This window comes from Schistocerca nitens, chromosome 1 (assembly GCF_023898315.1).
Source record: "Schistocerca nitens isolate TAMUIC-IGC-003100 chromosome 1, iqSchNite1.1, whole genome shotgun sequence".
NCBI lineage: Eukaryota > Metazoa > Arthropoda > Insecta > Orthoptera > Acrididae > Schistocerca > Schistocerca nitens.
In genome coordinates this window covers 1,292,320,790-1,292,392,878 of record NC_064614.1, presented here as the reverse complement: position 1 = coordinate 1,292,392,878, position 72,089 = coordinate 1,292,320,790, and positions in this window count along the sequence as shown.

Genomic DNA, 72,089 nt, shown 5'->3' with positions numbered 1-72,089 from the left:
TAAAATAGCATGCATCAGTTAACGCCTACATAGTGAGAAAAATCCCGATGGTATATAATTACAGGTTGAGTCAGCTTCCGAAGTATTTGTTAAGTCGGTCAAGATCTCTGTCTGCAGAAGACTCTTTTGCAGAATTTCTTTCTGCTGAAACGTCCAAATGAGTGTGCATAAAACTTGTTCCACAGATCTACAACAGACGGACGTTGTCAGTAGCGCCAAATTATCATGTGAATCTGCCCGGCGACTTCTTCTGAAAACTGGATTTACCTACGCTTCTTTTCCCATCGCTTGGTACCGTCAGTTGCTCCAGCTACCTAGTTACTGCAGCGACCTATAATAAACTGGTAATCGAAGGGGTGCAACTTCTTTGAGTGACTCTGTAGAATGTCCCAGCTTCTCATAGCAAAACGAGCATCCAAATTAAATAAAAAGTTTTCTCTGAATGTACGAACCAACTTGCCTTATTACCGTAAGTGAATGGGTTCATTCCACAAGAAGGTGGAAGGGAATGCAAATACGTTGTCAGATGCATGTGAGAAGAATGCTAAGAATAAGTAAATAAAAAAAAAACACCGTTGTTGTATCATCATCACTATTCTCTGACAGTATCAGTAGTTTGTTTTCCACTACTTACTACCATACGTAGGGGGAGACAGAAGTGAAATAGTCCGTAGTAAGAACGTTCATACTGGCTGTGATTCTCGGCTTAGCATTATCATTAACGTGAAGTATTTCGGAACGTGTTATAGTGGTTTACAGGTTCAGGAAAATATTTCACATATGTTTTTTTAGGCGTTGGAAGTCAAGATCTTGCAACATGTGTAGCCGAACTACATTGTCGTCGACTCTATGTGATGATCCTCCCCCCTTTCATATCATTTTAGCACTAACACCCAAACCTCCAGATATGAAACAGTTAGATCAATACCAAACGTTGTGAGTCGATAGGGTATCAACCTGCTATTCTCGGTGGTATTAATGAGAGAAAAGGAAAATAAATAAACTATGTTCGTTGCACCCCCTACGCTTTCCTTTGTTCCTGGATAACGGTATATGGTGGCCAGCAAAAATAACATTGCTACAAACACCGAAACGTCCTTTTACATGTCAGGAATATGTTATCCCTTATAACAATTTCACGCGTAAACTGGTTTTTTAATAAAATCGCCCTCAGTGGGCTTCGAACTCGGTAAGTTTAAGATGAGAAGCTGACGCCTTACCCACTCACCTACCACAGCTCTCTGTACCGTTTTATCACATATACGCTTCTCCTATACTCGATTGTGCCGGTGTTCCTTTTGATTATCGTTTATGAATGTTATATTGGACGACAGCACCCAGCACGAACTAAATCGGTGTTTTGGTTGGTACTCTATTGACACATAACGTTTGCTGCCGATCTGAGTCTCTGATATCTGGAGGTTTGGGAGTAAGTATGAGCAATAACGACACAATTTAGATTTTCTAACTTCTATTTGCGTGTTGACGAGTTTACAACCTTCAGTGTCCTAATTTGGATGCAGTGATATATCAATAACAAGAAAGGCGTAAATGACATATGATTATGTAAACGTGCTTAAGTGTGATGTGCATATAAATTACAAGATCTATGCCGACACAAAAAGAGCTGAAAGACCACAGAATTTCCTCATTCTGCGACGGGAGCAAATTGAGAACTGGTGTAACACGGATAAGGACATACAGTAAACGCAACTAGAACTTATTTTTTGAGTCTCAAATATTTGATGACGATGGATTCGTAATTGAATTATTCAGTGAAAGAAACTGATTAGGGTTACTGCTGCTAGGGTACGTCTAGTACCTCAGGGAGACAACATGAACTCAGGAAATTTGGATGGATATCGATGATAACCAGTTTTACCCTATGAGGCATTACCTTTATTCTTTGCTTTTCAACTCTAAATAAAACAGTGAATGTTTTTAGTAGGCTGAACGGAGGAATTAAGATGATGCAAACTTGATTCTATATCCAAGCTATCGATTAAGGATTCAAAAAGTTGCCAACTGGTTAAAGGAATTTCTAAAACCGCTCTCAAATTTTATCCTACTTTGTGATGTACTAGATACGTAGAAACGAAAATTTGCTTTTGACGTCTCGTCGACGTTCGGATCGGACAAAGTTGTACCAATAAACGGATCATAACCTTTTCAGGTGAACCATTCCGGCGCCTGCTCGAAGTGGACTGAGAAAATGAATAAAATTGAGGCGAAAACGTTGAATGAGGATCTCAGCACCTCGAGATGTATGAAATCCAGCGCGTTAACCACTTCGCCAACACGGCCTTCTCTTCTTTCTAGGCCATAACCCAAAGAATACTTTGTATCTGATTAAGACATCAGATGTGGGCTGCTAGACGCTGCTAGGCATTAGATACATTTGATGTAACGGTTTCCATTCCCTCTTGGGGTCGTTAATCTAACGACATTCTTGTTAGTCCTCTCATATTAGCTCTCAAGTCGACTTTAATCAACTGGGGAGCAGAGGAAGTAAAGTATGGAGTTATACGAAGAAGGCTTATGTAGGACAGCGAACACACACTCACACACACACACACACACACACACACACACACACACACACATACACACACACACACACACAGCCTTTACTTTGTTGCATTTTTATTAATATTATTATTACTACATTATTTCGCTTAGGTTTACTGAGCCATACTGCAAACTGCGTGGTCCAAATGTCAACTCATATATGCAGAGAAAACATAGTACAAATAATGTATACAATGGTTTTAAATTAATTTGCTGTTTCACATATGTTCAGTACGTAGAGCTAAGGAATCTTCACATATCAAACGTATTCAGAAAACATGAAGTAGTATTCAAGAGAGAATGAAATGCATACACACAGAGATTAACAAGAGTATTCACTTATAAGTAACAAGCCATATTTTGTACAACCACACTATTATTTCGTGTAAAGCAAATAAGGGCATTCATGAATTGCACCGAAGGTTGGCTGCCGCATTATAAAATCAATTTCATTCAGTGTTGTGTCTAGTTCATACAGCATAGACACAATGAGGTAGCTAGGTGCACGCTAAACTAACGCAGACGGGCTTGAAGTTCTGGAACATGAGACTTATTAATGAATAAGAAGAAAAGTACGTAGCGTTTTAATACTTATCTTTAATTCTCTTGTTGGAATACATCTCTCTTGAATATTAGTAAGCTATAAGCACTGATACAAATGGCGCCTTGCTAGGTCGTGGCTATGGACTAAGCTGAAGGCTATTCTATCTGTCTCTCGGCAAATGAGAGGAAGACTTGGTAGGTCTAGTCGCAAGCAATGTCGTCCGTACAACTGGGGCGAGGTCTAGTCCGTGTCTTGTGACCTGCCATGTGGTGGCGCTAGGATTGCGATTACACAGTGGCGACACGCGGGTCCGACATGTACTACAGGACCGCGGCCGATTTAAGTTACCACCTAGCAAGTGTGGTGTCTGGCGGTGACACCACATTCAGTATTTCGGCGATCCAGATGTTCCCCATCCTTATCAGAACCCCTGCTGCTGAGTCCTGTTGAAAACTGATGCCAAGGTTGCAGGTCTTCGTAATATACAGGCCTCTGAGAGACTTTCGATTCTGATTACTCCGGGAAAGCCTAAAATTTCAAACATGAGCTTTATTTATTCTCCTCGGTTCTGAGCTTGGGTTTTGCGAACAAAAATTTTGTATTGGTTGTCAATTAAATGTTCTGGGACCGAATAGAACTGAAATAACAAATTTTACAAAAATTCTTATGAATCATTAAAGTATTAGGGCAAGTAGACTCATATATGCTACATCATTCATCAAACTCGTTTTACATCCTAATAATGACATATTTTCACGGTCTTTAGATATTTTATTTGTAATCTGACAACTGAAATATATAAAAACTTTTTACGTAAGTACCGCAAAATGTTAGTTAATTATTATGACATAAAATACTATCATAAAATTGTTCACTCCAGCGCCTTCAAAAAGAACGTTGCACGTTGTTATGCACGCCAAGTATATTATATTGATTGCTGCATTAAACTTCAAACAGACACAAATACATGACAATCTTTTGCAACACAGTCATCAAAGCTCTGTAAGCAAGACACGAAATGTTTTAACAGTCGCTCACTTTCCCGACTATAGAAACCCGCTCCTGTCCACGCAGCCATTGTAGAACAGCTGTGTAAATGTCTTCATCGTCGGAAAATTTGTGACTGGTGTGAATCAGTTCCTCGATACCTCCACATTGCCGTCGATGGTAGACGTACAAGTCGATGGCCTCCATTGGCAATCAGCATGACCCTCATCTGTCCGGCTTTGGTCAAACTTTTGGCAGAATTTCACTGTTGCTGAACGCGATATTGAATGTAGTCCATACAGCGTCAGAAGTCACGGCTAACCTGTGTGTCAGAAATTATGCCCACAATGATCGCACTGTCCTGCGTAATTCAAACTTGGAGTACGTGTCCAGCTGTCGCGTGATTTCACTCTCACTTATTATCTGTATTACAGGAGAACTGTGTCTGCAAGATACCCAGAGCATGTACTGTCTTCTGACAATGCGTCACACTTGTTGCACAAGCATGGGCCGACATGTGTCACTTATTTTTGCAAGACCCTGTGTCTCTCCCTCTCTCTCTGTCTCTCTCTCTCTCTCTCTCTCTCTCTCTCTCTCTCTCTCTTCATCCGAACAGGCTATGAAGGCCCAACGGTACCGACCGGCCGTCGTGTCATCCTAAGCCCACAGGCGTTACTGGATGCGAGTATGGAGGGGCATGGGGTGAGCACACCGCTCTCCCGGCCGTGTGTCAGTTTACAAGACCGAAGCCGCTACTTCTCAAACAAGTAGCTCTTTAGTTTGCCTCACAACGGCTGAATGCACCCCGCTTGCCAACAGCGCACGGCAGACCGCATGGTCGCCCATCGAAGTGCTAGCCCAGCCAGACAGCGCTTGAGTTCGGTGACCTGACTGGAACCGGTGTCTTCACTGCAGCAAGGTCGTTGACTCTATTTATTATGGAAGTGAAAAAATAGTTCCTTCTTTCTCTTTCTCTGAAACGAAAACGTATTTTACATTTAGTGCACAACACAAATGTGATATGAAGAGCATCATTACACCAGAGGTTAACACTCTCCAGTATGCAGATGATTTATGCATTTTTCTACACTTAAAGGCCAAATCTCTATGCCTGACTTCAGACAGGTATCCTTAAAACCAGGCAGCGCAATCAGAATCAACTTTTACAAGTTTTATTCGACATCTCAGGTAGATGTACTATATGAAACATCCTTAATGTTCCGTTGGCATAGGCTTTGGTGTTCTGGTGCGTTGCCCCACTGGAAATGCGTAATCTTTGTGATCATATTCCGCCTTCTCTTCTTCGCTCTCTTCTACGTCTAGTATTCTCTGCTGCGAATGTGCCGAATGGAGACATAGCGCTACACCTATAAACAGCATCGCTGTGTTGCTTTGAGGAAATAAATGATCTCTTTCTCTATAGCGCAGGGTTTATTAACATTTTGAAGCATTTTCTATATTCAATGCAGTCCAAAAGTACATAAATTACCTCTATTTATTAAAAACATGCTAACGCTGCGCTAAACATGTTTCTTTAGTCAACCTACTGGGAGCTTACAGAAACGAAAGTACGCTATGAACAGAAAGCACGTGGTGTGAAGTACAAGCCACAATCGAGGACAGCTAATTTACTTACTTTTCTGAGCTAGAAGAAAATAAAATTAGTATGTAGCGTAAAGGCATCAGAAGGAGTGGGGAGGATATTGGAGGATTACTATGATATAACAAAACATGAGCACTTGTTGGAATGGGAATCTTCAATTTCACAAGGTTTTGCACTAAAGAGATTTGATGTATTTCCAAGTACTTGTAGGTAAACAGATGGTCACTTGCGTCTCCTTCTTTCTTGTGTGTTCTGACACTCGTAGAAACGGATATCCCTGACACCTACCAAATGTAAGTGGTTAGGATGAACTTATGGTTCATAGGAATAAGTGCCATGATAGTTTTCAGCTTCCTGCTAGGCTGAAAGTCTCGAAGACAGAAGAACCTTCTAATTACTGGCTGGATCGCAGTGTCGCCCACAGCTGGAAATCTGAGGATAGTAGAACGACGTTCATCGCACATCCAGAATCATTGGAATTCGTCGCCAGCTATGAGACTAAGTCTCCTAAGCCAGTAATACACGATCTGAGGCCCGTTGGAATGAAATTCTCATGCCTTTTCGTTTATTTCTCAATGCTTATAGTAACATTTCAAATACCTGAATATTCATCTTACTGTTACGCTCTAGTCTGAATAGAATGGAACACGCTTTTTGATTGCTAGACTACAGCAGTTTCTGAAGCCTCACATAAATACCTAATGTCAGAGCCTTTCGAATCGCAGCCGCTTCTGCAGTAAAATATGAACAAGGTGGCGGCAGACGAAGTTCTTAGGAATACCTCAGCTGCGGGAGAAGTAATACGCAACTTTCTGCTGAAGTCTCATGAAATTAAAAGCAATCAATATAAAAGTGAACAAAGTGCGTCAGTAAAGTTTAAAGTAGGCAATGAAACTGGAACTCATTGTGCCAAAGTAATTTTTCATCGTACTGTAAATAGTGATTACCGTGATATTACGTCTGATACCGGAATTGATTTCTAAGTTGGTCTATGGATTTATCTGCTTGAACCTAACTGTAGATACTGAGCACTGAGCCTAGTGCTTTCACTGGCAGAGGGCAAACACTCCTCATTTCCAACGCAGACCTTGTGTGCAGAAGACACCCTCATTTGTCACAGGAGCATGATTAATCTGTATTGGGCTGCTGCCCTACTTGGCTTTTAAAATATCTCTCCAAGTACTGACGTCGTCTTGCAGCAGGGCTTCAACAACTTCTCCTAGTAAGACATTCTTGTAAGTTGATCGCAGTTCTCCAAGGCCCACAAGCCTGCACCCGAATTCTACAAATAAACTGATGAAGTGCACCTTTCGCAACGGTACGGTACAACGATCATTCTAATCGATGATGCAGCGGACGAAGACAGACTTACAGTGGTCACACCGTCAAGTTCCAGCTGCAGGTCTCATTGCGTTAATGTTGCTTCTTTTCGTGGTTACATAGTGGGCTGATGACAACTGTAGAAAATTTCTTAGTCAAGCTGTTAGGTCGTTGGCAGTCATACAGTCATTGAAGGTGTAAATGGTTCTGCTTGACATTAGGCATAGAGATTTGGTCTTTAAGTGTAGAGGAAAAGCGATAAATCATTTGCATACTGGAGAGATTTAACCACTGGTGTAATGATGTTCTTCATATCTCGTGTGTGTATTAAAAACAGAGTAGTGCGCTGATCTGAGTGTTTAGGGAGACCTCTTGAGTTTGTATGAGTAATTTTTTTTATTCTTACACACTTGGTACTGCGCTTTGGAAAGATATGAACACAAAACAAAATAAGTCTTTCAAGAGCTCTTTTAGTAAACGCCGACAAGCCGACAACGGGATAGGTATGTAGGAAGTAGGACTTCCAGGCACCGATTTAGATTAGGGAACTGCAACCATTATTTGAACTGTTCAGGGAGGTAGCAGACTCTCATTCAGATGTCGATAAGGTTCGTAGAAAAGTCGTGAAGGGACGATTTGTCACGAGAGAGAGCAGAGGACAGTGAACATAACACATTCCAAGGACTGAATTCGTAGAAGACTTCCGTATATAATTTATCTCTTTCATCTGAAACGGGGGTCTTAGGAAATGATCATATGCGATGTCTGATGGGGAGAATTTATCCAGTTGAGAGGTTTTCACAATTTTTAAAACATGTTAGTTCGAGCATTTACATCCCAGTTTCACGGGTAATCTTCCACAGATGAGATGATTTTAACCTTCTTATATTCTAGACGACGTTCGGCAGTCACTGGTGAGTATTCCGTATTCCACCGTACCACGGTGTTCTTAATATGTAATTAAGTTAAATGTCGCTTTTGATACTAGAATTCTTTCGCCTTTAATACTCTAAAGAATGTGTAGTAAGATACTTACATTGAGCCGGTCTCTGGTAAACTTACTTCAGCAACTGTATTATTACTTTTTGAAACAGTACCAGTTTTTGTTATTTATGCTCCAATGACTTTTAGGAAAGAATTCCACGTCTCTTGTTGTCGCTTCCATCGTCCAAATAACAGGAAAAGTTACCTTATCAAATATTCACTTTTGGTGGCAAGAAATACGTGAGCCACTATTGTGGCGAGAGACTCCAGGACAGGAGAGCCGTCGTTGAGGACTATGTGGTGGCTGCCTTCCATTACATTAGGTGAGCTCTGTCCTTGGTCTCTTGTACACAAATTTCCCTAAATAGAGGTGTGAGCGCTGAAATTCCCGTAGAGCACCAGTGGTTGCTCGAGTTGGAGTAACAGTGCTTTCCACTCTTACTTCACCTATCTCAGTTCTCGGGTATTAAAAACCGGCTAACGGGGTGGATAATACAGAACGTAATTTAATTCGTGCTACCGATATCTGCAGTCCTGCGGTAGGGGAACTAATGTGTATATCCGAGAAAGTAATTCCTGCCGCAGCAGGACAGCCGCACCCCCTTTAGAGTCGAGTCTGCCTGACCTAATAACAAAGTACCTTCTACAGGTGATATGCCTATCTAGTTTGGATCACGTTTCGGAAATCGAAGCAGCACACACATTTTTTAGATGGATTTCTTGTAGCAGGTTATCTCTGTTGTCTACGGCTGACCGAATATGCCACTGAAGGACCATGAAAATTATGATTGGAAGTTATGCTTAAAATTCTTTCGTCTCTCGTGTCTAACTCTGCTCGGATTAGAAAATACACCTAACTTGTTAATATGATACTCCAGATATTATCTGGGAGTTAACTGCAGCTGCCATTCGTCGTGGACGTCCTGAACACTGACACTGTGTTACGGTTTGGTAATATGGAATTCCAGTTCGCCTGTGATAAATGAAGCAGGAGGATACTGAGTGAGCCTCCATTGTATCTCACAACTGCTCACTTGACGAATGTAAAACTAATTCGAAAACACATGCACACCCGCACTGTTCGATATTGCACTTCACCACAGTCCCACTGAACGTGAAGCATTGATCGAAGTATACAGTTCATTTTTTCTCAACGCTTGGAATAAATACGTCTATTAACGCAGATTTTACAGTTTCAAGACATTATTCCAAGAGGCAAGGATCAAATCCTTGTCAGAGCAAGTGCACAAAAAAAACCTCAACTTTCTGATTGCTGTGTAGTCCACGTTTGAGGCGGCGTCATGGTTGTCTTAATGTATAGGCACTGGTTTACGCGTATAGTGATTTTGTTTTGGCTTCTTAGGTGCTACGCAGCATGTTGTACTGTTCGTGTCTTCCCTGCAGGAAGAAAACGTAGAAAACGAAGGAAGCTACACCTTATGTGGAGCGCTACACAAGTAGAAAAGAGTGGAAGAAAGACCTTGATGCTGGAATAATGGATCTGAACATGGTGAGCAACTCCAAGACGTATCAAAAACGGCACAGTGATGTTAAAGCATTACTGAAATTAGTAACAATGCTTACTCTAGTAGCATGCTCTGTTCTTTTAACTTCCCAGTTTTTTTCAATATTCCAACTATTTGTTTTAGTTTTCTGGTTTATATTAAATCTTAAATCAGACCTTACAAACATACACTCATTTTCGGTGTCTACGTCTAATTCTGGAGAACTGTTGTTAGACTTTATTTGATATCTTGACGCTTTCAAAGTTAATATAAAATCTATGAGAAGGCTGACATTATCACATTGACTTTCCAAGTGCAGTGTTTTATTTTATGCACTTCACACTCAAGGAGACGCTCTCGTTTATCGATGGTGGTTCACTGTCCAAATCTCATTGCCCTCATCCATCCACGATCACTTCCCATGAAGAGTTTCAGATCTCACCTTAAGATAATTTTACGTCTTTATGAAGCAACTATATTTTCAAAGCTAATGAACATATATTTAAATGTGGAGCGTAGTATTATATAGTCGAAATATTTGTCTTATAACAGGACAAATACTAACAATTAAATAAATCCGTATAAATCAAATATTGGGTGTATTATTAATAACTGAAAATCATACAATGTCTGTTCTCTTTCATTATTATTTTATACAGCAGTATCATCATAAACATATGTTTTAAAAGGATTTTGTTTTGAATATATTTGGCTTCAGTTGCCCATGAACTTTGCTTCATACGGGCTTTACACATACACTGATCAGACAGAATATATGACGACCCACCTAATAGCCGATATGTCTACCTTTGTCACGGATAACAGCGCTGTCACGTCGTGGCAAGGAAGCTGTGACACCCTGATAGGTCGCTGGAGTAACTTGGCACCACATCTGCACACACGAGTCACCCAATTCCCGTAAATTCCGGGAAGGGGAGCGATAAGCTCTGAAGCCACGTTCGGTCACATCCCACGTGTGTTCGGTAGGGTACAGATCTGGCGGGTTGGGGTATCGTCAAACCACTCCACGACACTCCTGGTCTCGTGACTTGGTGCATTATCTTGCTGAAAATCCCACAGCTGTCAGGAAACGTAATCGTCATAATGGGATGTACTTGGTCTCCAAACAGTGTACCCCCTGCCGTTAAGGTGCCTTGCAGAAGCTAGACTGGACCCACGGATGCTCACGTGAATGTTCTCCAGAGCATAATGGAGCCGCCGCCATCTTGTCTCCATCCCGCAGTACAGGTGTCAAGGCGCTGTTAACCTGGAAGACAATGGACTGGCGCCCTCCCATCGGCATTATGAAGAAGGTATTGGAATTCATCAGACCGTGAAATGCTCTGCCACTGTGCCGACTCCTGTGTCGATGGTCACGTGCCCATTTCAGTCGTAGTTGCCGACGTCAGGTGCTAACATTGGCACACGGATGAGTCGACGGTTGTGGAGGCCATTCGTTAGGAGTGTTCGGTGCTCTGTGTACTCAAATACACTTGTACTGTGCGCAGCCTTAAAGTCTGATCTTAGTTTCGTCACAGTTCGCCACCTGTCCCGGTTTTGCAGTCTGACTTCTGTAATGAGGTGTTGCCGCCCAACCTCACGACGTGAGGACATGGTTTTACCTTGGTTTCGCTGCATCTTGAAGTCATTCATCACAGCACTTCACGAAAACTCGGTAAGTCGTGCAGTTCCCGGCACGGTCATGCCGAGCCTCTGGGCCATCGCAATCTGACCTCAGCCCAATGTAGATAGACCGCTCGCCTTCCCCATTCTACAAAAGAAAAACCTTGTCACTGGTAGTACACGCCCAAGCGTGTGTCAGACTAGCAGTCATTTCTTGCCGTGTGACGCCGCTATTGCCTGGACGTGTTTATATGTACAGTAGGTTTCTGTGGTCATAATGTTCTGTCTGATCAGTGTATGTGACTTCTGCTGTGGTAAGAACTAAATATAAAACCGTCACATCCGCAATACCATAACTCCATGATATTTTTAGGTCATCAGACTCTCTACTTTTTCATATTGCTTCCTTCGGTAATATTCTAATGACTGTGAACCTGTTATACCCATCACAGGTTATTGTCCGCTTATTTTATTGTATTCTTTACATACACCCACACTTGTCCACTTCATATGCCTTTTAAAGATTGAAGTACACAATTTTCTTTTGGCAAGAATGGAGTTATATTAACTCATCAAAATTTCTGGTCACACTGCGCCACGTAAATCTATTACAATCTTTTCGTTCTATATCCACCCGTTTATCTACTTTCATTGATCTCTTAAAATTAACTTTTAAAGATCAACATATTTGACCTGTGCGAATTATTATTTGCTTACTTTAGTGCGATATTAGTTTAGAGAGCCAACTGCCGTTTCTTATATATTTATTGGCTGAGTACACGGAGGCGCCCGAGAATTTATTTCTCCCAGTTTACTATTAGAAAGGAAGAAATACACACGTTTTCTGTTTCCTGTCTTCCATCTGCTAACTCACACACTCTCCCTCTCCAATTGACCACTGCGTCACCATCTCCCTCATGCACACTTCCCGAACGCCCCTTCTCTCTGTCTGTCTACGTCTACCACTTCTCTCTGCCCATATCCTCTTTCCACCTCTCTCTGGCCATCTACTAGCCCGGTCTTGCTCCGTTCACTTCCTCCTCCCACACTATGTTCATGTACTCCTCCCCCTTTCTCTCTCTTCATCTTTTTCTCACAATACCTCCTGTCCAGTGCGCCTGTCTCTCTTATCTCACTTCCATCTCTTCTTCCCTTCACTCTGTCCGTCCCCTCTGCCATGTCTCGATGTCCACCTCCGCCTTTCCCTCTCCGACTGTCTCTCTCCTCGTCACTCCTCTCTCATATACCGCCTGGGACACATTCTGGCACACACAGAAAAACAGCAGTGTAACCCATAACACGTGGATTAACCGTACTCCATGCTTTCAGTATTTGACCTGAGAATGAGAGCACTCAGTGTCTTTCAAATTTCTCTCGTTGGCAACTCCAGGAAATGAAGAAAGGAAATTAGTCTGCCGTTTCTACATTTTCGCTGTTCGAACAGCATCAAGTTTTAATTTTTACTTCTGTACTACTGTATATGAGACACCTCTTTGCAGGCTGTATTCACAATACCACAGAGTCTACCATCGTTATACCACATATAACTGAGGAGACATGATATGAAAGACAAAGAAGCGTGAAATACGGACACATCATGCATGACTTATTAATCTATTGGTTCTTTACTATGAACTGCATTCGCAACACTTGTCACAGACATATCCACAAATCCCGTAGAGCGTACTTAGAAAACTATTTATTTGTACGTCATATATAATTCAGGAGATCTGATGTCATAAATAGTGAGCTCTGTGGAAATGGAGCTGCAGGACGAACTTCGTTAGAGATACAGGTAAAGTATATCTACAAATACACGTTAAATACGGAGTCCGCAAGAAAAATTTATACACGCTTTAAGGAACAAAAAGTATTACTTACGTGTTATTTTATATTTAATAGTTATCACACATGTTTTACAACCTACAGTTTCGCACATTTTTACTTAAATTGTCCAAAATGTTACCGTTGGCGGCTATACACATAACAGAACGACGAGCGGTCGCCGCAACTACATCGCTGCACATGTCGCTGTAATGTCCTGGCGAAGTTCCTCCAGCGAGCGTGGCTTACGTCGATAGACGTTATCTTTCACAGTTCCCCACAAGTAAAAGCCGATAGGTGTTAGACCTGGCGACCGTGTAGGGAACTCAATGGGCCCTCTTCGTCTAATCCAATGCCCCGGGAAATTATCATCCAGGAAAGCTCGTGTGCCTAGGTGGTAGTGTTGTGGCGGCCCGTCCTGTTGGTAGAAGACTTCTTCATCAGCACCATATAGAGCACATATACCTGCCAAAATTCATGCGTGTAAAATTTCCAGGTGCATTTCTCCAGTGACAGTAGCATCAAAGAAAGAGAGTTCTGCTAAGCCCCTGGTTGATAGTCCACACCACAAATGGACCCCTGGTAGATTGAGCGGTTTATCCACATAAAACATGCGCATTTTCCGCTTTCCAGCACACACTGTCATGCAGATTCTCAGTTCCATTAAGTTTAAATTGCGTCCCCTCACTCCACACTACCTTCGTCACAAATTGTTCGTCATCCGTTACCATTTGCTGATACAATTCGCAAAATTGCATTCGGCGATCAGGATCGTCATCGTAAATCGCGTTCAGTAATCGTGGAACGTAAACTTTCAACTTTGCAGCTTTCAGGATCCTTCGTACACTTGTACTGCTATCCCTTACTTCACGTGCACATTGCGTAGCAGACTTCTGAGTAGAATTCACAAAATAATTTCCAACACGAGTGTCGACGATGCAGGACTTGTAGCTGTACGCTGTCTTCCTGATCTTCCTTTATGAATATCACAAATCGTTCGATGCAATTCAAAATTGTCAGTGATGCATTTAATTGTTAGGCGGGTGGGCGGTTCCCTCTTCGAACTCACGCCTGCACTGATGTTGCACTTCAACGGCATCATCAAACCTGAAAAATCACTTCACTATACATTTTCGTTGCTAGAATGTCAAGCGTGCTCCGGCCATCTTGTTTTCTCAATTCCAAGACCAAAGTACTAACAGCTGTTGAGCCAAAGATCCTACTACAACACACTCGTAACTCAAATCGAACGATATTATCGATATCTCGATAGGGCCTGACAAAGAGTGTATACATTTTTCTGGCGGACTCTGTATTTTAAGTATATGTGAAACATAGTTGCCATGTCCATACACTGTCAAAGACACTGCAAAAATCTCATCCCATATGTTTAACATATTTGGTACACATATTCGTTACGATCTGGGAAAAACATATTGTGAGATGAGAATCACAAGCCTCCTATACTTGTGGGAGTGATAACACGGACAGAAAAGGGGACAGGAGGATGTGGATATACAGTGAGGGAAATGGAGGAGATCGAAACAGATAGTGAGAGGAGTTGACAGACAAGTGGTGGAGGAGGAAATGGACAGAGAGAGAGGAGAGGAGAGGAGGTGATGGACAGCGAAAGGAAAGAGGAAGAGAATGACTATGACAGGGAGAGAAGAGAAGGGCGGAGAAAGGGGAGAAGAGGATGGACAGAGGGGGAGCCAGAAATGGATTGACAGGGGAAGAGGAGGAGACGGTCAAACAAAAGGGGGGAGGGAAGGATGGGATGAAGTAATAAGAGGGAGGGGGTACGAGGAAGTGGCAGTAGAGGGGGGAGCAGGAGAGCGCCATAAGGGAAAGGAGTGCATAGATAGAGGGGGAGCATAGAGAAAGGATGAGCAGATGGAAGGAGAGAATGGTTCAAATGGCTCTGAGCACTATGGGACTTCACATCTGAGGTCATCAGTCCCCTAGTACCTAGAACAACTTAAACCTAACTAGCCTAAGGACATCACACATATCCATGCCCGAGGCACGATTCGAACCCTGCGACCGCAACAATCGCGCGGTTCCAGACTGAAGCGCCTAGAACCTCTCTGCCACAGCGGCCGGCGGAAGGAGAGACTAGTGAGAAGTAGAAACATGGAGAGAGTGGTGGGAGGAGACAGACAGAGTGAAGGGCACGAGGAGATGGACAGATACTTGCGAGTACACAACGCCCAACGAATAATGCGTCCAAGAAAGTGACAGCTAGACGAACGATGATCGTAAAAGGAAGGAGAATGCTTCTGCGATTCCATATGCTTGGTTACAAATCCCCTATATTCTTTCTCTCGAAACCGTTATGGAGGATAATTCCGATTACCTTAATAATAATAGCCCAAGTGACCCGTTGAGACAAGTGTGATCCTGTAAGCAGATTGTTTATTTGCACAGATTGTATGAAAACGTAGCGAACTGTATAGGAAAAATCGTGAAAAATATTGCTGCGCTTCATTAGAGAGGACCAGAGGTGGCGAATGTTTCACAGTACATTTTATTGTCAAGATATTGTGGGGACCAAACGGCATCCTACACCTATTACGCGTAATCAGAAACTGAATCTAAGTAAAGGCACCATAATATGATCGCGTTAGTGTCGGATGGCAAACTGCAACCAGAATTGTGGAGTTTTGTTTTTCGGCTCACGACAGCAGTAAGCTCCTTCGAGGGTGAATTCTTTAATGAACGAATGGGACATTGGGTGAATTACTTTCTGTCTCAGGTTAAGCCAGACCTGACCCTGAAATCTGCTGAAGGCGTTGCTTGCAGTAGTAGTTATTTTATCACTGTTTGAGCTCAGCTTAACGACCGAAGTGTGATTCAAGAATGGAGACAGACAGGAAATGTTTTAGACGATATGCTCTTTCCTAGCTACACGTATCACATAGTGTGTTGGAAATCTCGACCCACGACGTCTGAAGATAGCGAACCAGTACAATAAAAAGTTTGTCGGCTTATTCCCCTGATGAAAGCTTTACCTATGTCTCTGACAAGCATTCTGAGTTACCAGTTTCAACATCAAAAGCGTAAACCGTGCAAAAGAGTCACGTTTCGGAATTGTCATGCTCTACTCAAAGGCAATAGACATGATATTTTGTCACAAAAAGAACACTGACTTTGCCAGTCAATACGTATCCCCAAATAGTCTTGTGCTATAACCATAGTATCATCGTCAATGCGTCAGCATAAGTGCTGGTAAGGAGCCGTAGCACAAGTGACAGTTAAGATTGCTCCCTTAAAGAATACCATTGGTGCATGGTAGAACACTGATTATTGAAAACGCTGTGGAAATCGAAAGTATTACCGAATGATGGCCCCTGGGTCCGATCTGATGGCTAAATGTTGGTCTGGTTTGCATTAGAACGCTCCTTGCATTTATTAGTAGGGAAAATTTAATTGAAAGCATTGCCGCTTACGAACACTTGCTTGGTTTTCCATTTGATAACACTGCTACATTATTCATTGGAGAAATACGGCCTTTGCTGCATCAAGGCGGAGTTTCTGGATCTATAAACATACAAGAACAATTGCCAATGAAACTTAGATGTTACCAAAAAACTGGAAACCATTTAGGCCCTAGAGAGATATTCTGCAACGGTAGGTCAAGTATGTTTACTTAGGCATGTACCTAAACGAAACAATTGTACTATAATAAAACAATAATTAAAAAGAATAACGATGTACATAGGGAGTGATATAATGGGTGTGAATCATTAAAGAAAAAAAGATATAATAACTTTAGAGCAACTATACAATTTCAGAAACTATTACACCGTGCGATGATTCTGAGTTATTATATGTGGCTAAATTTATTCCATCTAATAATTTATCAGGACACCTAATTTATGTGATATTAACAAGGTATTACATTAATTAATTTAATTCAGCAGATGATTTAGGGTAGTATTATTATCATAACTTTGTATTTTCGTTTCCAAGTTTCATGTTTATATTTGCATGCAAAATTTACTATGTACTTAGAGTTCGAAACCATGCATACACATGTACTGCTGTAATTGGTAAACAAAACATCATTGTAGAAGTTATACCCACCCTGGGCCTAAGTTAATCAATTACGTTTAAGGAACATGAGTCTCTTGACTGGTTTCATTCTTCTTAATGGGCTAACCTTTTTATACCAGTATGTTTACCACACTGCATTGGCAAAATCTACTTAATGTCTTGTACAGTTAGCACCTACACAAAAATTTTGGTTTCAATTGGCCGTTAACTAGTTCAGGATTTCTTAGCAGCAGTCCCATTAACCTGCGTCCAATCCTGTTGAGCATGTTCCATTAAAGGCTTGCCTCACCCTTTAACTCTTGTACCTCTCATTTCCTAGTTTATTTGGTTTCTTAATATATAACCACTCCCTATAACACAAGCGGCAAGACGCAGTCAATACCTTCGCTGCGCAGTCCCGATGGTACTGTTACCGACGACTGTGCCGCTAAAGTAGAGTTATTGAACGCAGTTTTCCGAAATTCCTTGACCAGGGAAGATGAATGGAATATTCCAGAATTTGAAACACGAACAGCTGCTAGCATGTGTTTCTTAGAAGTAGATACCTTAGGGGTTGCGAAGCAACTCAAATCGCTTGATACGGGCAAGTCTTCAGGTCCAGATTGTATACCGATTAGGTTCTTTTCAGATTACGCTGATGCAATAGCTCCCTACTTAGCACTCATATAAAAGCGCTCGCTCACCGATAGATCTGTACCTACAGACTGGAAAATTGCGCAGGTCGCACCAGTGTTTAAGAAGGGTAGTAGGAGTAATCCATCTAACTACAGACCTATATCATTGACGTCGGTTTGCAATAGGGTTTTGGAGAATATACTGTATTCAAACATTATGAATCACCTCGAAGGGAACGATATATTGATACGTAATCAGCGTGGTTTCAGAAAACATCGTTCTTGTGCAACGCAGCTAGCTCTTTATTCGCACGAAGTAATGGCCGCTCTCGAAAGGGGATCGCAAGTTGATTCCATATTTCTAGATTTCCGGAAAGCTTTTGACACCGTTCCTCACAAGCGACTTCTAATCAAGCTGCGGGCCTATGGGATATCGTCTCAGTTGTTCAACTGGACTCGTGATTTCCTGTCAGGAGGGTCGCAGTTCGTAGTAGTAGACGGCAAATCATCGAGTAAAACTGAAGTGATATCAGGTGTTCCCCAGGGAAGCGTCCTGGGACCTCTGCTGTTCCTGATCTATATAAATGACCTAGGTGACTATCTGAGCAGTTCTCTTAGGTTGTTCGCAGATGATGCTGTAATTTACCGTCTAGTAAGGTCATCCGAAGACCAGTATCAGTTGCAAAGCGATTTAGAAAAGATTGCTGTATGGTGTGGCAGGTGGCAGTTGACGCTAAATAACGAAAAGTGTGAGGTGATCCACATGAGAAAAGAAATCCGTTGGAATTCGATTACTCGATAAGTAGTACAATTCTCGAGGCTGTCAATTCAACTAAGTACCTGGGTGTTAAAATTACGAACAACTTCAGTTGGAAAGACCATATAGATAATATTGTGGGTAAGGGGAGCCGAAGGTTGCGTTTCATTGGCAGGACACTTAGAAGATGCAACAAGTCCACTAAAGAGACAGCTTACACTACACTCGTTCGTCCTCTGTTAGAATATTGCTGCGCGGTGTGGGATCCCTACCAGGTGGGATTGACGGAGGACATCGAAAGGGTGCAAAAAAGGGCAGCTCGTTTTGTATTCTCACGTAGTAGGGGAGAGAGTGTGGCAGATATGATACGCGAATTGGGATGGAAGTCACTACAGCAAAGACGTTTTTCGTCGCGGCGAGATCTATTTACGAAATTTCAGTCACCAACTTTCGCTTCCGAATGCGAAAATATTTTGTTGAGCCCAACCTACATAAGTAGGAATGATCATCTAAATAAAATAAGAGAAATCAGAGCTCGAACAGAAAGGTTTAGGTATTCGTTTTTCCCGCGCGCTGTTCTGGAGTGGAATGGTAGAGAGATAGTATGATTGTGGTTCGATGAACCCTCTGCCAAGCACTTAAATGTGAATTGCAGAGTAGTCATGTAGATGTAGATGTAGATGTAACACATTCTCCAGACTTTACACTTACGAATTGCCTCTGTGATACAAAATCCATTCAAATGTGGTAAGTCGAATGTCCTAGAGTATTCCTATGTGTTAGATATATGCAATACTACATGAGTCAGTAATAGCAAAAACAAAAAACCCACAGTTTATGGAGTACGGACGCTTCAGAGAGAGAAGGGAGCCAGAATATCCGTCCATCTTCGAGATCTTTCCCTGTCAACCGACTCCCGGACCTGCCCCTCGCATCAAGAAAGAAGAGAATAGTAAGGACGATACTCGGAAGGACTGCCGTGCAGAGGTGAGCAAACATCTGTACTACTGGTTATACATCGCAGAATCAGTCACTCTCCCAGACAGCTCTCTCATTTTTACACGTGGGACTAGGTAAGGAATTCACTTTGTTATAATCCATTAATACAAACTAGCAGTGGTTACAATATCCTAAAATAAATGTGACATACAACGGAATGATACTGCTGTGGAAAGTAAACTTCCGTTGTAAAATTACAAGGACACGGAATATACCACTCGTCTGAAACACAAGCTAAAAACATATGTTAACAGTCGATTCAGTCTTACATGGTTTCCCATGTGCATTCGACATGCTACCTCAAGTGTCCAGTACACGATATACGACCATACGGAGTGTTAGCTTCAATACCTGTTCATGAAACTAAGTACTGGTATGAACTGCAGTGGTCATATGTTGTCGGTAATAAGAGGCACAAATCTGACTTCAACTTCTGTTCAGTAGCTGCAGGAGAAACAGACACGATACCAATGCGACGTAATATGGTTTACAGTTCCAGTGCTTGTGGCCCCCATCAGTGCGACATGCAGAATAAGGTTTTGAAGCATGTAGTTAATAAGAATATAAGTAACCAGACCAAACCACACGAAGATATAACAGAGAGTTGTATAGTGTGAGGGGCTCTTAAACTAAAGGTAACGAAGTTGTCGTAATCTCTTTGTGTAGTCTTCCAGAATGTGAATTCGGGGTAGACTAGGCTGCCTCATAGAGCTTTACACGTATATTCAAATGACGATCAGAGGGTCAAGTGAGAGAAATTAAGGTGTTAACAGAGAGTGTTATAAAAATAAATATAGGTTCTCGCTATCAAATTTTCTTGTTTACAATTGCCTGCGTATTTTACTATGTTCTTGTCCGCCCCGGTAGCTGAGTAGTCAGCGTGACAGACTGTCAATCCTAAGGGCCCGGGTTCGATTCCCGGCTGGGTCGGAGATTTTCTCCGCTCAGGGACTGGGTGTTGTGTTGTCCTAATCATCATCATTTCATCCCCATCGACGCGCAGGTCACCGAAGGGGCGTCAAATCGAAAGACCTGCACCAGGCGAACGGTCTACCCGACGGCCGGCCCTAGCCACACGACATTTCCATTTCCACTATGTTCTTGCTGTACGTATACTTCTGCTCTACTGTCGCCATTAGTGAACAAAGATGCATTACAAACGTTATACACAAAACTGAACAGACAATGTCTGTGTTTTTCGAGTCATATATCTATAGACATGTTTCAGTTTTCTTCATATGTTGCGCACTACACAGTGCGCGGACAACAATCTGGTGTTTATACACTTTGCACACCTTCACATTCTTCCCCTTTCAGGTGCGGGGTTCATTACTCCTAGATGCCATATCATTATTAATGTCAACCAACCTTTATTTTGTTAAATGTGCCCCATTAAAACATTCTGTACCCTTTTCATTCGCGTGCCTCTCACTTCCCTATCTCTATTTGATATATTATTTTTTGACAAACGCTTATAACATCACATTTCACATTCGTTATTACACACAATTATGGTCTGCTAACTTAATATACCATGTGTTTAACAAAGCTAAGTCAGTTGTCTAAAGTTCCCTTCTGTTAGACATATGGCATCCTAGCTGAATAAGCGATAGTAAAACCAAACCATCTACAGGGCCATGCTGTTGGGCGCGTCAAGAAGAGAAAGGCAGCCGAAGAAACACCACCGTCTGATGACCGCGAGCGCAAACACACTGAACAGCGTCGCCGTCGTCGCAAGAGACGTGAGAATAAACTGGTCGCCGCGCCGCAGGAGGGCCCTGCTGGGGTAAGTCAGTGTCATTACTGCCATGGAGAGCAGGCAGGGAGAGACGGACAGACAAGTTGAGAGCTGAGAAACAACAGGTACTTCTTAAACTGCACTCATTGCAGAATCAGCCACTCTGCCATGTCATGTCTATCGAGAATTTCTGATGCTCCAGACATGCCTCCTCGACTATAAATTACGGAAGGATTGTTTAAGGGATTCACTTTATTGTGGTCAAATGATAGATTGGTTACAATATGATGATGTAAATATTGGGTCGTACGGATGGTTATTATTGTGGGACAGTAAGGCCCGGTGTAAATTATCCACGGGTTACGATTATAACACTTGTGTGAAACACAGCAGCTTCAAACAGCTTCATGTGCACAAATTATAGATCTGCAGCTGTGCAAGTCACAACTGGCCAATGACTACTGCCAGTCGGAGACACATCCGTCCATCAGTATCGCAGATTTGAGGTAATGGTGTAAGACTAGCGAACGGCATCCAGTGTCGACGAATTCATCATAGATGTAGTTCGGAGTGTGGAATGACGGGGAATAAACCGTTTGACTCATTTTAAACGCAGGTATGCCGATAACCGTTTTATGTAATTTATCTAAACACGGAGAACCGCAATCCGATTGGCCGACGTGAATTTAACTGAGCACAAATACTGGCGCCAGGACCTATCACATCAAAGAGAAATCTGCCATGTACGTATAGATACAGGTATAAGTGATATTAGCCCAGACTGTTAACGGAACTGAACACTTGAGTAGGATACCCTGGTACGAAACCACAAGCTGAATACCAGTACCATCAGTGGCACTTGTGAGACAGTAGGGAACCAATAAAGCACTCGGAATCAGTTACAACAGTTCGGCGATTTATGCCTGCAAGAAAGTGATGACTCATCTAACGTACATGGTATAAGCGAAGTGACTACCTTATCATAGCAGAAAACTTGGTAAGAATTAGTCAAAGTTAATCAAACTTCGAATAGATTTCAACTGTATTAATGAAATCCTCTGCGACTGACACAAATGGCAAACCGAGAACAACTTAAATTTCTTAAAACAGACCTGACACATGAAGAGCATCAGTGCAGTATTTTCTGGTTTATTATAATTACACTCCTGGAAATGGAAAAAAGAACACATTGACACCGGTGTGTCAGACCCACCATACTTGCTCCGGACACTGCGAGAGGGCTGTACAAGCAATGATCACACGCACGGCACAGCGGACACACCAGGAACCGCGGTGTTGGCCGTCGAATGGCGCTAGCTGCGCAGCATTTGTGCACCGCCGCCGTCAGTGTCAGCCAGTTTGCCGTGGCATACGGAGCTCCATCGCAGTCTTTAACACTGGTAGCATGCCGCGACAGCGTGGACGTGAACCGTATGTGCAAAAAAAATGGTTCAAATGGCTCTGAGCACTATGGGACTCAACTGCTGAGGTTATTAGTCCCCTAGAACTTAGAACTAGTTAAACCTAACTAACCTAAGGACATCACAAACATCCATGCCCAAGGCAGGATTCGAACCTGCGAGCGTAGCGGTCTTGCGCCGTATGTGCAGTTGACGGACTTTGAGCGAGGGCGTATAGTGGGCATGCGGGAGGCCGGGTGGACGTACCGCCGAATTGCTCAACACGTGGGGCGTGAGGTCTCCACGGTACATCGATGTTGTCGCCAGTGGTCGGCGGAAGGTGCACGTGCCCGTCGACCTGGGACCGGACCGCAGCGACGCACGGATGCACGCCAAGACCGTAGGATCCTACGCAGTGCCGTAGGGGACCGCACCGCCACTTCCCAGCAAATTAGGGACACTGTTGCTCCTGGGGTATCGGCGAGGACCATTCGCAACCGTCTCCATGAAGCTGGGCTACGGTCCCGCACACCGTTAGGCCGTCTTCCGCTCACGCCCCAACATCGTGCAGCCCGCCTCCAGTGGTGTCGCGACAGGCGTGAATGGAGGGACGAATGAAGACGTGTCGTCTTCAGCGATGAGAGTCGCTTCTGCCTTGGTGCCAATGATGGTCGTATGCGTGTTTGGCGCCGTGCAGGTGAGCGCCACAATCAGGACTGCATACGACCGAGGCACACAGGGCCAACACCCGGCATCATGGTGTGGGGAGCGATCTCCTACACTGGCCGTACACCACTGGTGATCGTCGAGGGGACACTGAATAGTGCACGGTACATCCAAACCGTCATCGAACCCATCGTTCTACCATTCCTAGACCGGCAAGGGAACTTGCTGTTCCAACAGGACAATGCACGTCCGCATGTATCCCGTGCCACCCAACGTGCTCTAGAAGGTGTAAGTCAACTACCCTGGCCAGCAAGATCTCCGGATCTGTCCCCCATTGAGCATGTTTGGGACTGGATGAAGCGTCGTCTCACGCGGTCTGCACGTCCAGCACGAACGCTGGTCCAACTGAGGCGCCAGGTGGAAATGGCATGGCAAGCCGTTCCACAGGACTACATCCAGCATCTCTACGATCGTCTCGATGGGAGAATAGCAGCCTGCATTGCTGCGAAAGGTGGATATACACTGTACTAGTGCCGACATTGTGCATGCTCTGTTGCCTGTGTCTATGTGCCTGTGGTTCTGTCAGTGTGATCATGTGATGTATCTGACCCCAGGAATGTGTCAATAAAGTTTCCCCTTCCTGGGACAATGAATTCACGGTGTTCTTATTTCAATTTCCAGGAGTGTACATCAACAATTGTTCACGTGATGAGATAAGCGTGAGTTTGCAACTACTTAACTTAGCCAGACTATTTGTGTGAAATAGTAGTAATAACAGCACACACGACGTCAATGGCACAACTCGCAAAAATGTGTTACTGCCTCTCACTGGAGCGTATCAGAGATGGCCCAGGAGCCTTGGTGCAGGTTCTGATAGAATTACTCCGAAGACGAAACCAGATGTCATCCCATCTGCATGCCTGCGATCAGCTTAATAACTGAAGTTTTAGCACGTAAAGAGAGTAATTAAGAGCAAGGACAATGTACACAAATATAAGGGGTTTTAATATGACAGGTGCTGATAAAATTGTGCTGCGTTAATAATCTTACAGGAGATATAGGGGCTCTGATACTATACAGGAACAGCGCGAAAATCCACTACGTGTCACTAAATACTGTCAGTATAACGAGTAATGTTTTATCAGGGCAACTGACATATTGGTAATTAATAACTCCACGTGATTCACTTTTAATTGAAAGAAACACTTTTCTTTGGCACAAGATTGTGCATAATAATGCAAAAATAAATTACGTTTTCGTTAGGAAGCTCCCTTTGTGAGGTTACGACGAAGCCATCGACATACCTCTCTGGGAGTCAGAAGTATCTGTACCGGGTGACCTTACCGATTAACAAATTGCTTCCTATAGGATAATAGGCGTTTAGTTAAAGGTATTGGGTAAGGCCAAAATTAATAAATTGAATTTATTTAACAAATTTTGGTCCCAGCGGCGTTATAAGAATATAAATAGGGGGTTTATGACACTACTGAATGGAACAGTGGTCACTATAGGGCTGTATGTATTACACTTCGCTACAGACGTCATGTTAAACATAAGCACACACGAACAGAAATCTATTATGTTCATTAAGTATACTACTGGCCATTAAAATTGCAACACCACGAAGATGACGTGCTACAGACGCGAGATTTAACCGACAGGAAGAAGATGCTGTGATATGCAAATGATTAGCTTTTCAGAGCATTCACACAAGGTTGACGCCGGTGGCGACACCTACAACGTGCTGACATGAGGAAAGTTTCCAACCGATTTCTCATACACAAACAGCAGTTGACCGGCGTTGCCTGGTGAAACGTTATTGTGATGCCTCGTGTAAGGAGGAGAAATGCGTACCATCACGTTTCCGATTTTGATAAAGATCGGATTGTAGTGTATCGCGATTGTGGTTTATCGTATCGCGATATTGCTACTCGCGTTAGTCGAGATCTAATGACTGTGAGCAGAATATGAAATCGGTGGGTTCAGAAGCGTAATACGGAACGGCGTGCTGGATCCCAACGGCCTCGTATCACTAGCAGTCGAGATGACAGGCATCTTATCCGCATGGCTGTAACGGATCGTGCAGCCACGTCTCGATCCCTGAGTCAACAGATGCGGACGTTTGCAAGACAACAACCGTCTGCACGAACAGTTCGACGACGTTTGCAGCAGCATGGACTATCAGCTCGGAGACCATGGCTGCGGTTACCCTTCACGGTGCATCACAGACAGGAGCGCCTGCGATGCACGAATGGCAAAACGCCATTTTTTTCGGATGAATCCAGGTTCTGTTTACAGCATCATGATGGTCACATAAATATGTGGCGACACTGCGGTGAACGCACATTGGAAGCGTGTATTCGTCATCGCCAATACTGGCGTATCACCAGGAGTGGTGGTATGGGGTGCCATTGGTTACACGTCTCGGTCACCTCTTGTTCGCATTGACGGCACTTTGAACAGTGGACATTACATTTCAGATGTGTTACGACCCGTGGCTCTACCCTTCATTCGATCCCTGCGATACCCTACATTTCAGCAGGATAATGCACGACCGCATGTTGTAGGTCCTGTACGGGCCTTTCTGCGTACAGAAAATGTCGACTGCTGCCCTGGCCAGCACATTCTCCAGATCTCTCACCAATTGAAATGTCTGGTCAATGGTGGCCGAGCAACTGGCTCGTCACAATACGCCAGTCACTACTCTTGATGAACTGTGGTATCGTGTTGAAGCTGCATGGTCATCTGTACCTGTACACGCCATTCAAGCTCTGTTTGACTCAATGCCCAGGCGTATCAAGGCCGTTATTAAGGCCAGAGGTGGTTGATCTGGGTATTGGTTTCTCAGGATCCATGCACCCAAATTGCGTGAAAATATAATCACATGTCAGTTCTAGTATAATATATTTGTCCAATGAATACCCGTTTATCATCTGCATTTCTTTTTGGTGTAGCAATGTTAATGTCCAGTAGTGTATTAACTTACTTTATACTGTAACTAAAATACCCATACCTTGGCAAAGATTGGTTAATTAGTTTGGGAAAACAACCACGTTCGCAATAGTTCCACAGTGCTTCCCGAATATTAGTCACATATGAAAGAAGTACAGAAATACTCGTGCCTGCACCCATTGTCTTGACTCAGTACATGTTGTGTTCGAGATTACCATGAAACTCAACTGAACGGTGGAAGTCGTAATGTCAGTCGGAAATCGTTACATACACCCTGCAGCTTAGTTAGCGAACGCCGCTGTCGCTCACCATACTTATCGTTACCCGTGGCCACGGGAGGCTGCCGTAGTGGCTGCAGCACTCTCAGTCATCTGACCTGTACTGAAGACTGCTCTCCCTGAGAGCCGAAACTCTTATGTGCCTTTCTCAACTGATGTGTCCGCTGGTGAATCAATGATGAAAGTTTGTTCCACAGAGCGCTCCCAATAGGTACCAGAAATTTTATTTACTTTTCGTAGTGTGCGTGGTGTCGGATAATCAATGACTTACTCTCCTGAGCACCAGCCAATCAGATCCCTTGTAACAGTGCAAAAATCTCCCTTCCCTATTTAACATAATATACCAGTCATAGGTTCATTGTGCTGGAGCTGAGAAACAGGCAACTTCTGACTCCCACCATCTGTCCTATGTCACGTTCAGCCAATCAGGCGTTCTCCATGTAGACACATGTGAGTTCTGTTCTTCCATTCCAGAATTTATTTGCATTATCCTATGTCAGTGCTCGCTCGTTTCTTAGCAGAGTCAACAAAATTTCAGTTAGCTTCGCAGCAGCCTGTCACCTCAGGGAGCCGTGCTGTTAAGCACATAAGATCCAGGTGGTCTTTCGTCCCACTCCAGCCTTACCTTTTCACCGTTGTGGACCTAGCAGTTCCCATAACATGGGGACACAACCTGTAGCTGCTAACTCACAATATGCCCCTTTGCACCAGTGGACATCCCAAGTTAAAACCTACACATCAGCTTTCCATCGTTTAGGATGCAGACACGGACAGTACCTCTGCCGTGGAGCTCACGCCACGTGCTCTGTACTGTGGCCTGACACCGACTCACGCTCCTTTCTTGTGGTGGCCTGAGTTCAACATTCAGTCTGTACGATTCCCCGCTACTCATTTAAACAATCGCCCAGGTTCAGGAAATAATAGGGAAATCTAGTGTCAGATACGAAAATCGCTGACGTCAGTTTCACCAAAAACTCTTATTTCTTGCTGAGAATTGATTTAGATTCGTTGGGTTAGTGAAGTTAACGGAGTTTGACTATGACACCAGACAGGGCCTACGAAAACGTTTGCACAACACCCTGGTTTGAGATACATGCTTACTTTACTGTGTATTTGGCATTCATAAGTTTGTGCTGTATTCTGGTAAGTAGTAAAGAAAAAACCCTCTCGAACGTTACCTACAAAACAGGCCATGAAAAATGACTCATGTGGTTACATCTATTAGTTAAGAGGCTGGTTTCATTCTTCTGTGTGAGCTAAACTCAGTATGTGAAATGGTTCTAATGGCTCTGAGCACTATGAGACTTATCATCTGAAGTCATCAGTCCCCTAGAACTTAGAACTACTTAAACCTAACTAACCTAAGGACATCACGTCATCCATGCCCGAGGGAGAATTCGAACCTGCGACCGTAGCGGTCACGTGGCTCCAGACTGAAGCGCCTAGCCGGCCGAAGTAGCCGTGCGGTTAAAGGCGCTGCAGTCTGGAACCGCAAGACCGCTACGGTCGCAGGTTCGAATCCTGCCTCGGGCATGGATGTTTGTGATGTCCTTAGGTTAGTTAGGTTTAACTAGTTCTAAGTTCTAGGGGACTAATGACCTCAGCAGTTGAGTCCCATAGTGCTCAGAGCCATTTGAACCATTTGAAGCGCCTACAACCGCTCGACCACGGCGGCGGCCTCTTTATGTCTTTTCGCAAATTATGCACTGCTTCGGTAATAAATTGTTTCTTATATTCCAATCCAGGCACATCGTCTCAGCTTTTTCTATCAAGTGCCTGCGTAACTATTCATGGATGAGATAGAAATAGTCGTGTCAACCTACCACTAATCATCGACCTTTCATTCTTGTATCACACAGTTCTCTAACTTATTTAATAACTTAGTTTTTAACTGACGTCTTCTTATAGCCTACATTTAAGGGCTGCTAATTTAACATATAATCTGTTTAAGAATGCTAAGTGAAGTATCCAAAGCTTTATCTATGATTGATATATGCCATCCTAGCTGAATAAATAACTATAAGATCAAACGACCCACAGGTCAACGTTATTGGGCGCTTCAAAGTGATTAAGATCGTAGAAGATAATCCACCGTTTAAGGATCAAGACAGCGACCTGACTTCTCAAACAGAGATTTGCCCCAAGGAACGAGATGTAATACTGGTCGATGCGCCGCAGGAGGGCCCCCCTGATGTAAGTCGACATTGTTACTAACATTAAGAGTAAGCGTGTGAGAGCGATGAGGAAACAGCTGTGTCTCTGATTGTGCACACTGCAGAATTAGCCACTTAGGCAGGTGACATCAGTCGAGATAATCTCATGGTTTGCACACATCTCCATGACTGTAAAATGCAGTTGTCCCTCAGTATTAACGGACTGATTCACGATATTAGAATCCAATAATATAGCAACCGTTGGTTCGAAGACCCAAATGTAAATATAAAGTACTACTCATGGAATGTAAGGTTCCGTTGTAAAACTGTCACGGGTTCGGCAAATGTTACTTGTGTTACGGTCGCTAGCCTACAACGATTGTGAGTCCGCCAACTGTAGAACTCCGTCATGATGCGTCTCAACGGTCCTATGGCTGCTACCAGTCGGAGAAACATCCGTTTACTGCACGTACCAGGCAATGCTGTAAGGTCAGCAGCTGAATTTCAGTTTGCGACAAAGTCGAAATCGAGTTAGTGCAACTTATGGGATTTTCTGTGGAATACCATTAACGATTGACTTGTCTCTTACAGAGATGTAAGACTTCGGAAAATATCCTACTGAATCATAGCTGAAAAATTATACGGTTGCTAGTGAGGGTACGAATGTCTGGCTACAGTGCGACTGCTGCCGTTGTCATTTACTATCAAGGATAGCGGAAGTTCTTTAGATGCTGCTGTGTAATGCAATGCTGTGTAATGCAAATCTCGACCACAGTAGCATACACTCGTCTGGTCAGTCACACCTTCAACAGTTACATTAGCGCCAAGAAATATCACAATAAAAAGCAAAACTTCCTATGTACTTATATACAAATAAGTACAAGTAGGCAATCCTCTTAGTGAAGCAGAGCACTCCTGCGTGCTACGCATGGGTCAGTGGATGTGAAACCAGCAAGTGGGAATAATTGACGCCAGGAATACCACCAAAGAACACGTGAAACGGTAGAAGACGGATAATTCAGTCACAACAGTTACAACACTTCAACGATTGTTGCCTTCAAGAAGGTTATTATATCCCATCTAACACGCATGTTTGAAATGGTATATTTACTACATCTAGTACGTTCGCTTCATAACGGTACTTTCGTATGATCTCTTGAAACAATTGAGTAGGATATATTAGGCCTCATAAACATTCCATCTGTGTAAATAAATGATCGTCTCACCTAAAGAACATAGTCATCTCTCTTCCAGCACTGCTCACACAATGAGAGCACAGTTCGATGCAATTTCGTGGGGTTTGCTCTGTTACGACACTTCTTCGAACACTGAAACGTACGTGATCTTTTAAAAGGATTGTCAGTCCATACTATCAATTTAACTTGATAAGAAGTGCAGTAGCCCAGGTTATGAGAAAGTATTACTGTCTCTCATTGAGCCGAATAATAGGTTTCTCACGTGTATCCATGCAGGTTCTGCTAGAGATACAATGCCCACACTACTTTTCAACACCATAATACTTAGGTTTTGGAACCAAAAAGATAAATAATAGGGTATTACCACATCCTTAATGGATGTTAGTCTATAAAGTGGAATTACTTTGTTTTCTACAGATATAGGCTGCTTTAGAATTACGCTGATTGAGTTACAGCTAGAACAATAGTTAGGATTATACTCTGTTCCAGACTGAGCAACAAGTTTGAGGTAAAGCGTACAAATTACGATTAGACGTATTAAAAAAAATTACTTTCACACAGCTGTCGCGGAGTGACAAAAAGTTTAATCATAGAATGAGGCTAACAGAGCAGCGTGTGCGAGATACACAATGTATCCCAACATCTGGCTGACATTGATGGCGCCCTCCATCGGTAATGTTGCGATTCAATGTGGTGGCTTGATGACAGCTTCCACTCTCGCAGGCATATGTTCAGTCAGGTGCTGGTAGGTTTCTTGGGGAATGGCAGCCCAATCTTAACCGAGTGTTGCACTGAGGAGGGGTATCGATGTCGTTGGGTGAGGGCTGACACGAAGTCGGCGTTGCAAAACATCCCAAAGGTGTCCTATGGGATTCAGATCAGGACTCTGTGCAGGCTAGTCCATTACAGGGATGTTATTGTCGTGTAACCACACGGCGATAGGCTGTGCATTATGAACAGGTGCTTGATCGTGTTGACAGATGCAATCGCCATCCTCGAATTGCTCTTCAACAGTGGGAAGCAAGAAGGTGCTTAAAACATCAATGTAGGCCTGTGCTGTGATAGTGCCACGCAAAACAACAAGGAGTGCGAGCCGTCTCCATGAGAAAACCGACCACACCCTAACACCTCCGCCTACGAAAATTACGCTGGCAGATGACATTCACCGGGCATTCGCAATACCCACACCCTGCCTTCGGATGGCCACATTGTCTACCGCGATTCTTCTCTCCACACAAAGCTTTTCCACTGTTAAATCGTCCATTGTTTACTATCCTTACACCAAGCGAGGCGTCGTTTGGCATTTACCGGCGTGATGTGTGGCTTATGAGCAGCCGCTCGACCATGAAATCCATCCATGCTTTCTCACCTCCCGCCTGTCATAGTAATGGATCCTGATGCAGTTTGGAATTCCTGTGTGAGGGTGTGGATAGTGTCAGCATATTACACATTACGACCCTCTTCAAGTGTCGGCGGTCTCTGTCAAACAGACCAGGCCAGCCTGTACCATTTTGTGCTGGAAGTGTCCCTTCACGTTTTCACTTCCCTGTGGCACCGGAAACAGTGAACCTAGGAATGTTTAGGAGCGTGTACAGACGTATATGTACCCGTGGTCTAGGGGTAGCGTCTTTGATTCATAATCAGAACGTCTTCGGTCCCGGGTTCGATCCCCGCCACTGCCTAAATTTGGATAAATAATCAGCATTGGCGGCCGAAGACTTCCGGCATAAGAAGTCAGCCTCATTCTGCCGACGGCCTTGTCAAAGAGGGCGGAGGAGCGAATAGAGGTTCAGGGCACTCTCTTGTCCTAGGGGTGGGAAATATCCCCTAGCCGGCCGCGGTGGTCTAGCGGTTCTGGCGCTGCAGTCCGGAACCGCGGGACTGCTACGGTCGCAGGTTCGAATCCTGCCTCGGGCATGGGTGTGTGTGATGTCCTTAGGTTAGTTAGGTTTAAGTAGTTCTAAGTTCTAGGGGACTTATGACCTAAGATGTTGAGTCCCATAGTGCTCAGAGCCATTTTTTTTTTGAAATATCCCCTAAAGGCGGAAGAATCAGCAATGATCAACGACATGAGGATGCAGAAGGCAATGGAAACCACTGAATTAAAGACACATAACGTGTATCCACAGGACATGTGGCCTGTAATTGAAGAAGTGTCATGATGATCTCTCCATTGGCAAAAGATTCCGGAATAGTCCCCCATTCGGATCTCCGGGAGGGGACTGCCAACGGGGAGGTTACCATGAGAAAAAGATTGAATAATCAACGATAGGATAACGTTCTACGAGTCGGAGCGTGGAATGTCAGAAGCTTGAACGTGGTAGGGAAACTAGAAAATCTGAAAAGGGAAATGCAAAGGCTCAATCTAGATATGGTAGGGGTCAGTGAAGTGAAGTGGAAGGAAGACAAGGATTTCTGGTCAGATGAGTATCGGGTAATATCAACAGCAGCAGAAAATGGTATAACAAAATGGCTCTGAGCACTATGGGACTCAACTGCTGATGTCATTAGTCCTCTAGAACTTAGAACTAGTTAAACCTAACTAACCTAAGGACATCACACACATCCATGCCCGACGCAGGATTCGAACCTGCGACCGTAGCGGTCTCGCGGTTCCAGACTGCAGCGACAGAACCGCGCGGCCACTTCGGCCGGCAAATGGTATAACAGGTGTAGGATTCGTTATGAATAGGAAGGTAGGGCAGAGGGTGTGTTACTGTGAACAGTTCAGTGACCGGGTTGTTCTAATCAGAATCGACAGCAGACCAACACCGACAACGATGCCGACGTCGCAAGCTGAAGATGAACAGATAGAGAAAGTGTATGAGGATATTGAAAGGGTAATGCAGTATGTAAAGGGGGACGAAAATCTAATAGTCATGATCGACTGGAATGCAGTTGTAGGGGAAGGAGTAGAAGAAAAGGTTACAGGAGAATATGGGATTGGGACAAGGAATGAAATAGGAGAAAGACTAATTGAGATCTGTAACAAGTTTCAGCTAGTAATAGCGAATACCCTTTTCAAGGATCACAAGAGGAGGAGGTATACTTGGAAAAAGCCGGGAGGTACGGGAAGATTTCAATTAGATTACATCATGGTCAGACAGAGATTCCGAAATCAGATACTGGACTGTAAGGCGTACCCAGGAGCCGATATTGACTCAGATCACAATATAGTAGTGATTAAGAGTAGGCTGAAGTTCAATACCTTCGCCAGCAAGAATCAATACGCAAAGAAGTGGGATACGGAAGTACTAACAAGGGAACCTCCACATCGCACCCCCCTCAGATTTAGTTATAAGTTGGCACAGTGGATAGGCCTTGAAAAACTGAACACAGATCAATCCAGAAAACAGGAAGAAGTTTTGTCGAACTATGAAAAAAATAAGCAAAATATACAAATTGAGTAGTCGATGTGTAACATAAGCCACATCAAGGACAGTGTGATCTGAGGAGCGCCGTGGTTTCGTGGTTAGCGTAAGCAACTGCGGTGCGAGAGGACCTCGGTTCAAGTCTTCCCTCGAGTGAAAATTTTTACTTTTTTATTTCCTAGCAGTTGACGTGTGTCAATTATCAAAGTTCAGGCACTCACACAGTCAACTTCGCTCTAGAAAATTCCAGAACATGTTCAGATTTGCTTGGACATAAGCAGGATTTGACGGTCTACACACGGAACAAATTGGAAAACGTTAAAAACATGTGTTTTGACAGAGCACAGGGAAAACTGTGTGACTGTGAAACTGTTGCATTCATTTGTTGCAGTTTATGTGACAAACTTTTATGTTTTCATCACTTTTTTGGGAGTTATTATCACATCCACAAGAAAACCTAAATCGGGCAAGGTAAAAGAATCTTTTTACCCATTCGCCAAGTGTACAAGTTAGGAGGGTCGACAACATATTCCTGTCGTGTGACGCACATGCCGTCACCAGTGTCTTATAGAATATATCAGACGTGTTTTCCTGTGGAGGAATCTGTTGACCTATGACCTTGCGATCAAATGTTTTCGGTTCCCATTGGAGAGAAACGTACTTTCGTCTACTAATCGCACGGTTTTGCGGTGCGGTGGCAAAACACAGACACTAAACTTATTACAGTGAAGAGAGACGTCAATGAACGGACTGACAGATCATAAAAAATGGTTCAAATGGCTCTGAGCACTATGGGACTCAACTGCTGTGGTCATAAGTCCCCTAGAACTTAGAACTACTTAAACCTAACTAACCTAAGGACAGCACACAACACCCAGCCATCACGAGGCAGAGAAAATCCCTGACCCCGCCGGGAATCGAACCCGGGACAGACAGATCATAACTTTGCGAAAATACATAAAGTAAAATTTTCACGCGAGGGAAGACTTGAACCAAGGACCTCTCGTTCCGCAGTTGTTCACGCTAACCACGGGACCACGGCGCTCCTGAACTGACACTATGACTGATGTTGCTTATCTTGTATATGGACTACTCAGTTTGTATATTTTACTTATGTTCTCCATAGTTCCACACAACTTCTTCCTGTTTTCTCGATTGAGCTGTGTTCAGTTTTTCAAGGCCTGTCCACTGTGCCAACTTATAACTAAATCTGAGGGGGGTGCGATGGGGAGGTTCCCTTGTAAGGAATGACGAGATACGTTTGAAGTTCTCTAACGCTATAGATACAGCAATAAGGAATAGCGCAGTAGGAATACAGTTGAAGAGGAATGGACATCTCTAAAAAGGGCCATCACAGAAGTTGGGAAGGAAAACATAGGTACAAAGAAGGTAGCTGCGAAGAAACCATGGGTAACAGAAGAAATACTTCAGTTGATTGATGAAAGGAGGAAGTACAAACATGTTCCGGGAAAATCAGGAATACACAAATACAAGTCCCTGAGGAATGAAATAAATAGGAAGTGCAGGGAAGCTAAGACGAAATGGTTGCAGGAAAAATGTGAAGACATCGAAAAATATACACTCCTGGAAATTGAAATGAGAACACCGTGAATTCATTGTCCCAGGAAGGGGAAACTTTATTGACACATTCCTGGGGTCAGATACATCACATGATCACACTGACAGAACCACAGGCACATAGACACAGGCAACAGAGCATGCTAATGTCGGTACTAGTACAGCGTATATCCACCGTTCGCAGCAATGCAGGCTGCTATTCTCCCATGGAGACGATCGTAGAGATGCTGGATGTAGTCCTGTGGAACGGCTTGCCATGCCATTTCCACCTGGCGCCTCAGTTGGACCAGCGTTCGTGCTGGACGTGCAGACCGCGTGAGACGACGCTTCATCCAGTCCCAAACATGCTCAATGGGGGACAGATCCGGAGATCTTGCTGGTCAGAGGACTTACACCTTCTAGAGCACGTTGGGTGGCACGGGATACATGCGGACGTGCATTGTCCTGTTGGAACAGCAAGTTCCCTTGCCGGTCTAGGAATGGTAGAACGATGGGTTCGATGACGGTTTGGATGTACCGTGCACTATTCAGTGTCCCCTCGACGATCACCAGTGGTGTACGGCCAGTGTAGGAGATCGCTCCCCACACCATGATGCCGGGTGTTGGCCCTGTGTGCCTTGGTCGTATGCAGTCCTGATTGTGGCGCTCACCTGCACGGCGCCAAACACGCATACGGCCATCATTGGCACCAAGGCAGAAGCGACTCTCATCGCTGAAGACGACACGTCTCCATTCGTCCCTCCATTCACGCCTGTCGCGACACCACTGGAGGCGGGCTGCACGATGTTGGGGCGTGAGCGGAAGACGGCCTAACGGTGTGCGGGACCGTAGCCCAGCTTCATGGCGACGGTTGCGAATGGTCCTCGCCGATACCCCAGGAGCAACAGTGTCCCTAATTTGCTGGGAAGTGGCGGTGCGGTCCCCTACGGCACTGCGTAGGATCCTACGGTCTTGGCGTGCATCCGTGCGTCGCTGCGGTCCGGTCCCAGGTCGACGGGCACGTGCACCTTCCGCCGACCACTGGCGACAACATCGATGTACTGTGGAGACCTCGCGCCCCACGTGTTGAGCAATTCGGCGGTACGTCCACCCGGCCTCCCGCATGCCCACTATACGCCCCCGCTCAAAGTCCGTCAACTGCACATACGGTTCACGTCCATGCTGTCGCGGCATGCTATGTGTTAAAGACTGCGATGGAGCTCCGTATGCCACGGCAAACTGGCTGACACTGACGGCGGCGGTGCACAAATGCTGCGCAGCTAGCGCCATTCGACGGCCAACACCGCGGTTCCTGGTGTGTCCGCTGTGCCGTGCGTGTGATCATTGCTTGTACAGCCCTCTCGCAGTGTCCGGAGCAAGTATGGTGGGTCTGACACACCGGTGTCAATGTGTTCCTTTTTCCATTTCCAGGAGTGTATGATTGTCGGAAGGACAGACTCAGCATACAGGAAAGTCAAAACAACCTTTGGTGACATTAAAAGCAACGGTGGTAACATTAAGAGTGCAACGGGAATTCCACTGTTAAATTTAGAGGAGAGACCAGATAGGAGGAAAGAATACATTGAAAACCTCTATGAGCGTGAAGATTTGTCTGATGTGATAGAAGAAGAAACAGGAGTCGATTTAGTAGAGATAGGGGATCCAGTATTAGAATCGGAATTTAAAAGAGCTTTGGAGGACTTACGGTCAAATAAGGCGGAAGGGATAGATAACAATCCATCAGAATTTCTAAAATCATTGGGAGGAGTGGCAACAAAACGACTATTCACGTTGGTGTGTAGAATATACGAGTCTGGCGACATACCATCTGACTTTCGGAAAAGCATCATCCACACAATTCCGAAGACGGCAAGAGCTGACAAGTGCGAGAATTATCGCACAATCAGCTTAACAGCTCATGCATCGAAGCTGCTTACAAGAATAATATACAGAAGAATGGAAAAGAAAATTGAGAATGCGCTAGGTGACGATCAGTTTGGCTTTAGGAAAAGTAAAGGGACGAGAGAGGCAATTCTGACGTTACGTCTAATAATGGAAGAAAGGCTAAAGACAAATCAAAACACGTTCATAGGATTTGTCGACCTGGAAAAGGCGTTCGACAATATAAAATGGTGCAAGCTGTTCGAGGTTCTGAAAAAAGTAGGGGTAAGCTATAGGGAGAGACGGGTCATATACAATATGTACAACAACAAAGAGGGAATAATAAGAGTGGACGATCAAGAGCGAAGTGCTCGTATTAAGAAGGGTGCAAGACAAGGCTGTAGCCTTTCGCCCCTACTCTTCAATCTGTACATGGAGGAAGCAATGATGGGAATAAAAGAAAGATTCAGGAGTGGAATTAAAATACAAGGTGAAAGGATATCAATGATACGATTCGCTGATGACATTGCTATCCTGAGTGAAAGTGAAGAAGAATTAAATGATCTGCTGAACGGAATGAACAGTCTATTTTGAGAGTAAATCGAAAAAAAAGACGAAAGTAATCAGAAGTAGTAGGAATGAGAACAGTGAGAAACTTAGCATCAGGATTGATGGTCACGAAGTCAATGAAGTTAAGGAATTCTGCTACCTAGGCAGTAAAATAACCAATGACGGACGGAGCAAGGAGGACATCAAAAGCAGACTCGCTATGGTAAAAAAGGCATTTCTGGCCAAGAGAAGTCTACTAATATCAAATACCGGCCTTAATTTGATGAAGAAATTTCTGAGGATGTACGTCTGGAGTACAGCATTGCATGGTAGTGAAACATGGACTGTGGGAAAACCGGAACAGAAGAGAATCGAAGCATTTCAGATGTGGTGCTATAGACGAATGTTGAAAATTAGGTGGACTGATAAGGTAAGGAATGAGGAGGTTCTATGCAGAATCGGAGAGGGAAGGAATATGTGGAAAACACTGATAAGGAGAAGGGGCAGGATGATAGGACATCTGCTAAGACATGGGGGAATGACTTCCATGGCACTAGAGGGAGCTGTAGAGGACAAAAACTGTAGAGGAAGACAGAGATTGGAATACATCAAGCAAATAATTGAGGACGTAGGTTGCAACTGCTACTCTGAGATGAAGAGGTTAGCACAGGAAAGGAATTCGTGGTGGGCCGCATCAAACCAGTCAGTAGACTGAAGACAAAAAAAAAAAAAAAAACAGACGTATGACACAAGTGATACCCAATCACCTGACCATGTTCGAAAACCTCGAGTTCTGCGGAGCGCCCCATTCTACTCTCTCACGATGTCTAATGACTACTGATGTCGTTGACATGGAGTACCTGTCAGTAGGTGGCAGCACAGTGCACCTAATATGGAAAACGTATGTTTCTGGGGGTGTCCGGATGCTTCTGACCACACAGTCTAGGAGCATTTCTCTCCTCACATTTAGCACAGGCTAATTACTCAAACATGTACCCATTTCCGAACATTTAAAGCGTCTTGCCATTAATTGTTCCACTTTCAAAACTTATCATGATCTCCTTCTTGCCGACCGAAGTGGCCATGCGGTTCTGGGCGCTGCAGTCCGGAACCGCGAGACCCCTATGGTCGCATGTTCGTATCCTGCCTCGGGCATGGATGTGTGTGATGTCCTTAGGTTAGTTAGCTTTAACTAGTTCTAAGTTCTAGAGGACTACTGACCTCAGCAGTTGAGTCCCATAGTGCTCAGAGCCATTTTGTTATACCATTTTCTGCTGCTGTTGATATTACCCGATACTCACTCATCTGACCAGAAATCCTTGTCTTCCTTCCACTTCACTTCACTGACCCCTACCATATCTAGATTGAGCCTTTGCATTTCCCTTTTCAGATTTTCTAGTTTCCCTACCACGTTCAAGCTTCTGACATTCCACGCTCCCTTCCCATAGTGCTCAGAGCCATTTGAACCATTTGATCTCCTTCTTCTTCTTTGGTCTTTAACTATCAAGTTGACTATCAGCAGCTTACCAAGCATTTCCGTCTCCGGCCATTGTCTTAAGTGCAGTATAGGTGGTGGAACTTGTGTCGTCCATGATACCGTTGATGTATACTAGACTAGCTTTGTCTCTTGTGTTCTTTCTTTCTGCTGTCCTTTCAGCAGCAACTTTAATGACACCATAATATCTCAGCATATGGCTGACACATGTGGCGTTCTATAAGCTTTAGGAGACATAGCTGCACGTTATCTACCCCTCAGTGCTTCAGTTCACTTAATAAGTTCTTTTCACAGAAAATCTTGAGACTGCTACGATAGAACCACATCTCAAAGGCTATCAGTTTTTTTTCCGCCTCCTCGATTGTCCGTATTTCACATATGTACAGCGGCACACTCCATACAAAATCTTCATGAGGTCTTTCCTCAGGTATTGGGCTATGAAAAGAGATGTGTAAGGTTCCTGATCTTGTTAAAAGCAGCTGTTGCCTGCTTTATTTGGCTTGCAATATCCTTCCTTGATCCGTCTGAGGGTGGTTTTACTCCATAGGAAGCAAAAGGATTCCACGGTCTCCAGTCCCTCATTGTTAAGTGAGCACTGGGCAACGGCATTTTGTCTACTTATCAAGATTTTTGTCTTAACTTTATTAATTTGCATCTTAGGAAGAAATGGGGCTTTCATCTGCATCTCGCTTCTATAGTTCCGCACATTCACTTAACACTGTAGTATCATCAGAAACTCTCAACATGTCTGTTATCTTACTTTCAATTTTAATTCCTACTACAAGTCCTAATGTGTCCCTAAATTCATCTAGAGTCCTCCGAATGTATCCGTTGAATAAGATAGCAGAAAGTGAACAGCCCGGTCGTACACCTTATTTAACAGTGGCTTGCCCTTGATGTTATCCGCTTCTTATCACAGCCATCTTTTCTTCGTAAAGTTACTGCAGTACTCCTCTGTTCTGATACATTACGGCAGTCCCTCTCTCAGCATCTCAAAAATCTGTCGCTAGACTACACCGTCTAATACTTTCTATTTGTCGACGTAGGCAATACACAGTGTCCTGTGAGGTATGATCAGTATTCAGAGATGCGACAGGAACAGTCATTCGAAGCAAAAGAGACTAGTAAACATGAACTCTACTAGTAGCTTAAGATCTGTAAGCACATGTTTTGTGGAAGAGATGTGTTTCACAACAGTGAAGCTGCACAAGTGCCCAAAGTCTGAAGGTGAGCACTTTACAATCCATATTTACAGGAAAGTTTTTTCGTAATTTGGGCCATACTTACGCCCCTCAAAATATCGAAGGCCAAGACGAGATTTTGTTACACTATCGAAGAAGAAGTGCTCATTGCTGCATTTTAGAACCCATGTTTAGTAGACGGTTAAGCTTCGAATGATCGTTCCTGTCATACACCTGAATACTGACAATTCCTCCTACGACACTCTGCTGCATTCTTGGCTCTTGCTTAGTCTTGTCTCAGGTATTAGCCGTAACACGAGTACGGCTTCTCGTGTGCCTACAGCTCCTCTAAAGCCAAATTGATCTTCCGTATCTTGTACACCTATCCTTTCTTTAGTCCGCGTTACAATGATAGAGGTCAAGATCTGGGTGCCGTGTGTTATTAAATTGAGGGTGCAAGATTGTTCACATTTGTTTCCAGATACTTTCTTCTGTGTTGGCGCTGTAACTATTCTTCAAAGTGTGTTCGGTGTTCCCTGGCTTCGTATGTATGAAATGGAGCAGTTCTTCATGTAGCTGTTGTCTAGCAGCCTTGACGAGTTCTGCTGGTTTATCACCATCTTCAGCAGCTTTCCCATGTTTTAGCTGCTTGGCTACGAGATAAAATTTATCACGTGGGGAACAAACTCCCTCCTCTTCCGGATTGCTTGCCTCAGCGTTCTCCAGTTCCTTATCTTCTCTATTTCTTGCATACGGCTTTTCAAGGCTCTAGTTCCACCATTCTAGTACATCTTTATGATCATAGAAGAAGAACCAGATGAGGGCGTAGCAGGTAGCTTGAAATATATTAAAGGGTTACGAAAATATAATCCACTTATTGAAACAGATATAACACGTTCACGTAGTGGCAGAGTGAAAATATCCCGATGTTACACCAAACATCGTGCGCAACATAAAACAAAAAATTACAATAGACCTATTATCAAATGTCATGACAATAACAGCCTAGAATAATCAGTTACAGAAGATTAGAAAAAGAAAGTGTGCTGAATGTTAGAAGGGTAATGAAGCTATTGAATGTGGAGTTACAGGAAGTGCTGTTTTATTACTTACAGTGAGTTAATCACTGGTACCAGAATGCACCACGACAGAAGTTTTTTCGCGTGAGGGTATATCCATGGAGTCTAGGCCCCTCTTCATCAATGAATAACATCAATACGGCCATTTCCCCTTGGTAAGTAAGGTCCAGGCAACTGTTAGAAAATCTTCACGTGGTGGTGTTATTGATGATGCGGTCTCCCGTTTGAAGTATGATGGGATGCAGGTTCCCACGGTAGTCTGTCCTGTGAGAGGCTCTTTGCTTCTCCATAAGTGCAGCAGCCGACATTCATTTCAATCTGCTTACTGTGTTCAAGTCATCCTCTACCTGTACAAATATTACAACCCTTTCACCTCCTCTCCCCACTCACCCTCTCGCATCACCCTGCTAACAACATAAGATCCTATGTATCCGCACGATGCATACTAGAAACTGATCCCAGCTATCAGCGAATTGTGTGATAAAAGACTTTTTCCTCGATTTTGATTCATTTCGTCCTCGCAAGTTACTCGCTGTATTTTACTCGCTGTATTTTATCCCTGTGACCCTCTGAAATGGAATTCCTACCGATTTACTTTTGCCTTGCAGCAATCTGTCTTCAGAGTCCTAAGGTGGGAAATGACTTACTCGTCCCCATACATCCGCGAAACCTCCGCTACCAATGTCTTCATTAATTCGTATTACAGTACTCTCCTGCAAAAATATATCAAAACTATATATTCCATTCCTTCTGAATTGTCTATCTTCATGCGTTCCACTCATGTACATGGTTACACTATAGACAAATACCTCTAGAAGACTACCTAGAACTGAAATTTATGTTATAAGTTAACTAATTTCTGCTTTTCAGAAACGTCTTTCTTGCTATTGACGTCGTGATGTTTACATGTCCTCTACTTTTCTAATAATCTGTTACTTTTGCCCAAACAACAAAGCTCAGTTTACTTCTCTCAGTGTCATTTGTCAATATTTTTCCACCTTCAACTCCTAATTCAGTTCTACCGCTTTTTGCTGTCCTACTTATACTTTTGCTGGTATTCATTGATAATTTCATTTCAAGACATTACTCATTTTGTTCAACTGATAATCAAAGGAAATTGGTGTATCTTACAGAACTGTAATGTCATGAACTCAACTTAAAGTTTTATTTTTTCTCCCTGAGCTTCAATCATCATACCTAATTTTTGTCTACTTTCCGTACTGCTTGCTGAATTGCTAGGTTACAAACGTACCTCACTCCCGTCCTAGCTGCTGTATGCCTGCAAGATCCTGAAACCTTTATAATTGCACTTCGTTTTATGCACTTTATTTTATTCACAAGTTTTGGACCACATCGCTCCCTGTATTTTATCCCTGTGACCCTCAGAAATGGAATTCCTACTGATTTACTTTTGCCTTGCAGCAATCTGTCTTCAGAGTCCTAAGGTGGGAAATGACTTACTCGTCCCCATACTTCCGCGAAATCTCCGCTACCAATGTCTTCATTAATTCGTATTACATTTTTCGTGACTATTCCGTTAACTTTGAAACTTGTGGGCATTTGGTCTGTCTGGGTATGGGATTACTGAATTTTTTTTAAAAAGTCTGAGTGTATTTCGCCTGCTTAGGATGTTTTACATATCACGTGGAACACCTTTTTCAGGTTTCCTACCAGTGATCTGAACAATTCTGAAACGCTGTAGTGTACGCCAAGAGTCTTTCTTCGAACTGGTTCTTTACTGCTGTGAGAAACTCTTTTTAGTGTACCATATTTCACTTCGAATCTTCATCCACTTCCCTTTTTGTGTAGGTTTACTATGTAGGACTAACTCATACGTTAAATCCAGCTTCTATCCTCCGTCCGCTTGCCACCTAAGCGTTTGATATTTATGCATCTGAATCTCTCTCCTCTAACGGTTTCCATAATTTTCCTATATATGATATCTTATTTTCCAATTGTTTCACACGCTTCTACTGCTTCACATTTCTTCTGCATCCAGCCTTGTTTTCCCGTTTTCAGATTACTGCAAAACTTGTTTGTACGTGTATGTATTCACGTTTGAGGCTTCATTTCCTGTTTTTCTTTTTTAATTTTCTTCTTTAAACAGTTAAAAGCAGCAGTTGGTGAATTAGGCAATAATTACAATGGAAATAATATTTTTGCCCATTTGTTTCTCTACTGCCCTCTCTATTTCATGTGTTCAAGTTTTCCATTTGTCTTGCAATGCAATGCTTCCCATTTCTCAGTGGGTTTTGGACTTACCTCGGACCATTTTTACAGATTTCTATCTTTCTGCAGCTTCTTCAATTTCAATTAGCCGTTTATATCCGACAAAGTATGGATATAGGCCATAACTGCTCCTGGAAAGAAAAACGAGTTTAAATTCTGGTTCTCAAATCTCTGTATTGTTAATGCACAATCTGAGAGGCTTTGAAAAGATAGGGAATAAGAGCAAATGGGGAAATCTGCTTCATTTGCGAATCCCCAAACCACATAACGCTTTTAACTGAGACAGTTCTTCGTCGGGTGGTAGTATCATTTTCTGAGTCTATACTAGCACTACTGAAGGCGAAAAGACCGACATACGTCAAATTTGTATCCCGTACTTCAGTTGACGTATACAGGTCAACTGAAGTACCGGATAGCGGTGCTAGCTAGACGGAAACAGCGACATGTGTAACATTGATGTGATTTACCCATACTGGTCAGCTGAAATACAGAATACACATGTTATAATTGTCGTTATTTCCCATTCGCTAATACTAATTAGTATCATATTCTTCAGTTGACCTATATAGCTCAACTGATGAATGGGATACAATTTTGACTGCTATTGGTTTTCTTGACGTCGATAGCAAAACTGTGATAAATTTCAGTCGATGCTATTAGTATCGAAACCAAAAAAAATTGTATCCCATACTTCATTTAACCTACATCGGTCAACAGGTAGCCAATTTTCCGTACGTAGATTTCCCCGTTTTCATTAGTAGTAATATCTTTTTCTTCAGTTGACCTATATAGGTCAACTGAAGAATGGGATGCAAGTATCATGTATGCTTCGATAGTAATACTATCTACGTAAGAACATAATGTTAGTAGTAGCGGAGACGAAAGAAACAACACCTTTAAAATTTGTATCCCGTACTTCACTTGACCTATACAGTTCAACTGAAGAATAGGATACCAATGCTAACGAAAACAAGAAATCGACTTACGTTAAATTCGTATCCCATACTGCATTTAACCTATACATACCGACTGAATTTCGAGATACAACTCATATATATGTCAGCTGAGGTATTCTATGCTACCACTACTTCTATCCTTCTTTTCCCTTAATTTTAAGTACCAGGACTCAAACAAGCGATATCCTTAATATTATGGTCAAAATATTACTGGACGTTATATATGTCTACCACCTGTTTCTCTCTCCTGCATTCCTTAGTTTATGAACACTTGTCTCAGCTGTTAAATCTGTGTAGTATATCATCTCTGGAAATTTCTGACGTCATTGGTCAGAGCGGAAGGGTTGCATCCCGTTCTCCAGTTGGCCTGATACTTTTTAGTTACAGACATGCTGCCAGTATGAGAATCATAGCGCTACATTATTGTGAAGTCGGTGATAATGGAAGACCCTCTTTCCCATATCATACATAAGTCATCAGCTTCTAATGCCTGTGCAGTAATAATATTCCAATATCTTACTTACTACCTGTTATTCTCACTACTATTAAAATTCTGAATTTCTTTTGACTCTGAAGTAAAACACTGATGCTCCATATAAACCTCTTGTTCACCGCAATTTCTGAAAACTCTTACCAATTACTATTATTTCATAATGTAAGTGCTAGTGTATAATGTAGTTTCTAGTTTAACCAAGCACCTAACACTATCTTGGTTGCCTAGGTGGACGGTGCCAAGATGGATCAAGAGGAGGAGAGAGTACCTGATTGTCTTGTGGATGCTGTCAAGATGGAACAAACATGTCAAGACTTAGAGGGGGAAGAACACGAGTGTCTCATGGGTGCTGCCAAGATGAGTGAAGCATGTGGAGGGATTGAGGAACGGGCAGATGATGGTCTCGTGGATACTGCTGAGACTGACCCAGTGTGTGGAGATGCGGAGGAAGGGGCAGCTGAGAGTCTCGTGAATGATGCCAGGATAGAAGAAGCCCATCAAGATTTACAGGAGGAGGCAGCTGAGAGTGTCATGGGTGCTGCCAAGATGTGTGAAGCATGTAGTGACACTGAGGAAGGGGCAAATGAGGGTGTCATGGACGTTTCTGATATTGACCCAGCATGTGGAGATGAGGAGGAAGGGGCAGCTGAGAGTGTAGTCAATGCTGCTAGGATGGAAGAAGCCCATCAGGATTTAGAGGAGGATGCAGCTGAAAGTCTCATGGGTGCTGCCAAGATGTGTGAAGCGTTTGGAGAGACTGAGGAAGGCGCAGATGAGGGTCTTGTGGATGCTGCTGAGATTGACCCAGCATGTAGAGATGAGGAGGAAGGGGCAGCTAAGGGCCTCGTGAATGCTGCCATGATGGAAAAAGCCTGTAAAGATTTAGAGGAGGAGGCAGCCGATAGTCTCATGGGTGCTGCCAAGATGTGTGAAGCGTTTGAAGAGACTGAGGAAGGCGCACATGAGCGTGCCGTGGACATTTCTGATATTGACCCAGCATGTGGAGGAAGGGGCAGCTGAGAGTGTAGTGAATGCTGCTAGGATGGAAGAAGCCCATCAAGACTTAGAGGAGGAGGCAGCTGCGAGTCTCATGGGTGCTGCCCAGATGGATGCAAACTGTGAAGATGAGGAGGAGGGGTCAGCTTAGACTCTCGTGAATGTTGCTAAGACGGAACAAGCCCCTAGAGATGTAGAGGAGGATGCAGCCGAGAGTCTCATGGGTGCTGCCAAGATGGATGAAGTCCATGTAGTGGTGTAGGGGGCAGCTGAGAGACCCTGTAACCAACCCTCGGGTGCCGCTTGCACCCACTGAAAAAATGTTCGTTTGTTCCTGTAAGTTCTTGTTTGTGTTCAGATTTTGTTCTGTTTGTTTTTGGTTTCGTTTGTCGTTCTGAGTTTAGTTTTTTTCTGTGTTTATTTAATGTTGTTTGTGTTTATTCATTTTTCAATTTTCATTACAAATCCTTGGTTTATTTAAAACAAAAAAATAAATTTTACGTATTTCACCAACTGTTCTCTTGTTTTTAGTGTACATCTGCAACAATAATAGTTGCCGAATTGAAAGTACGTTTCATTTTCAGTTTATTCTGTAGGTCACTCTCTCTCTCTCTGTCGTTTCAATGAAATCAACAGTAGACTAAACCCAGGGTTCAGGCTAAAGCATTTATGAAGCTCATTTCAGTGACACTGAAAGGTCTGTGATATATACATGGTAATAGTCATCAGTAAGTTCTACATTCACTTCTGTATTGTAAACACCACATAATGCCGATTTACGTAGTATGATTTTACAGTTGATAGAGAGGGTTAGGTAACCAGCCGTAATATCGTTGGTCCAATGTCTCTAATGACTGTGGGTAGGATCATGGCCTGGACAATTGTCCGCACTTGTGACCAATCTCTGTGAGTTTATTTCATGGCTGCAACACGTGTGGGAGAATACTGCACAGATTTCTGTAATCTATTCTCCCCTATGTAGCTAATTTCTTTTTCGTATAAGCGTATATCCTTCAATCTGAGAGTTGACAGATTTGCAACATTTTGTTTTTGATCCTCCCTACTTCTGAGTTTCTTTGTAGCTTGTTTAAAAATACTGTCATGACATGCCGGAATATACAAACTGTAGTCGAGCTGCCATAGTCTCATTATTTTCTTGTATGATTATGCGCTAATGATACATGCGCAATAAATTGGGTTGTTTCAGTTTTCCTCTCGTTTTAACTCGGGAAAATCCCTGGAGAGGAGAAATAGAGTAGGAGTGGTGCTGTGGGGACAAGTACAAATTAGAGCACGTGTCCTTCTCTGACCAGCTTCTCATCTGCGTAGCACTGTAATATGATACGCTATAACGTGAAAGAAATCTATCGTATGCCACTCAGCTTAATAATGCCACTCATTCCTATCCTCAATGACTATTCTTGCACTATGTGCTAATCAGTAGTATGTCAAAGGACCCAATTATTTACGGCTAATGGGCTACGAAAGTACGTGTGTGAGCAACAGAAATTTTTTCCGTATGCTGCACCAACGTGTATTATTTGACAGCAAGTGTGTGGTGGGAAAACAAAGCATACAACTTTGTAAGTACATACAGTAGGTGCAGGCCGTGGTGTACCATCTCAGTATGCTAAACAGTCTCATTAATATTTAATTTAGTGCAATGGATATGGAAGGGAAGTGTTCTCGGTAACTAATTGGTCGGGTTTATAGCTGGGCCTGAATACAATCACTTTAAAAGTCTTAAGAAATCAATTGGGGCACCATACGCCTACCAGAAATTGTGGGCAATCAGAACGGAGACTGAATATTTAAAACGGTACACAGGGAGAGTGCACCTACCCACTGATTGTAGAAGTTAAGCAAGTAAGCGTAATAACAAAAAGAAGGTGAGATCATCGATATATCAGCGTAACAGAATGCACAACATCGCAGAGGCCAAGAAAGAAGAAACCTCATCGTCTATGTAGTTGTGATCACGTGCGAGCGTAGTAGAGATATTTCATATACCTTATTCACATCGTCTACGCATCGACTATAACGCACACAAAAGATTAATATCAAATTCACGTTAACACACGCACACTGCCTGATGTGAAAGCTATGCAAAAGGAGCGGTTGCCCATTGTCTGTACAGTCGTGCGCACATGGCTTTTTGAGACGATGGTATACACATTACGCACCATTTAATAGATCTTGATTCCGATAAAATTCACACAGTAATATTCTTCCTCAATGTATGTTTTCACACGCATGCTGCCTTCAATGAGAGTCATTTATGAACGATGAGAGCTCATTTTATGTGTAGCCATGGCCACGTCGTACATGGAGAACAGTGGCATACAGTTTACTGACTGTGTGACCTTTCTTCATTGGAAGAACGTTCACACGATAATACTTATATACAGTACACACGAAAACACGCTACTTATTCGGTATGAAATGTCCGAGTTACAGTGAAAGCTAATTGTCTGTGCGGCCACCAACGACAGCCCATGGAAGGCAATGACTGATGCGTTTCACACAAAGATATCATTAGTTGATCCTATACAAATTGCTGGTAAAATAAGAAAGGATCACCTCTAATTAAATAATGATAACATCGGCAGTCCTAAAGCTAAAGGCTAAAGGCTAAAGGCTGATGATTCAATGCTTGCACGATCGAAATTCCATCAGACTTTGCTCTCCATATTGAATTTACCAGAAGTATAAAAATGAAAGTGCATTATAACACTTCGCTACTATTAACAGACTTACAAAAAAAGTGATTAATCAGTTACTTTTGTAAATAACTCATTCTCGTACCTGAAAGTGACGCTCTGACGGAGCGACCGTTCACTTAAAAAATGAAGATACGATGTCGAACGTGGCATACAGATGAGGCAGCATCGACTTTCTGTTCCACGGTAGAATAAATTGAATCATTTCCGTGACCAAACATGGCACAACACATTTCAGACTACTGTATATCTCCGTCATACCTATTTTATTCGCATTCTTTCCCAGAAACATAGGTAGTTAACAGGTTGACATTACACATCCATTTATGGATGCATCAGCAAACATTCATATTCTTCACTCACTCCACGCTATCTACATGGTAATAAAATGCGGGCACATAATGGAAAAAGGGGGTATGTGAACTAATTAATAACTAAACCTGTTGTCCACTATCTTCCTCAAGAGTCTACTGGTACATTAAATAGGTAAAGTTATTAAAAATATAGTAGTACTGATACAATTAAAAATGAAGTAGCACTTGTATAATGCCAGTAATACCAAAAGCCGCAGTAATGTAACGGTACATATGGTAGCCTGTCAGCGTTAATGTAATATTGTAACTATCATCTTATGCAGATCTCAAATGAGTGGGTTAAGTAATGTTTTGGTTAAATGAACCTCCACCTTCCATGATCATGGCCAAATGGTGATTTTTATCCACTGTATACAAACTCACTATTACCGAGATACGGAATTGAGTCGTAGTTCGATACAGACTGATGTATCGAGATATTATGGTTCTGCTAGATCTTATTTATTCGTTGAGTATACCAACTGTGCTGATCTCACCTTGCTAATCGTTTAAAATTAGAGTGAGGTTGCCTGCGTACGCCTCACCTGCACTCTTCATCAGTAGGAATGTAAGGGGTTTAAGGGTCAAGTGTGCACGCCATTCCTTCCTCCGAAGATGGTAGGTAGAGACTCCGACTGTGGCAGGTGGAGGTCATGTCCCTGCCTAAACCGGGCCTATTTCTATCATTTCATAATGTCTCTGCGCTCCAGTCCCACGCAAGTAATTTACCAGCCATGAAAACTGAAACAGCCAGTGAGAGTACAGTATTAAACCTGCCTTTAAAACGAAACTGTCAGTCGCTCTCCTTGTACAAAGATCGAATGTTCATCACCTGACATATTGTTAAGCACTCTAATAGAGGGGGAGGGGATGGAAGTTTTACGCTTAAATGTAATCGATGTTACTGAACGCTAATACTGTTTGTATTACTTTAGAACTTTAACATACATGCGGTAACGTGTCTAACCGTCACCATTATATTTTTATGGTACTTAAGTACAGACGCTACCACAGCAATGATACTTTGTGACGAGATATCTAATGCATTGTATCACTTGCACTACATATTATCTTACTATACAAAGGAAGTTTTATCATGTTCCCAATACAATATGCAAACACCCGACATGACCAAAGGATAAGATCGTGTAACTCCCACCTGAGGCCTAAAACCCTAAACGCGTATTCTCAAAGTAACTGAAACAGTAATAATACATCTACATATATAACTGTGATATAAAACGTGATGTACTAAAATAAATTGCTAAGCTCGCAGCTCATAGCTTTTGTTAGCTATACAAGAGACTGTGGGCTAAAATAAAGCTGATGAAGCATCATTTTAGGGGAGAAGATTACCGTCCCATGACAAGACTTTTAATGCACTTTATCGGTAAAACTACGTATTTGCGTAGTACCGAAGTGTAACTTTGCACTGCAGTATTATGACGTGTAAAGAAACGAAATTATGAAAGGAAATGCTGATGTGCTTGACGGATAAATAAAATTTTTAACGTGAACATTTTGATCACTGAAGCACTTTTACCAGGCACAATGGATCCTAAAATTCGATATTTCCACGTGTATTTGTCTGTATTATTCTTCACAGTACTTTTGGCTGATATGTTGGCATCAGTTATATACCATGCATGTTTATCAACGATTTCACGCCGGCTTTTGTACCACAGATTAAAGAAAGCAAGAGTTGTATATATTATTTATCAAAATACGTAGAACTGTTTCCTAGAAGAATACAAAGCACACATGGCACATGATCTGACTCAGAGGTTAAAGTGCATTGTGAGTGGGAATATGTTGATGTTTCTATGCAAGTAAACATTATATTCCCACAGCTAAATCGTGTGCATTACTTGCCAAAACTTATCATCTAAAACAAATATCAAAGTCACTTAAATGTGTTAGTAAGCCCCAAACAAAGGAATCAACTGTATCTCCCAATGGACAATTATAACAAATTGCCTCATGTATTACTACGTTCCAACAAATTTGTAATAGATTACCCCATGTCACAGCAAAACTGTAAGAAATTGTCCCTTACATCGCCTTATTTACAGCAAAGTTGTTACAAAGTGCTCCAAAAATTATGTCATTACAGCAAAATTGTAGGGTGTTACCTCAAAATCCGCTCTGCCACAGCAAAATTGTAAGAAAATTATGCAATATTACAACAAAATTGTAACAAATTGCCCAATGTATTGAAAGTTTATCGTCATACCTCCTTGCCTACGGACGCCAGATGAAAGTTGATGTCGACAAGCCCTGAATCAAAATTGCACAATGGATAACTGGTGGAAGAGCTTGAGAGCGCTACCTAGAGAGCGTGTCCTTTTTGTACGATACTAGACAAGGGGCTGGAGGGCTCACACGCTGATGTGTGGGTCCCTGCATTCTATAGCTTTTGTTTTAGATAAATTCCTTTAACTTGACTTCTTTGTGATTTTTAATGTATGTTAAAGATTGATGACAGTTGATTTCCTGTTTATTTTAAACATTATCACTCGACTTTACAGCGATAGCAGCAATTGTTTCAGTTTACAGATATTACAATTTTTCAACTTATAGCTCGGGTAATTTATATACTAATCTGCACGCACATTTCTACGGGTAAGACGGAATTGCGTTGGCCAAATGTATACCACCAAAGTCTCCCAATATTCTACATGGGACATTCACTATGTGAGGAGGATAACGGGCAAACTGGGGACCAGACACTTTTACACAGGGGGTCAGTTTTGTTAAATTAACGAGATCATTCATTTCCTTACACAATCCGAAGCTGGAAATAAAAGAATTAGCACAAATATTCAAATACCTCTCTTCCGTGCGTGAACATTGAGACAAACGCACTGAGGGCACGTCTGCTCACTTACCCGTCTTCTGCAACACTCCAGAGTATGGTGGGCACCCGGAGGTCTTCCTGGGCCCCGGTGGAGGGGGCGGTCGAACCAGTTGGCCGTGACCAACCTCTCCACCCCAAATATTGTGACACTGGAAAGTCTTTGACTTTTACCTGCCTGTGCTGTCTCTCTGATCCCCTAGCCAAGAGTAAGGTTGGCACTACTATACTACAGAACTACTTCCCAACAAAGATTTGGCCACGCTTTACCGAAAGGTGGGCGGGTGATTAGGAAAGTTCATGTGTAGGTTCACATCCACGTACAAGAAATGCATAGTACACGACACATATAAATACGTATTATGAAACCTGACACATTTCTTTCCACCCGTCCACATGGGTTCTGTTGCACCCGTGGCCGGCCGCGACGTGTAATAAAATAGCCTGCGGAGCCGCCTCTGTTTCTATTTCCCGGTGCGAGCGAGCAGCGAAACCTGCTGTTTATAGAGCGGAAACTACTGTACCGTTTCAATATAGTAAAATACCTTATACTTCAACGTGTTATAACAAATCGTAACAAGCTACGCCAAAATGTAACTAACTGCTCTACAAATACACATACTCCACCTAAATAATAATAACTTGTGGCATACTTCAATGTGCTACTCGAAAACCATCGTAAAATACCCTGCACATCGCCATGTTGCATTTTGCTATTTATTGTACCATGAAAACACGACTTACGATAGGTTTATGTAAAATGACGAAGTATTAGGTGAGAAATGTGTTGTAATCTCCACTGTGCGATGACATGTCAGCATTATCAGCAAAGGATGGCAAATGTTTTATACTGCAAGATAATGTTGACTCCCCATCTTGGTGGTCACTATAACGAGTGGATGGCCATCATATTGAGATGAGACAAAGACCAGTTTTGACAAATAAAGAGTTTTGAAGTGGGGATAACGTTGTTTAGTTTAGTGCAAAAATCAAGAAAAGTCTAATACATACAACGTCCCCAGTGCTATATTAAGAAAAGACTTAAAAAACGGTATTTATAAAGAAGAGACATTTAAAAATTGAATTATATATATATATATATATATATATATATATATATATATATATATATATATATATATATATATATACATATTAAATTGTACCCGTAAAATAATAATTTCTCTGTGTAAGTTTCGAGTGCAAAGAAATGTAACAAAATTATCTAAAGAGACGACAAGATACGCTCTTTTGTTAATTTTTTTAGTCGTTTTCACTTCTTCTCTTGTCTTGGTTGTGTGTAGACGGACATCTTTCGTGTGCTGGCAAATGTAAGCATATTTGTAATAATTAAGCATATAATATATTCATTTAATGTTATTGTGCACTTTTAATTTGTAAGAGGTGATCCCTGATTTCATGTCCGCCTTCCTTCAATTAACCTGCATTCAAGTAATTTACAGTTCAACAATCGCAGTGGCCGATGCAGCCAACGGCGCCATTACGTGGCGATATTAACTTATAAAAAATTAGCGGAAGCGAAAAACTCGCCCGCTATTAACATAATATTCATTTTTCTCCACAGCCGCACGAAGTTGCAGAAAATACGTAGCTTTAAGATTCTTATTTTCAGTACCATAGCCGAGAGCCAGAGCCAGGACCCTGACTACAATCCAATGGTTAACGGAGGGAAGAAAAAATACTCTCGCGCGTGTGTGGGCCGTAATTGTAATTAATAACTAAAGATCTTTTGTTTTAAAGTGAGCTGACTAGCCGAGGAAATTAATATGAAAAGTTTATTACATTGTTCAGCTTATATTCTCATGTTTTAATATTCAGCGAGTCTAACGTTCATTAACGTAACAAATAATTTAAGATTAATATTGTTAAAAAGGAGAACTCCACAAAAGCATTTAATCGTAAATCAAAATTGAATGAAATATAATTTTTATTGAGGCCATCCACGTAAGTCGGCAACAATAAGAAAATAATAATAATATATTAAATTACGACGGCCGACGGACGCGAGATTGGCGCCCGACGTTGGGCCCGATCGAAGAAAAGGCGAAATTTATTAAGTCTGATTCTATTGTAATGAATGTAAATATGTATGTGCCTTATTGTTGTAAAATATTAATGCCGATATGAATTGTTTTACATGTACAACAACAAAACCACTCCCTGAGGAGATCTGGAGAAGAAAACGTGTAGAAAGAAAAAGCATTTCGATAAAGAAAAATAACATCCGTAAGGCCTATTGTGCAAGCATCCCGTTTAGCTCTGTGCGGAATATCGAACCCATGTGCACAAGAGATACCTTCGGTGCAAAAATAGTAAGTAAAGTGCAATTTTAAATTGTATTTGTGTATTCATATATTTATTTTTCGAGGGGATAATTATTCGTGTGTGTATCAGTGTTAAAGATTTGTCAGTGGCTTAAACTGAATTTATTATGGGTAAGCTAAAGCATCCGTACCAGACGAACAAAATTTTGTTAATATGGAAAGTGAGGATCATTTGCAAAACTTAAACGAACCCCAAGCCACCGCCTCGGATAACATAATTTCCGAGCGGGGGGCGAGGATCTGTGGACGGTGAATGACGCTCCACAGCAGAATGGGAATAGAATAACATGAACTCCACTGCCTGGGCAGGGGGGGGGGGGGCAATCGAGTGCTACATTAAACGGGGCACCAGTATGCTCAACGATTGCAGATCAATTTGCAGAATTTCTGCGCAGGTTAGAAGAAAGAGATAGGGAGAGAGATCAGAAATTTGCTCAGATGCTCTTTGAGCAAGAGCAACTAAGAGAACAGAAAGAAAGGGAAAAAGAAAGGACGTTAGAACAGAGGGAAAAAGAAAGAGACGAAAATCTGGCTCAGATGCTACGTGAGCAAGAGCAGCGCAGTGAAACGAAACTAGACAGTAGCCGAAGCGAACTTGCCGAGATGCGGGACGCTTGCAAAGAAATACCGGATCTTGTGTAAAGCTTAGCCGGCGAGATGCAAAAATTACAGATATTGCAGGCTAGGCTTGAACACAATGTCCAAACTTTAACCACCCGCGTGGATAATGTGGAGATAAATGCACGGAAAGGTATTGATACATATTTGGATGTGCAAGCTCAAAAAGTCGAAAAAGAATTTAATGAATAGCTAGAAGTAAAGGATCGCGAAATATCTGTGAAGATTGAAAGCGACGTAAAAACAGCTGTGGAGCAAGCGACTGCGGCCGCGAGTGTAAATACTGACGCTAGCGCTGCCGCACTACAAGCCGAATTAACACAGATCAAAGCCCGTGTGACAGCGGAGTTGCCGAATTGGCAACAGGAGGTCGCGTGGAGACTATCTGCGTTGGAAAGCAATGTAAACAGTGGCGGACAGATAATGAATCCGACTCCGCCTACTGGTTATTATAATAACGCTGACGGTATGCAGGGTGCGAGTGCGCAACCGCAACCTAATGGGAATTACGGGCACGAACAATATGCGATACCCTGCGGCGCACATCACGAAGTAATGAATGCCACAGAATGTAGCAATCAGATGTGCAAAAAGGAGGACAATGTGATAAAACACAGGACATTCCAATCCTTCAATAGCGAAAAACGAAATGTCCACCCCGTGGTATTTATTAAGAGCTTCAGGAATGTATTTCCCAGAACATGGACAGAAAGACAAAGAAGACAGTTCGTGGTCTCCTTTATTCAAGGTGACGCGGCACTGTGGGCCACCGACGTGTCCGAAAAATGTCTAACGATGCAACAGTTTGAAAGTTCTTTCTTCCAAAAATTCTGGTCCGATAGCGTCCAAGAAAGACTACGCAAGGAATTGTACAGTCCAGAAATGTACAATCCTAAGATGGGAACGTTATGCAAATATTTTGAAAAGTATATAAAGAAAACTAGGTACTCGGACGAGCCCATGTCCGATCGTGAGATAATCAGATTAATAAAAATGAAGTTACCCCTCGAAATTAAAAGATATTTTATCAATGTGCCGGAATATGATAAAGAACAATTCATGGAAATAGTGGATTCTGTTGACTTATTGATCGAAGACATGAAAACCGAAAACAAGTGGAACCATGCAGGCTGTAATCAACAAAAATCCGATTACAATGGCAGCCACAGTAACGGTAGTAACTTAGTACCAAATGGTAACGGGAATAGGCAAGAGCACCGGCAACAAAATCGAGGCACAAACAATGGCAATGGTTATAACGGCAACGGTTATAATCGTCAAAATCGGAAGAGACATCATGATGGACGCATGACTAATGGATATAATGGTAACGGCAATCCGCAATGGCGGAACAACCGAAACCAGTGGCGTGGTTGTAATGAACCTACACCACAGTGGCAACAAAACACAGCGCCACAATGGAACGCCAACCCAGGTCCATCACTGGAAGTTACAACCGACCACCGCCAAACCAGAGCCATACACAATATCAAGATACGCCATCGGGGAGGCAGGGCGGCCAACTCAACAGTAGCAACAACAACAACCAGAACCACAATGTGAGGTTAGTGGAAGTGACAGACAACTGTCAACCCACTAATGCTCATCCATTAAACTAAAAAAAAAAAGCCACAATGCGCTCTTCGTTGTTGGCTCCAGGATGGTGTAGTGACGGCACATTCACGGATGACCGCCATAAACTTTGTATGCTGAGATACAATGAGGGAATAACAACAGAAGAGGAACTTGTAGGCATACCGCAAAAGTGTAACCGAACCGACAAAAGTGTTGTACAGGCTATATTGCAAGAAGATCTGTACGAAGCACCAATTCAGATAATAGTCGATTCCAGTGCGTCAACCACTGTCATGAGTGCAAATTTTTACAAGTACTTGAGTCAAAATAATAGAATACCAGTATTGCCAGTGGAGAATTGTTGTGTAACAGGTGCAATAGGTGCACAATCTCATATCATAAAGCACCAGGTGCAAGTCGAGTTTACGGTAGGAAATGAAGCAATGAAAAGCTCGTTCCTAGTAGTTAAGGGATTAGGTGTTGCTTGCATCCTGGGGATGGAATTTTTACGCCAGAAGGACGTAAAAATCGACCTCTTGTGCGGGGGAAGTAAGCCTTATGAATGAGGGTGGACGTGTAATTTTGCCATTGTTGAGGACACGGGAAGTGCACGGTAAATATTGCCGGAGCTTTCAGTCTAGATTCGAAGGAATACAGGTAATGAATTTATATTCTGACTTAAGTACAAGACACTACTACTACTACTACTACCTGATCAGGCCCAGTGGACCGCACGCATCTACAAGTTTCCTCCTCCATTGTATTCTGTCCATTGCTGCTATCCGCCATTCGTCCACATCTATTGGCATTTGTTTTAAATCTTCGCGGAGTCCATCCCTCCAACGCTTCTTGGGTCTCACTGGCGGTCTCTTTCCTGTAGGTGTGGAATCCAGGAGCTTCCGAGGCCATCTGTGATCCTCCATCCGGGCCACGTGGCCGGCCCACTGCATACGTTTGGCTTTGACAGTTCCTGCTATGAAACTTCCTGGCAGATTAAAACTGTGTGCCCGACCGAGACTCGAACTCGGGATCTTTGCCTTTCGCGGGCAAGTGCTCTACCAACTGAGCTACCGAAGCACGACTCACGCCCGGAACTCACAGCTTTACTTCTGCCAGTACCTCGTCTCCTACCTTCCAAACTTTACAGAAGCTCTCCTGCGAACCTTGCAGAACTAGCACTCCTGAAAGAAAGGATATTGCGGAGACATGGCTTAGCCACAGCCTGGGGGATGTTTCCAGAATGAGATTTTCACTCTGCAGCGGAGTGTGCGCTGATATGAAACTTCCTGGCAGATTAAAACTGTGTGCCCGACCGAGACTCGAACTCGGGACCTTTGCCTTTCGCGGGCAAGTGCTCTACCAACTGAGCTACCGAAGCACGACTCACGCCCGGAACTCACAGCTTTACTTCTGCCAGTACCTCGTCTCCTACCTTCCAAACTTTACAGAAGCTCTCCTGCGAACCTTGCAGAACTAGCACTCCTGAAAGAAAGGATATTGCGGAGACATGGCTTAGCCACAGCCTGGGGGATGTTTCCAGAATGAGATTTTCACTCTGCAGCGGAGTGTGCGCTGATATGAAACTTCCTGGCAGATTAAAACTGTGTGCCCGACCGAGACTCGAACTCGGGACCTTTGCCTTTCGCGGGCAAGTGCTCTACCAACTGAGCTACCGAAGCACGACTCACGCCCGGAACTCACAGCTTTACTTCTGCCAGTACCTCGTCTCCTACCTTCCAAACTTTACAGAAGCTCTCCTGCGAACCTTGCAGAACTAGCACTCCTGAAAGAAAGGATATTGCGGAGACATGGCTTAGCCACAGCCTGGGGGATGTTTCCAGAATGTGATTTTCACTCTGCAGCGGAGTGTGCGCTGATATGAAACTTCCTGGCAGATTAAAACTGTGTGCCCGACCGAGACTCGAACTCGGGACCTTTGCCTTTCGCGGGCAAGTGCTCTACCAACTGAGCTACCGAAGCACGACTCACGCCCGGAACTCACAGCTTTACTTCTGCCAGTACCTCGTCTCCTACCTTCCAAACTTTACAGAAGCTCTCCTGCGAACTTTGCAGAACTAGCACTCCTGAAAGAACGGATATTGCGGAGACATGGCTTAGCCACAGCCTGGGGGATGTTTCCATAATGAGATTTTCACTCTGCAGCGGAGTGTGCGCTGATATGAAACTTCCTGGCAGATTAAAACTGTGTGCCCGACCGAGACTCGAACTCGGGACCTTTGCCTTTCGCGGGCAAGTGCTCTACCAACTGAGCTACCGAAGCACGACTCACGCCCGGAACTCACAGCTTTACTTCTGCCAGTACCTCGTCTCCTACCTTCCAAACTTTACAGAAGCTCTCCTGCGAACCTTGCAGAACTAGCACTCCTGAAAGAAAGGATATTGCGGAGACATGGCTTAGCCATAGCCTGGGGGATGTTTCCAGAATGAGATTTTCACTCTGCAGCGGAGTGTGCGCTGATATGAAACTTCCTGGCAGATTAAAACTGTGTGCCCGACCGAGACTCGAACTCGGGACCTTTGCCTTTCGCGGGCAATTGCTCTACCAATTGAGCTACCGAAGCACGACTCACGCCCGGAACTCACAGCTTTACTTCTGCCAGTACCTCGTCTCCTACCTTCCAAACTTTACAGAAGCTCTCCTGCGAACCTTGCAGAACTAGCACTCCTGAAAGAAAGGATATTGCGGAGACATGGCTTAGCCACAGCCTGGGGGATGTTTCCAGAATGAGATTTTCACTCTGCAGCGGAGTGTGCGCTGATATGAAACTTCCTGGCAGATTAAAACTGTGTGCCCGACCGAGACTCGAACTCGGGACCTTTGCCTTTCGCGGGCAAGTGCTCTACCAACTGAGCTACCGAAGCACGACTCACGCCCGGAACTCACAGCTTTACTTCTGCCAGTACCTCGTCTCCTACCTTCCAAACTTTACAGAAGCTCTCCTGCGAACCTTGCAGAACTAGCACTCCTGAAAGAAAGGATATTGCGGAGACATGGCTTAGCCACAGCCTGGGGGATGTTTCCAGAATGAGATTTTCACTCTGCAGCGGAGTGTGCGCTGATATGAAACTTCCTGGCAGATTAAAACTGTGTGCCCGACCGAGACTCGAACTCGGGACCTTTGCCTTTCGCGGGCAAGTGCTCTACCAACTGAGCTACCGAAGCACGACTCACGCCCGGAACTCACAGCTTTACTTCTGCCAGTACCTCGTCTCCTACCTTCCAAACTTTACAGAAGCTCTCCTGCGAACCTTGCAGAACTAGCACTCCTGAAAGAAAGGATATTGCGGAGACATGGCTTAGCCACAACCTGGGGGATGTTTCCAGAATGAGATTTTCACTCTGCAGCGGAGTGTGCGCTGATATGAAACTTCCTGGCAGATTAAAACTGTGTGCCCGACCGAGACTCGAACTCGGGACCTTTGCCTTTCGCGGGCAAGTGCTCTACCAACTGAGCTACCGAAGCACGACTCACGCCCGGAACTCACAGCTTTACTTCTGCCAGTACCTCGTCTCCTACCTTCCAAACTTTACAGAAGCTCTCCTGCGAACCTTGCAGAACTAGCACTCCTGAAAGAAAGGATATTGCGGAGACATGGCTTAGCCACAGCCTGGGGGATGTTTCCAGAATGAGATTTTCACTCTGCAGCGGAGTGTGCGCTGATATGAAACTTCCTGGCAGATTAAAACTGTGTGCCCGACCGAGACTCGAACTCGGGACCTTTGCCTTTCGCGGGCAAGTGCTCTACCAACTGAGCTACCGAAGCACGACTCACGCCCGGAACTCACAACTTTACTTCTGCCAGTACCTCGTCTCCTACCTTCCAAACTTTACAGAAGCTCTCCTGCGAACCTTGCAGAACTAGCACTCCTGAAAGAAAGGATATTGCGGAGACATGGCTTAGCCAAAACCTGGGGGATGTTTCCAGAATGAGATTTTCACTCTGCAGCGGAGTGTGCGCTGATATGAAACTTCCTGGCAGATTAAAACTGTGTGCCCGACCGAGACTCGAACTCGGGACCTTTGCCTTTCGCGGGCCAGTGCTCTACCAACTGAGCAACCGAAGCACGACTCACGCCCGGAACTCACAGCTTTACTTCTGCCAGTACCTCGTCTCCTACCTTCCAAACTTTACAGAAGCTCTCCTGCGAACCTTGCAGAACTAGCACTCCTGAAAGAAAGGATATTGCGGAGACATGGCTTAGCCACAGCCTGGGGGATGTTTCCAGAATGAGATTTTCACTCTGCAGCGGAGTGTGCGCTGATATGAAACTTCCTGGCAGATTAAAACTGTGTGCCCGACCGAGACTCGAACTCGGGACCTTTGCCTTTCGCGGGCAAGTGCTCTACCAACTGAGCTACCGAAGCACGACTCACGCCCGGAACTCACAGCTTTACTTCTGCCAGTACCTCGTCTCCTACCTTCCAAACTTTACAGAAGCTCTCCTGCGAACCTTGCAGAACTAGCACTCCTGAAAGAAAGGATATTGCGGAGACATGGCTTAGCCACAGCCTGGGGGATGTTTCCAGAATGAGATTTTCACTCTGCAGCGGAGTGTGCGCTGATATGAAACTTCCTGGCAGATTAAAACTGTGTGCCCGACCGAGACTCGAACTCGGGACCTTTGCCTTTCGCGGGCAAGTGCTCTACCAACTGAGCTACCGAAGCACGACTCACGCCCGGAACTCACAGCTTTACTTCTGCCAGTACCTCGTCTCCTACCTTCCAATCTTTACAGAAGCTCTCCTGCGAACCTTGCAGAACTAGCACTCCTGAAAGAAAGGATATTGCGGAGACATGGCTTAGCCACAGCCTGGGGGATGTTTCCAGAATGAGATTTTCACTCTGCAGCGGAGTGTGCGCTGATATGAAACTTCCTGGCAGATTAAAACTGTGTGCCCGACCGAGACTCGAACTCGGGACCTTTGCCTTTCGCTGGGGAAGTGCTCTACCAACTGAGCTACCGAAGCACGACTCACGCCCGGAACTCACAGCTTTACTTCTGCCAGTACCTCGTCTCCTACCTTCCAAACTTTACAGAAGCTCTCCTGCGAACCTTGCAGAACTAGCACTCCTGAAAGAAAGGATATTGCGGAGACATGGCTTAGCCACAGCCTGGGGGATGTTTCCAGAATGAGATTTTCACTCTGCAGCGGAGTGTGCGCTGATATGAAACTTCCTGGCAGATTAAAACTGTGTGCCCGACCGAGACTCGAACTCGGGACCTTTGCCTTTCGCGGGCAAGTGCTCTACCAACTGAGCTACCGAAGCACGACTCACGCCCGGAACTCACAGCTTTACTTCTGCCAGTACCTCGTCTCCTACCTTCCAAACTTTACAGAAGCTCTCCTGCGAACCTTGCAGAACTAGCACTCCTGAAAGGAAGGATATTGCGGAGACATGGCTTAGCCAAAACCTGGGGGATGTTTCCAGAATGAGATTTTCACTCTGCAGCGGAGTGTGCGCTGATATGAAACTTCCTGGCAGATTAAAACTGTGTGCCCGACCGAGACTCGAACTCGGGACCTTTGCCTTTCGCGGGCCAGTGCTCTACCAACTGAGCAACCGAAGCACGACTCACGCCCGGAACTCACAGCTTTACTTCTGCCAGTACCTCGTCTCCTACCTTCCAAACTTTACAGAAGCTCTCCTGCGAACCTTGCAGAACTAGCACTCCTGAAAGAAAGGATATTGCGGAGACATGGCTTAGCCACAGCCTGGGGGATGTTTCCAGAATGAGATTTTCACTCTGCAGCGGAGTGTGCGCTGATATGAAACTTCCTGGCAGATTAAAACTGTGTGCCCGACCGAGACTCGAACTCGGGACCTTTGCCTTTCGCGGGCAAGTGCTCTACCAACTGAGCTACCGAAGCACGACTCACGCCCGGAACTCACAGCTTTACTTCTGCCAGTACCTCGTCTCCTACCTTCCAAACTTTACAGAAGCTCTCCTGCGAACCTTGCAGAACTAGCACTCCTGAAAGAAAGGATATTGCGGAGACATGGCTTAGCCACAGCCTGGGGGATGTTTCCAGAATGAGATTTTCACTCTGCAGCGGAGTGTGCGCTGATATGAAACTTCCTGGCAGATTAAAACTGTGTGCCCGACCGAGACTCGAACTCGGGACCTTTGCCTTTCGCGGGCAAGTGCTCTACCAACTGAGCTACCGAAGCACGACTCACGCCCGGAACTCACAGCTTTACTTCTGCCAGTACCTCGTCTCCTACCTTCCAATCTTTACAGAAGCTCTCCTGCGAACCTTGCAGAACTAGCACTCCTGAAAGAAAGGATATTGCGGAGACATGGCTTAGCCACAGCCTGGGGGATGTTTCCAGAATGAGATTTTCACTCTGCAGCGGAGTGTGCGCTGATATGAAACTTCCTGGCAGATTAAAACTGTGTGCCCGACCGAGACTCGAACTCGGGACCTTTGCCTTTCGCGGGCAAGTGCTCTACCAACTGAGCTACCGAAGCACGACTCACGCCCGGAACTCACAACTTTACTTCTGCCAGTACCTCGTCTCCTACCTTCCAAACTTTACAGAAGCTCTCCTGCGAACCTTGCAGAACTAGCACTCCTGAAAGAAAGGATATTGCGGAGACATGGCTTAGCCACAGCCTGGGGGATGTTTCCAGAATGAGATTTTCACTCTGCTCGGAGTGTGCGCTGATATGAAACTTCCTGGCAGATTAAAACTGTGTGCCCGACCGAGACTCGAACTCGGGACCTTTGCCTTTCGCTGGGGAAGTGCTCTACCAACTGAGCTACCGAAGCACGACTCACGCCCGGAACTCACAGCTTTACTTCTGCCAGTACCTCGTCTCCTACCTTCCAAACTTTACAGAAGCTCTCCTGCGAACCTTGCAGAACTAGCACTCCTGAAAGAAAGGATATTGCGGAGACATGGCTTAGCCACAGCCTGGGGGATGTTTCCAGAATGAGATTTTCACTCTGCAGCGGAGTGTGCGCTGATATGAAACTTCCTGGCAGATTAAAACTGTGTGCCCGACCGAGACTCGAACTCGGGACCTTTGCCTTTCGCGGGCAAGTGCTCTACCAACTGAGCTACCGAAGCACGACTCACGCCCGGAACTCACAGCTTTACTTCTGCCAGTACCTCTTCTCCTACCTTCCAAACTTTACAGAAGCTCTCCTGCGAACCTTGCAGAACTAGCACTCCTGAAAGAAAGGATATTGCGGAGACATGGCTTAGCCACAGCCTGGGGGATGTTTCCAGAATGAGATTTTCACTCTGCAGCGGAGTGTGCGCTGATATGAAACTTCCTGGCAGATTAAAACTGTGTGCCCGACCGAGACTCGAACTCGGGACCTTTGCCTTTCGCGGGCAAGTGCTCTACCAACTGAGCTACCGAAGCACGACTCACGCCCGGAACTCACAGCTTTACTTCTGCCAGTACCTCGTCTCCTACCTTCTAAACTTTACAGAAGCTCTCCTGCGAACCTTGCAGAACTAGCACTCCTGAAAGAAAGGATATTGCGGAGACATGGCTTAGCCACAGCCTGGGGGATGTTTCCAGAATGAGATTTTCACTCTGCAGCGGAGTGTGCGCTGATATGAAACTTCCTGGCAGATTAAAACTGTGTGCCCGACCGAGACTCGAACTCGGGACCTTCTGCAAGGTTCTGCAAGGTTCGCAGGAGAGCTTCTGTAAAGTTTGGAAGGTAGGAGACGAGGTACTGGCAGAAGTAAAGCTGTGAGTTCCGGGCGTGAGTCGTGCTTCGGTAGCTCAGTTGGTAGAGCACTTGCCCGCGAAAGGCAAAGGTCCCGAGTTCGAGTCTCGGTCGGGCACACAGTTTTAATCTGCCAGGAAGTTTCATATCAGCGCACACTCCGCTGCAGAGTGAAAATCTCATTCTGGAAACATCCCCCAGGCTGTGGCTAAGCCATGTCTCCGCAATATCCTTTCTTTCAGGAGTGCTAGTTCTGCAAGGTTTGCAGGAGAGCTTCTGTAAAGTTTGGAAGGTAGGAGACGAGGTACTGGCAGAAGTAAAGCTGTGAGTTCCGGGCGTGAGTCGTGCTTCGGTAGCTCAGTTGGTAGAGCACTTGCCCGCGAAAGGCAAAGGTCCCGAGTTCGAGTCTCGGTCGGGCACACAGTTTTAATCTGCCAGGAAGTTTCATATCAGCGCACACTCCGCTGCAGAGTGAAAATCTCATTCTGGAAACATCCCCCAGGCTGTGGCTAAGCCATGTCTCCGCAATATCCTTTCTTTCAGGAGTGCTAGTTCTGCAAGGTTCGCAGGAGAGCTTCTGTAAAGTTTGGAAGGTAGGAGACGAGGTACTGGCAGAAGTAAAGCTGTGAGTTCCGGGCGTGAGTCGTGCTTCGGTAGCTCAGTTGGTAGAGCACTTGCCCGCGAAAGGCAAAGGTCCCGAGTTCGAGTCTCGGTCGGGCACACAGTTTTAATCTGCCTGGAAGTTTCATATCAGCGCACACTCCGCTGCAGAGTGAAAATCTCATTCTGGAAACATCCCCCAGGCTGTGGCTAAGCCATGTCTCCGCAATATCCTTTCTTTCAGGAGTGCTAGTTCTGCAAGGTTCGCAGGAGAGCTTCTGTAAAGTTTGGAAGGTAGGAGACGAGGTACTGGCAGAAGTAAAGCTGTGAGTTCCGGGCGTGAGTCGTGCTTCGGTAGCTCAGTTGGTAGAGCACTTGCCCGCGAAAGGCAAAGGTCCCGAGTTCGAGTCTCGGTCGGGCACACAGTTTTAATCTGCCAGGAAGTTTCATATCAGCGCACACTCCGCTGCAGAGTGAAAATCTCATTCTGGAAACATCCCCCAGGCTGTGGCTAAGCCATGTCTCCGCAATATCCTTTCTTTCAGGAGTGCTAGTTCTGCAAGGTTCGCAGGAGAGCTTCTGTAAAGTTTGGAAGGTAGGAGACGAGGTACTGGCAGAAGTAAAGCAGTGAGTTCCGGGCGTGAGTCGTGCTTCGGTAGCTCAGTTGGTAGAGCACTTGCCCGCGAAAGGCAAAGGTCCCGAGTTCGAGTCTCGGTCGGGCACACAGTTTTAATCTGCCAGGAAGTTTCATATCAGCGCACACTCCGCTGCAGAGTGAAAATCTCATTCTGGAAACATCCCCCAGGCTGTGGCTAAGCCATGTCTCCGCAATATCCTTTCTTTCAGGAGTGCTAGTTCTGCAAGGTTCGCAGGAGAGCTTCTGTAAAGTTTGGAAGGTAGGAGACAAGGTACTGGCAGAAGTAAAGCTGTGAGTTCCGGGCGTGAGTCGTGCTTCGGTAGCTCAGTTGGTAGAGCACTTGCCCGCGAAAGGCAAAGGTCCCGAGTTCGAGTCTCGGTCGGGCACACAGTTTTAATCTGCCAGGAAGTTTCATATCAGCGCACACTCCGCTGCAGAGTGAAAATCTCATTCTGGAAACATCCCCCAGGCTGTGGCTAAGCCATGTCTCCGCAATATCCTTTCTTTCAGGAGTGCTAGTTCTGCAAGGTTCGCAGGAGAGCTTCTGTAAAGTTTGGAAGGTAGGAGACGAGGTACTGGCAGAAGTAAAGCTGTGAGTTCCGGGCGTGAGTCGTGCTTCGGTAGCTCAGTTGGTAGAGCACTTCCCCAGCGAAAGGCAAAGGTCCCGAGTTCGAGTCTCGGTCGGGCACACAGTTTTAATCTGCCAGGAAGTTTCATATCAGCGCACACTCCGCTGCAGAGTGAAAATCTCATTCTGGAAACATCCCCCAGGCTGTGGTTAAGCCATGTCTCCGCAATATCCTTTCTTTCAGGAGTGCTAGTTCTGCAAGGTTCGCAGGAGAGCTTCTGTAAAGTTTGGAAGGTAGGAGACGAGATACTGGCAGAAGTAAAGCTGTGAGTTCCGGGCGTGAGTCGTGCTTCGGTAGCTCAGTTGGTAGAGCACTTGCCCGCGAAAGGCAAAGGTCCCGAGTTCGAGTCTCGGTCGGGCACACAGTTTTAATCTGCCAGGAAGTTTCATATCAGCGCACACTCCGCTGCAGAGTGAAAATCTCATTCTAGTTCCTGCTATGTTGGGCTGCTGGTATAGTTCCTCAAGCTCTTGGTTGTATATGATCCTCCATTCCCCTATATCTGCATCCAGAACCGGACCGAAGATCTTCCGAAGCACTTTTCTCTCAAAAACAAGGTTCTTATGGAAGTCCTGTTTCCGGATACAGCCATATAGAACAACAGGCTGGATCAGGGTTTTTTACAGTCGAATCTTGAACTGTCTGGAGAGAGATTTGGACCGAAGCAGTTGTGCTAGGCTGTGGTAAGATCGGTTTCCTGCTTGTATTGTGGCATGGATCTCTGCTTCACATGACGATTTCTCAGTGAAAAGTGCCCCTAGGTATTTGAATTCTTGCACTCTCTTGTAGGAATGATCCCCAACCTGCAGTGATTGTAGATGATCAGCAGTCTGACAATGACCACGCGTCACAACGAGGTACTCTGTCTTAGCTTCGTTTATGCTTAGCCCAAATTTGCTGGCAGCCTCCTGTAGTGCTTTGGTCATTTGCTCCAACTCTTCTTCCGACCTAGAGAGTAAACAGATGTTGTCTGCATAGGCTAAGTATGCCAGTCTCTTTCCTTCGATTTCAATCCCTTCGTTCTCTTGGAAGGTCTCAAGGGCAAAGTTGAACAGGATAGGGGACAACCCATCTCCATGCCTGAGTCCTGTAACAATTTCAAATTCCTCACTACGCGATTTCCCATCTTCACCTTTGCATGTTTCTCGTTCAGACAGATCTTTATCAGATTGATGAGTTTCTCTGCTATGCCAAACTCCCTTAAACAGTTGAGCAGGCTCTTGCGATGTATGCAATCATAGGCCTTCTTACAATCAACGAATAAAATATGCAAATCTTTACCATATTCACCCAGTTTCTCAGTGAGCTGCCGGAGACTGAAGATCTGATCTACTGTTGACCGTCCTGGCCGGAAACCTCCCTGGTACTCCACAATCACCGATTCTGCCACTGGCTGAATTCTATGTATGAGGCAATTCGACAGGATCTTATAGCAGATGTTAAGCAGGGCGATTCCTCGATAGTTGTCACATTTCAGTTTGTCGCCCTTCTTATGTATCGGACAAATCAGAGCTATTTTCCATTCTCCTGGTAGTTCTTCTTTGGTCTATATTGCCTGTATCAGTCTTTTTTTTTCTGCAAGTTTCTCTCCTCCTGCCAGGATCATTTCAGCCTGTATTCCATCTTCACCTGGACTCTTATTCTGTTTAACGTGTTTTATTCTAGTTTTTATCTCATCCAGGGTAGGTGGGGGATAGTCTGCATCGTCTGTAATTGGGTAATGGAAATCACACCGCAGTTCGGGTTCATCACAATTTAGCAGCTGTCGACAGTACTCTTTCCATCTCTCAGCTTTGTCCCTATCGTTCGTCAGGATCTTATCGCGGGAATCTCTGACAAATTTTTGCTTGGCCTGGTGACCTTTGCAGAGGTACTTCACCCTCAGAAACATTTCCCTCCTCTTTTGTCCTCTGAAGTCTGTTTCTGCTTCAGTGTTGATATTCCTTATGTATTTCCTCTTTGATCTTCTCAGAATTGCTTGTGTAGTCTTTCGGACCTCCTCAAACTGTGCTTAGGTCTGTGCCAGATTTTTCCCCTTCAGCCATTTGTTTCTGGCTTCCTTTCTCCTTTCCAGGGCATCTGCACATTCCTTTCCAAACCAGATCTTCTTGCCTACTGGGTTTCCTATGAGTGTTTCCTTTGCTGTATCCCTAACTGAGCTCTGGATGTTTGCCCACATTAGTTCGAGGTCCTGATTCGCGTCCACTAAGTACAAGACAAGCATATTATAAAGAGTTTATTACTGAAGACAGAGAGGAAAATGTGGTGTCAGTGCCAGACACCACACTTGCTAGGTGGTAGCCTTTAAATCAGCCGCGGTCCGTTAGTATCGTCGGACCCGCGTGTCGCCACTATCAGTGATTGCAGACCGAGCGCCGCCACACGGCAGGTCTAGAGAGATTTCCTAGCACTCGCCCCAGTTGTACAACCGACTTTACTAGCGATGGTTCACTGACAAAATACGTTCTCATTTGCCGAGACGATAGTTAGCATAGCCTTCAGCTACGTCATTTGCTACGACCTAGCAAGGCGCCATTATCAGTTGCTATTGATATTGTAAAGAATGTACAGACAAAAGCCACGTTAAAGTATTCCACCAGTTACATCCTTTTTTTCTAGTCTAACTACCTTGTCCTGTTCCAGACCTCACGCCATCCTGCGTGAGCTTAAACGCGTGCCTTTCGGCTTTCTCCAAACCCCGTGGGTTGGCTCTTGCCAATCCACAACAGAAAAAAGGAAACTGATAGCCATGAAAGTCGTGGAGTCAGAACATTTGACTGAAGCACAACAAAACGAATTGACTCAGCTACTTACAGATTATGAGAATGCGTTTTCGGAAAAACCCGGTGTTATCGAGGGCTACACCTATAACATCGTAGTGGTACCTCACGATGCTTTCTGTCACGCAAACTACACCATCCCGTGGTCAAAGAAGGAGGCAGTTAGGAAGGAAATAAGAAAAATGCTTGATTGGGGGATAATTGAACCATCTCTGTCCCCGTACAGCAGTCCGCTCGTGGCAGGAGCGACAGCGGACGGCGGTATACGTCTTGTGCTTGATGCGCGCGATATTAACAAAATAATTGTACCTGTCAGAACGCGACCAGAAAGCCTGGATGAACAGATACAGAAGTTTTTCGGAGTTAAATGTCTGACCTCTGTCGATATGCGTTCGTCGTATTGGCAAATCTCACTAACTCAGTCATCAAGAAAGTACATTGCCTTTGTGTTTGCTGGCAGAAGTTACCAATTTAAAGTTCTACCATTTGGATTAAATGTTAGTGCAGGTGTCTTCATTGCAGCGCTCGATACAGTATTAGGACCAAATTTGTTGGACCGAGTAACGTTGTATGTCGATGACTTATTAACAGCTACTCCCGATTGGGAAAGCCACATGGACACGCTGAGATGCGTACTAAAAAGATTTTCTGAGGTGAGCGTAACCGCAAACCTCGCAAAATCCAAATTTGGCAGGGAGAGAATAAAATTTCTTGGTCATGTAATATCACCTACAGGTATTGTGCCCGATCCGAAGAAACTGGCAGCAATTGAGAACTTCCCCCCTCCTAGAACCAAGAAACAGTTAAAGGCATTTCTGGGTCTAGTGTCATTTTTCAGACGCTACATACCTGATCAGCTTTTAAATGATAATACCCTGTTAAACTTGTTGAGAAAGAATACTCCCTGGATATGGAATGAACTGTGCCAGCAGTCATTTGAGCAAATACGACAAGCCCTTCTAAATGATAATCTACTGTCACATCCTGACATGTCAAAGGAATTTTGTCTTGCTACAGACGCTTCCACTGTTGGACTAGGCGCTTGTTTATTCCAAATTGATGAGGAAGGTGGAAACAAGAACGTAAGAATAATCGGTTTCGCAAGTCGAGTGTTGTCAAGTTGTGAACGATCATATACAGTCACAGAACTCGAAACACTAGCAGTAATATGGGCCATGAAGAAGTTCAGATATTATGTGTACGGAAAAAATGTAAAAATTTTCTGTGATCATCAGGCCTTAAGTTTTTTGCTGACATGCAAGTTAATACACGACAGATTGACTTGGTGGGTGCTGGCTCTGCAGGAATATCAATCTCAAATAATATATATAAAAGATTGTGACAATGTAGTACCTGATGCTTTGTCACGGTTGCCGCAAGGTCTGCCTGAGCTAACAAAAATACTAGAACAGGCTACAGAGGGAAAAATTTTAGTCATGAAAGACACTACTTCTCGCAAAAAGTTCCTGCAGGCGTGCAAGCAACTGCCTAGGTTACAGGACGAAGATCCCGCCTTGGGAAAAGTCAAACAAGGACTCCTAGCTTCGGGTGGAAATCAGATAGGTAGCCATTATTCTGTGCAAAATGGGGTATTATATTACCGGAAGGATGTTAACAAGGACTTGTGGTGTATCTGTGTACCGGAAGTATGTATCAGTGATTTAATGTGGCACGAGCACCTTTCGTGGGGACACGTGGGCACTGAAAAATGTGGAGCACTTCTCGCAAGACAATGTCATTTTAAGAATATGAAAAGAATATTTCAGAATGTTGTAAGGACTTGTGTATTTTGTCAAAGGACGAAACCTACAAATCTGCCCACTGTAAGTGAATTGCACCCTGTTGTTCCTAGGTATTAGACACATTTTTGTAGCTCGATTTCACCCTGAGAGCAGTCTTGTAGAGCGTACCTTTAAAGACTTGAACAGCTTCATTAGAACTTACATTCCGGATCGCCACACCAAGTTGGCAAAATACGTTTCGACTTTTGAGGAACTCCACAATAGATTGCCACATTCAGCCACCGGTTATACTCCACTAGTAGTCATGTTGGGAAAGAACGAAACCGACAGCTGGCTGTCACCATTACCGACTGTACCACGACAAGTTTTACCTCACTAACAGATTATAGCTGAGACTTTATATAATTTAACGAGGTGCGCGGAGCGCCGAAAGGAGAAGCATGTCAAGAAGATAAAGAAGTTAACAGTGTATCAACCAGGTGGCTTGGTGCTAATAAGGACTCATCCCAAGTCATCTCTGTTAGTGAAAAAGAATAAGAAATGGCAACCGGTGTATGCCGGGCCCTACAAAATCATAGACATACCACATGGGTATAGCTATTTGTTGGGTGACGTAGAATCGGAAGAGATCAGAGGACTCTATCCATACAAAGACTTAAAGAAGTTCGCTCAGTAGAGCAACGTTCACATATGTGAGTAGCAGGTTAAGTTTAGAGTGTATTTTTTTCTGTGTGTAAATGTTCAGATTTTAGCGTAAAATTTAAAGACAATGAGGCACAGAAGATTAGTGCAATTCAATTTTGTAGATGTTAAGGAATAACAGTATTTTTAAGTAATTGCATTTTAAAAGAAAAATGAACATAGAATACTTCACAAATTTCATTTTTAAAAATGCTTTAAAAATATTTAAAAAAAAAGAAATTCAACAGCGTGTAATGATGAAAGAATTTCTCATTAGTGTGTCATGAATATTTTTGAACTGTAGTAGTAATTCAATATTATAGTGTATATGTTGTGTCATGTATTTATGTCTATACCGATCCTGAAGTATGCTCAAGCATAATTTACTTAACAGTATGACTGCAGGTTGTACATCACCCAAGGTTCCTCATGTGTTGTGGACAAGGTAAAAAGCTAATCAGTAAACGCGACTACCGCTAAGCGCTGTTAAAATATATTGCCATCTGCTGAGTCAGAGATTTGCACGAATTTATCGTGTAAACAAAAGTCTCAAATGTAATACTAATCTAGGAACTGGCACGCTAGCCCTAGATTACAAAATGTGTAAAATAATGCGAGAGGCAAAGTTTTGTAAAGTCGAGCCTGGCTCTGGAGAGCAAGTACGCAATGAGTAGGCAGACATGACATGGAGACTTACCTCAGATGAGACGGAAATACAATTGTATAGTCAAAAGTCTGAAGGCAAGTACGACTCTGTAAGTGGAAAATGGAAAGAGGTAATTAGTGCCAGAGACTGGCAAAATCCAGCATGACCCAAAACCCAGTTCAGACTGAATGAAATAAATTAGTGTTCGTGAACTAATCGAAACAGTTAATTTAAGCAGAGTAAGAAACTGTGAAGGTGAAACTGTGATAAGGACAGTAAAGTTGAACGTTCAACAGCGGTGAAGACGCCAAACGCCAATATTACGCACGAAAAGCTATGTATTTAATAATAAATGTGAACTGTTAACGTGCAGTGAATCCACAGTCAATATTTTTTGGACAGACTGTAATTTCAGTGAGTACAATAATGGGAGATTGGAATGCGATGCGTAGACTGTTATAAACAGCGACCGCCGAAACGGCGATTGTTTGTGCTAAGCTCGTATTGGGACACTCACCAGTGCCAGCGAATGCGGCGAAAACATAAATAATCTTATCAAGACAAAAACTGACGTGTAATGGGAACAGTATCGCATCAGAGGTGCATTCACGGTAGAAGATCCATGTCATGTATTCTGCAG